This window comes from Camellia sinensis, chromosome 7, assembly GCF_055761805.1.
Source record: "Camellia sinensis isolate YWXY chromosome 7, ASM5576180v1, whole genome shotgun sequence".
Lineage (NCBI taxonomy): Eukaryota > Viridiplantae > Streptophyta > Magnoliopsida > Ericales > Theaceae > Camellia > Camellia sinensis.
In genome coordinates this window covers 117,636,502-117,708,590 of record NC_138967.1, presented here as the reverse complement: position 1 = coordinate 117,708,590, position 72,089 = coordinate 117,636,502, and the positions used below count along the sequence as shown (strand labels likewise).

General features: G+C 34.8%; 1 pseudogene across 1 annotated transcript; it reads left to right on the top strand.

Moving 5' to 3' along the window:
* The first annotated feature begins 42,043 nt into the window (after nt 1–42,043).
* LOC114273508 (G-type lectin S-receptor-like serine/threonine-protein kinase At2g19130 pseudogene) lies at nt 42,044–44,926 on the top strand (annotated as a pseudogene). Its single transcript, XR_014335896.1, has one exon. The product of XR_014335896.1 is annotated as a G-type lectin S-receptor-like serine/threonine-protein kinase At2g19130 pseudogene (transcript).
* Nucleotides 44,927–72,089: the final 27,163 nt, after the last annotated feature.

Below are 72,089 nucleotides of genomic sequence, written 5' to 3'. Positions count from 1 at the left end.
GCAAGAATTGCAAATGACATGATTAACATGCAAATAATTCTAGAGAAATTAACATGAATTTAAATATAGGCAAGTTATAAACTTTACAACTCCACACCTAAATTAAAAATTAATAGGTACAAGTTACATATAAATTTACTACCTAATAAACATGCTAGAAATGTAAATTACACTAAAAATTAAACCCGAATGAACATGTAATTTATATTGCAAACTAGAAGGATGTGAACTAGAAGCATGCAAATCTAGAAATACAAGGCATGAACCGGTACACCATAAATTAATAAATTAATCAGAAAATAAGTGAATTAACATTGCACCAATGGAATTCTTCTTCCCTATTGATAACAGTGACCTATTACATGCAAAATTATTACACACACCTATGAATCTATTAATCTAATTCTATGATAAACGTCGAATCTATTTTAAGCTTGTTGGGAAAAACTACTCACATTACATAATTTCACATTGCATATCGCAAAATTATGAGATGAACAAAACAAACCTTCAATCCCAGAAAATATAACATGCTGAATAAAATACAGATAAAATATAAAATGGTTAAAGGAAGCAAACCGAAGCTTGTGTGATACCACAGTCTCCTTAAAATAGATTCGCCGCTTCACCGTTGGGTGCTGGAGGTACGCCGGCGTCTACTTCCCAGTGAAAAATCTAGAAATCCCCTAGATATTGATTTGTGATTATGTAACAATTTTAAGCAGTATATAACAATCCCAATCAAACAATCAAGACAAATCAACACAACGATTTTAACGTAGAAAAATCACAATTAGACACCTCTAACTGTGATTAAAAAACCACGGGCAACAGCCACAAAACAATCCACTAAGAAGATTTAAAAGAATTACACAGGTATACTCTCAATTACCTAGCGAATTCACGCCTAATTGAACCAACCTCTATGTGTCTCTTCCAATCCCGTCTTCACCTCAGAATTGTCTTTACGATGAGCCACTCCAGAATCCACCGAAGGTTCAGGCTTGAATTCTTCAGAATCCACCGAAGAACAACTCTCTCTCTCTCTCTCTCTCGTGTATAACAAACAAAACCTTTGATGTACTCTCTTTAAACCATGAGTTGAATACTCAATAAAACATCAAAGAAAGCTAACAAAATATCCCCAGATATAAACCTTAAGAACCAAAAAGAAGATCTGGAGGAATTACATAGTTTTGGGAGAAAACCAACTATTTATAGAAAATCTAAAAGTAATCATAGTTTTGGAAGAAATCCAATTGCTTATAGAAATCCAAAAGTAATCCTAGTTTTGGAAGAAAATCAACTTCTTAAATAAATCCTTGTCAAACGGGATTGCCAATAATAAAACCTAACAATCTCCCCCTTTGGCAATGTCGTGACAAAACACACCTAACAAATAAAATCCTAATCATCCTAACCCATTACAACCAACAAACACAAACTTCTTTCTCAAGATTAAGATCTGCAAAATAGCTATTAGTGCCACAATCTCCAAAATAACTATTAGTCTCACAAGAGTATATGAAAAAGTAATAAACATATAGCTAGATTATCTTGAAGCATTTGAAGCATGAGATGGAAAACATGAATAGATGCGACTTGGAGATTTTAAGAACATGTAATATGAAAACCTGAAAACTTTAAGAACATGTAGCATGAAAATCTGAAAACTAAGACACATACTCCCCTTTTTTTGTCACGAATTGACAAAGGAAGCGCAATCAACTAAAGCCATATCATAAACCACACAAGCAATAATATGATGATGTAAATATCAGGAGCATGCAAGAAGGAAATAATAAGCAAACAGTGCATAGCAACATGCAAAACAACTAAAGCCAATCTCCCTTACCAAACAAAACAAAGTGTTCATGCTAACAAACTCTTGTAATGATAAACCAAACTCCCCCTTACTAAAAACAATGAACAAGAAGAAAACGACAAAAAATAATATGGTGGAGCAAGCAAGGAATTTTAGATTTGTACCTTAGAACACACAAGATTATCCAAGAAACACAATTACTAGTAAACACAATGTGCACAGTCTGTAGAAAATTCCTCATGAAAGAAAGTGATGCATTGTGTGAAAAGCATAGATCCCATGAGAAAAGTGTGTGAGTGACTCTTGGAGTTCGACAAACACTAGATTCAATCCTAGTGGTGATTTGAAAGTTGGACCTCCATCAAGAGAATCTAAGCACAACTAAGGAAAGTCAAACCACTAGGAATCAAGGGGCATTTGGTGAGTAAAGGCGGAGGCTGCCCCTCAATCAATGAATCTTTTTTTTTTTTTTTTTTTTTCTTTCTTTTGCACATTTTTTTCTTTTTCTTGTTCTTTTTTTTTTTTTTTTTTTTTTGCACAATCATTGGCGGCTGACACGCTCAAGAGTATGGAAATCGAACCAGAGAAGCATGGATATAATAAGGATGGCCTGGTTGGTGACTCTGAGGTAGCCTTTTCCTCATGGCTAGATTGCAAAGAATTGAAGGGAAAGACATGGAGGTGTAAAAAGATGGAAGGTGGTTAAGAGACTTAACATCATCCAAGATATGCTAGTATAGGTCAATTCCTCTAGAAAAAGAAAAGATACAATGCCAGAAGTCTATAGAGAAAAATAATCACTAAGGCAGAGGACTTCAAAATTTGCTTATAGCGATCCCGGGTTTACCCTTGTTGTACAGTGATCCGGACATGTGTCCGTGGATGTTGGATGTTGTTTATTATCTGGTTTGCATCCTTTTTACTTTGTATATTGAGTATGGGATGTGTTGGGCAGGTTTGTTACAGGTTGGTTGTGTTTGGGAGCCTAGTGTTGCTGCCCAGATTTTTGGTCCTTCGCTCGAGCGAGGAGTCTTTCGCTCGAGCGAGAGTAGTGTTGCCCCGGTTCTGGACCTGAGAGTTGTAGTTTCTGGCTCGAGCGAGCTTTTCGTGGCTCGAGCGGTCTGGGTTTTTCTTCGCTCGATCGAGAACTTCTTGGCTCGAGCGAGAGTTTTCTGTGTCTGGTCGCTCGAGCGACAAATCCTTCGCTCGAGCGAGCGTGTTTTATATCAGCGGACAGCAGCGTCTAAAACATCACTTTTTCAGTCCTTTTCTTTGATTAAACCCTAAATCCGACACTCTCTCTCTCTAAACTTGCACTCTCTCTAAGGTTTGATCTCCCTAGGGTGTTAATCTAGCCTAGGGCCTTTGTTAAAAAGATAGAGGGCGTTGAGAGCTTCGATTTAATCTGAAAAAGTTTGGATTTGGAGCAAGTTGATCTTGGAGTCTTCATCTCCTTTTTGGCTTAAACTTCAAGGTAGGGATATCCTACTCCTCTCTATGGGTTTTGTCTTTAAATTTTGATATTTTGAGATGTTGGGCTTGGTTTGGTAATTTTGTGAAAGTTTGGGGCTTTTGTGTAATTTTACAAAAGTTGGGGTTTTATTCATAATAAACCTAGATGCATGTTTAGCATGAAAAAAATGGAATGATTGCTGAATCATTGATGAAAATGGGACCTAAGGGTTGAAATGGTAATTATGGAAAATGGTCTAATTGCATTGTTTAATTAATTGGGATAATTAATTGATGAGAAATGAGGAAATGAAATGTTGATTGAATATCCATTTGTGCATTTATTTTCTGTTTTAGAAATAACTGCTTTGGGCTATCGGTGGAGGATAGTCGTGATTGTTGTAGACAATGTATGTTGATTAGGCAAACTGAAACTAATCAATGGAATGTGTTATGGAACTTGACAGTTGCTAGAATACATTAATTGTTTGTATTGTGTGATTGTATATAGAACCAATGTGTTTATATACGTTATGTGTAGAGGAGGAGATAGGGGATGTACTCCGCGGTTTAGGGGAAGATAGGGGATGGACCTCTAAACCGGATAGGTATTTGGAGGAGATAGGGGATGTACTCCGTAGACAGAGCTCATATGCTTGTCTAGAGAAGTGAAGATAGAGCTCATATGCTTATCTTTGTGAAGTGAAGTGTGGATACAGCTTGTATGCTTATCTGTGGATATTGTTGATATACATATCTGTTGTAGAATGTGGATACAGCTTGTATGCTTATCTGTGGATATTGTTGATATACATATCTGTTGAGAATGTGGATATAGCTTTTATACATATCTGTGGAAATGATGATAGAGCTAGCATGCTTATCTGTTGAAAAAGGGAAAATGAAAAGTAATTGGGAGTTGTAAGTCGTTGACATAAATATGTAATTTATGTGATTGAATCAGTGTTGACCAACTATCAATTGCTAATGTTTTAGTCATTGTCCATGGTTGGTTTAGTGTATTTCTACTGGGCTGTGGCTCACCCTATATGGGAATATCATTTTCAGGTGCAGGAAGCATGCCACCTCCAAGGACATAGCTGGGAGGCTAGTGGCGGACATAGTTTTTGTCGTTTTACTGTTGATGTATTACATGTAATTTCAGGCCAAGGGCTTAATGTGTAAACGAGTTAGTACTCTTTTGTTGAAACCAAGTGTTAACTTGGAAAGCTGTAAGCCCGTAGGGCATTTTGTTTTGATGTTAACATGTAATACTTATGTAATGGAATTCTAATGAATGAAAGGAATGCGGTTAGTTTAAATGTAAATGCATGTCTTATCTGATGGGTTTATTGTTATTATTTGAGGGCGTTACATTGCTAATCCAAGAGTGTGTACAGAATGAGACATACTAATCAAAAAACACGCACACCAAAATGAGTAATAACCACAGAAAGCACCCATATATTAACATGTAATGGATATTTTCATTAATTCCAATATGCACCAAGGACCACTCAAAAATTTCAAGCTTGCAAAACCATACTAAGAAAATCTTTTTGTTTTTTTTTTTTTTTGTTTTTTTTTTTTTTTAATTTCTTAACCAAAGCAAGACAAAAAAAAACACACACACAGAAACCTAAAAACTAAAACAAATTAACACAAGTCAAGTTTTCTCACCCAAACCGCTTTAGTATAAACAAAGTTGTGAGCATTGCAGTTCTTGGGTGGAGTCTTGACATTGTGGTTCCCTTTTCTTTCAATGGGAACCCGTCTCAACTTGGTTTCCAGCATCCTATTTTTAGGTCTAGGCAAATATACCCTCCCATGCAACTTATAACAATAAGGGCGAATATGACCATGCATACCACAATGATGACAAATAAAAACAGGGTATACCTTCTTTTCTTTTGCCTTACCAACTCTAGGAAGTTTGAGAAGTCCATCATTATGTTGTAATTTTTGTTCTCCCTTTCCTTGAGTTCTTGTATCATGAGATGTGGAAGCACTCTGTTTTTGCTCTTTCTTACCACAAAAGCCAATGCCACTCTTGTCAGAACAGATTTGTTGAGACCTAATGATATTGTCTAAAGTCTTTGATCCTTTGTTCCAAAGGCCAATGGTAACCATGGCACACTTGAGTTCTTCCTCTTTTTTGATCATTAGTTCTTTCAAAGCAACTTGAGACATCTCGAGAGTTTCAATCTTTTCTTCATATGTTGCATAGATTTGTTGTAGCTCATTCCTCTCTGTCTCACAAGTCAAGAGTTTTGCACAAAGAGCTTGTCGATCATCAACTACCTTGATGGCAGCAATCCTGGCCTCGGAAATCTCCTCGTTAAGTTTGACATTCTCACTTTCACATGCTTTGAGTTTCTTTGTGAGTTTGTGATTCAATTTAAATAAGTTAAGAGACTCCTTATACAACTTTTCATAAGCTTGCTCAAGTTCTTCATGATCATTCTCCGAGGATTCATTATCAGTGATATTCTCAACTGACCTTTTTGAAAAATCTGTTTGTCCTTCAGCTTCGGAAGCCACCATGAAAGCAAGGAATTGTTTATGTCCCTCTTCGCCTTGATCTTCGTTGTCACTTTCACCTTCATCAGATTCTGATTCATCATCCCAAGTGATGGCGAGGGCTTTCTTCTTCCTCAACCGAGTGGGGCATTCTTGAGCAAAGTGGCCAAATCCTTGGCATTCATATCATTGGACTCTTTCAGACTTCCCTTGTATCTTTCCTTTCTCCTTCTTAGCTATAGGATTAATTTTGAGTTTATCTTTGCCTTTAGATTTATGAGTATGAGTAGACTCCAAAAGTTTAGGATTCTTTTTCAGAAAAGATTTTTTAAATTGTTTAACAAAAGCGGCCGTAATCTTGGAATCTATCTCACAATCCTCATCAGAATCCTCTCCAACTCTATGAGCACTACTAAAAGCAATATCTTTTTGTTTCTTTTTGAAATTCCTAGGTGCCTCATAAGTTTGGAGATTTCCAACCAACTGATCCAGCTTGAGGTTGTCAACATCTTGAGCCTCCTCAATAGCCGTAACTTTTGGTTGGAACCGATCGGGTAAGGATCTCAAAATTTTTCCCACAATTTTGGATTCTGGTATTTTTTCACCTAACTTGAAGCTGGAATTTACAATGTCACTCAACTTCGCATAAAATTCATCAAAGGGCTCACTATCTTTCATTGAAAGGTTTTCGAAACTAGACATGAGCCTTTGAAGTTTTGAGCGTTTCACAGAAGGAGTGCCCTCATGAATAGTTTGTAAGATATCCCAAACCTCTTATGCGACTTCACAATTACAAATATGACTATACTCTTCAGGTGTGACAACGCAAAAGAGAGAATTGATAGCTTTACTATTCCAGCTACTATTTTGGTAATCAATTGTGTCCCACTTTTCAATTGGTTTGGGAAAAGTTACTCCATCAACGATAATTGTTGGTTCGGTCCACCCATTCATGACAGATTGCCAAACTTTTTCATCTATAGATTTCAAAAACGATCTCATCCGAGCTTTCCAAAAAGAATAATTGGATCCATCAAGTAGGGGTGGTCGATCCATAGAATTTCCCTCACGAATTGAATCCATTATCACAAATCAAATAAGATCTCGCTCAAAAGTTTTAAAAAACAAACGAGCAACCCGCTCTAATACCAATTGAAAAATCTAGAAATCCCCTAGATATTGATTTGTGATTATGTAATAATTTTAAGCAGTATAAAACAATCCCAATCAAACAATCAAGACAAATCAACACAACGATTTTAACGTGGAAAAACCACAATTGGACACCTCCAACTGTGATTAAAAAACCACGGGCAACAGCCACAAAACAATCCACTAAGAAGATTTAAAAGAATTACACAGGTATACTCTCAATTACCTAGCGAATCCATGCCTAATTGAACCAACCTCTATGTGCCTCTTCCAATCCCATTTTCACCTTAGAATTGTCTTTACGATGAGCCACTCCAGAATCCACCGAAGCTTCAGGCTCGAATTCTTCAGAATCCACCGAAGAACAACTCTCTTTCTCTCTTGTGTATAACAAACAAAACCTTTGATGTACTCTCTTTAAACCATGAGTTGAATACTCAATAAAACATTAAAGAAAACTAACAAAATATCCCCAGATATAAACCTTAATAACCAAAAAGAAGATCTGGAGGAATTACATAGTTTTGGGAGAAAACCAACTATTTATAGAAAATCCAAAAGTAATCCTAGTTTTGGAAGAAATCCAATTACTTATAGAAATCCAAAAGTAATCCTAGTTTTGGAAGAAAATCAACTTCTTAAAGAAATCCTTGTCAAACGGGATTGCCAATAATAAAACCTAACACCCAGGATACGACGGTTTTTACCAGCTACAACAGAAGCACTTTCTGATTAGCTTAGCGAACTGACAACGGCAGCACTCTCTCTCAGGAAGAAAATTATAGGAGAAGTAGACTAACAGGGTATGGGTGCCAAGAAAAAATTCTATATCTCTTTTCAAGGAATAGGGCCTCCTTTTATACACCATGAGGGAGAGGGGAGGAGCCTCTAGCCATCAAGGCTGGCAACTAATGCTAGCAAAACTGCCCAATTAATTTTGTAAAACTGATGAGCCTTAAATGTGTGAGTTATATACACATTTATGAGGCAATTTCTCATTCAACCATTTTTCTCTAACAATTATCATAGACTAAAGAATGGAAATTGAATGATTTAAAGCAAATTCATACAACTAGTGGGTTTAACTAGACAATTAATAGGTCACAACGACAATAAGAACAAAGAAATCAAAGCAAGCTATGAATCTTTCTGACCTTTTCCTAGATGAAATTTCATACTCCACACATGCATGCTGCGGGCACAAAATTCCAATGCAGAGTTATATGCTTTTAAAGCCAATATTGTTTTGTGTTACTATAATTTAGTGGCTTATCTTCTTGGATGCCTGTTATTTTTATTTATTTTTTCTTCTTTCCTTACTTTAGGTGCGTTTGTCCCGAGGAATTGTATAATTTCATTCTGTTTGTATATAGTAATAATAATGAGTGCAATTTGTGTAATGTTTGAATTTTGAATAGTCTAAATCTAGTTGCAAGTTTGGAAATGAGTTGAGATACATGAAGTGCTATTTAAAGGCATTGATATTTTTTAATCATTCTTCGTCATTATAGCCGTATTTTCTTGATTATTCTAGTCTATAGATTTCCATTTTCATGGAGCATACAAACAAAGCATGATGTAGTATTTATACTAGATAATATGATTGTGCACTTTTGCAATGTATAATGCACAAAGTAGATCTTATATATATATAGACCCCCACTATGTATATATTGGTTTGTGTCTGTTGACTCAGCTAAGTTAGTGAGGAATTTAACAGAACAATTATTCTTCTTGCTTGTTTTGTTTTTAGAACCATTAAGCATTTACCATTTTATTTGATCAAAATTACAGGCAAACAAATAGTTAACCTAGAATTTAATATTACCTCATCTATACACGACTGCGAAAATACTTAACATTATTTTATTATTCACATGAATGAATACAAAGAGCACTAGATCAAACTAAAAATCAGTTTGAGAGCAAATCAAACTTTAGCAGTAAAGTTTATCTCACAACAAAAATGGCGGCAGCACTAGTTTGGCCTACTGAGTGTACAACTACTCCCCTCATCCTGGTGGAGGAAATTAAAATAAAAGAAAGAAAAACTCTCTAGAGTACCTGTATGAACGTATATGTCAAAAAATAATGCTATCTTCAACAAATCAATTTTGAAAAACACCTCAAATATTCACATCTTCTTCCTCAATCTTTGGCAATACTAAAAATAAAATAAAACTAAGAATGAGTATATTTGTGAATGGATAAGAGTAGTATCGATAGAAAATAAATTAAGAGAGAATAGATTGAGATAGTTTGGTCATATACAACGAAAATCAATAGAGACAGTAGTGACGAGATGTAATACAATGACAATAGATGAAAGGGTAGACCTAAATTGATGTGGGCAAATGTAGTAAATAAAGATATAAATCTCCTTAATTTGAATAATCAAATGACTGTTGATAGAATTGAGTGAAAAAGAAAAATTTATGTAACCGACCTTATTTAATAAGACTTAAGACTTTGTTTGGTTTAATTTGGTTTGAATTTAGAAAGGGGAAGTTGTAGAATTATCTTCTGATCTATAATTTTATGAGTTTATATATATATATATATATTCTTTTTCTTTTTTGTTCAATATGCTTTGCATAAGTAGTCACACTATGCTAGGTCTAGGATTATGAGGCGCTATCCACATTCATCAGATGGAGAATTTAAGTTGCTTTTGACTTTTCTCGCATCATCTCCTCTAGATTTAAGTGCAATATCTAAATTATTGAAAATATATCATTGGCATAACTTTTTACAATCCCTTCAGAAGTTCTAGAAAATCCTTGGCATTTTTCATTTTTAAATTCTAACCTATAGAATAAAGTTAAAAGTAGTGAAGGGAACCTGATATTGTTAATGGGTACGTACGATTTTGATTGTTGTTGATTGATATTTTTAGTTGTTGTTAAATTTTTTAGTTATTTTTTAATATAGTCTAAAGGTTTACGGTTGCTACTTTTATATAATTTGTTGTAGTTACGACAAAAAAAGTCTTTGTGACGAACTCATTTTGTCTCCAAATATCAAATTTTTGTTACCAAAGTGATCTGTAACGAAATAATTTTGTCACCACGTTCGTCGCTTATACGTTGTCGCTAAAAGTAGCTGGTGATGAAAAATCGTTTTGTCATCAATTTTTCATTTTTGGCGACGAAATTTTTCATCTCTAAATGTTGCATTTTTCATCCTCTATAATATCAATTTTGTCACTAGGATTAGATAATATTTTTTTTTAATTGTTTTGGCCACGAAATATTTCGTCACCAAATATGAAAATAAAGGTTTTAGAGACGAAATTTATCCTCACAAATAATATAGATTAAGGAGACAAAAAAAATTGTCACTAAAATCAACACAAAACAAAATTCTTCAATGACAAAAAAAATTGTTACCAAATATTTCAATTTAGCGACGAAATATTTAGCAAATGTGACGAAATTATTTGTTTGGAACTATATCATTAGTGACAAAATTATTCGTTATGTTGTTTGAAAACTAATAGCGACGGTTTTTTATTTTGTCGCTAATAATAATTAAAATTTTAAAAAATGAGGGTAATATTTTCGATTTTCCATTTTTCTTTTCACTAAAAATTCCCTGCGCATTTTACTAACTTGTTCAATAAAATATCTATGACAGATCAATACAAAAATCCGTTTATTTTCATAAACACCACAATCAAAATGTCTTATAACATCCACAAAAATATAATATCAATTGTGAATTACCAAACATGTCTCCTAATATCTACAAAAATATAATATCAAGTGTAGATTACCAAACATGTCTTCTAATACCCACAAAAATATATAATTTACAACGCAACCAAAATACATGTAAGGTAATATTAACAAAAATGAACAAGCTTTTGCTCTCCAAATTACTAAACACGTCCATATCTAATCTCCAATATGCAACAAAACAAAACAAAAAACAAAAAACAAAAAAAAAGAAAAAAAGAAAAGGAAGACAATTATTATCTTATCAATCAAATATACAATTTAAGGCTAAGTGTTGGAAAAGTACATTTTTCGGCTTAGTTTTCAAACCAGGAGTCCCTTGCTAGTTCCATAAATTTCCATAACTTACATTGGTCCCTCTCGAGGTATTCGGGGTGTTCTCCGGGTCTTCTCGTAGCTGTTTCACGATTTTTGCCACCGATGGCCTATTTTCAAGCTTAAGTGTCGGAAAAGTGCATTTTTCAAACTAGGAGTCCCGTGCTAGTTCCGTAAGTTTTCAAAACTTACACTGGTCCCTCTGGAGGTGTTCAGGGTGTTCCCCGAGCCTTCTCGTAGCTATTACATGATTTTGGTCACTGATGGCCTATTTTCAAGCCTAAGTGTTGGAAAAGTGTATTTTTTGACTTAGTTTTCAAACAGGGAGTCTCGTGCTAATTTTGTAAGTTTTCACAAGTTATAATGGTCCCTTCCGAGGTGTTAGGGGTGTTCCCCAAGCCTTCTTGTGGTTGTTCCACAATTTTGGCCCCTGACGGCCTATTGTCAAGCCTAAGTGTTGGAAAAATGCATTTTTCGACTTAGTTTTCAAATCGAGACTCCCGTGCTAGTTCTATAAATTTTCAAAACTTACATTTATCCCTCCTGAGGTGTTCGAGGTGTTCCCTGAGCCTTCCCAAGGCTGTTTCATGATTTTGGCCCTCAATGGCCTATTTTCAAGCCTAAGTATTGAAAAAGTGCATTTTTAGACTTACTTTTCAAATCGGGAGTTCAGTGCTAGTTCTGTAAGTTTTAAAAACTTAAATTAGTCCCTCCCGAGATGTTCGGGGTGTTTCTTGAGCCTTCTCATGGTTGTTTCACAATTTTGGCCCTCAGTAGCCTATTTTCAAGCTTAAGTGTTGGAAAAGTGCATTTTTCAAGCCCAGAGTCCTGTACTAGTTTTATAAGTTTTCAAAACTTATAGTGGTCCCTCCCAAGGTGTTCGGGGTGTTCCCCCAGCCTTCTGGTGGCTGTTACACGATTTTGGCTCTCGATGGCCTATTTTCAAGCCTAAGTGTTGGAAAAATACATTTTTTGACTTAGTTTTCAAACCGAGAGTCCCATGCTAGTTTCGTAAGTTTTCACAACTTACATTGGTCCCTCCTGAGGTGTTAGGGGTGTTTCCGGGTCTTCTCATGGCTTTTTCACGATTTTAGCCCTCGATGGCCTATTTTCAAGCCTAAGTATTGGAAAAGTGCATTTTTGAACTTAGTTTAAAAAAGTGTATTTTTTTACATAGTTTTCAAACCAGGAGTTTCGTCCTATATCCATGCATATATTATTATGACTTATGAAGATGTATTAGATATTTAATTAGTTATGTTTTTGTTCTTCTTCTTTTTTTCTTTTCTTGTTGTCATATTTCCATTTAACATCTATGGGTTTTCAATAATGCTACAATAAATAAAACAATATACATGGGTTTTCAATAGGTTCACCCGCAACCTCTACCAACAACCCATACAACAAATATAACATATTCGGGTTTTCAGTAGGTTCACTTTCAACCTCTTAAGACCATTATGGGTTTTCAGTAGGTTCACCCTTAACCTCATCAATGTGTGTGATTGTGTACATGCATGTGTATATATATATATATATATCGATGTGTAGAAGATACTTGCTCGTCAATTCCTGTCTAAGGCCTTTGAGAAGAGTCACCTTAAGATCAAACTCGATTACAAGATCCACAAAACTTGAGGCCAAAACATTCAAAGAAAAACACAGCATAACTAATAAGTGTTCAAAGAAAAACATTCACCTACAGTTAATTATATTTAACATGAAGATTACACAAAAGTTATAGTTGTAACAAATCATAAGCAAGCGGTAGAAAAAAAAACTATCTTATTCTTGAATCACATAATTTGTTTGCAAAATTAATGTGCTGTTGTCGGAGGATATCCATATGACTCCTACAAATGTTGCAGAAAATTTAATGCCCAAGACAGTTTCAACAGTTTCAATGGATGTTGAAACTTGATTGACAATCTGATTATAGCTCTTAAGATAGAAAAAAGGAGAAGCCAAAATGAAAACAAAGGAATACACACACACACACACGAAAAAGAATCATTAGGCAAAGAAGTGAAAGAGAGGATAAGGAAAAAACAACTACAGTAGAATGAAAACAAAGGAACTAGTAACTAAAGAAGCAAATGGAGACAGATCATCATCCAAGGAAGATTTGGTAGGGAATGAGAGCACACAAGTGAAAGTAAATAAGTATCAAGACAATAAGAGCTTTATCAACCAAGATTACAAGATTTAGGATGAAGAAGAATGGTTAAGCTTTTGTCTCTTTATATCAACAATATTAATTGTAGTAGTCCAATCCAATCTTTGAGAAAACTAATATACCATAAAGAAAAGGCCGAGCAAAAAATGGAGGTGCTAATTTGATAGTGCCTAAGAACTCATGCCTAATTCGATAGTAAGGTAGTTTGTCAGCTCCAAATCACATCAGATGCCTAATTTGATAGAAATATAGATTTTCTTACCCCTTCAGTTTTAACAGTTTGAAGGGCACAATCAAGAGGACCATTGTATCTACTGGACAAGAAGATACAATTTAATTTATTGTATTTTCATTGACCTTTTGGATCAAAATTCACAATGTTTATTTACAAACTTCATTGAGATAAATAGACAATGTTTCATTGAGAATTATTCAAATTAAAAATTTAAAAAAATTCCCAATTTGTTGAAAGTATGAAATAAGATCAAATTCAATATGATGGAAACTTTTACACTACAAACAATGTTCCACTGTCAAGCCTTTTACCATGAGAATTTTCATACAAGGGAAAAAAAAGATGATTGGCAATGATAGGGTTGGTACAATGCAATCATATTCTCAAACAGGTGAATAACAAAGCTTCGTATTTTTGAGAGATCAAACCTGGTCTAGGCTAATATTGGTAGTTACTCAATAATACCTGCTTCAAGAAAATCTGTGGTTTGGCACGTTCATAATTCAGTTCTTCTGTAGTCCTTTTAGTAATACTCGAGATGGACAAATGTTGAAAAAGAACTTCATTCTTAATTTATATGTTTCCGGGGAAGTGTCAAGGTATCATAGTAATAACAGATTACATGAAAAAAATCTAATCCTTCTGAACAATGGTAACAACATAGTAATAACTAATGATAATCTTTACAAAGTGTCAAACACACAAAAATTAACACAGTAGCAAGTTAGTTGCAAAAGTCTAGGTAGTTCTTGACAAAGAAACCGTTGAGCCCATCTTTGTCACTCTGACTAAAATCCATTCCTCTCGTTAATCATTCAGAACATATTAAATAGGCAAAGGTAATTGAATTTTAAATTTAACAACATAATAAATTTCTAAGCAACACTAACATACTAGCCAAAGAGACAGAGAAATTGAAGATCAGAGAAATAGAGCATGGATGAAAATGAAGATGAAGAGAGAGAGAGAGAGAGAGAGAGAGAGAGAGAGAGAGAGAGAGATTCATGCCACTGGAGTTGCGACTATAGCGAGCAAGAGAGCGAGAGAGACAATTCATGAATGTCATGATTCATAATTCGTGACAGTGAAAGGGCTAGGGCATTGCTATATAAGAAAAGAGAACACAAATAAAAGAAATAGGAATAATAAATTAAGATTCATTTATTTGTGAAAGTGAAAGGGCTATGGCATTGCAAATGTTATTTTTTGCGATGGTTAAATAGTCGGTCATAAAAAATAGACGCAAAAAGTCTTTTTTCTAGTAGTGTTCGCTTCGTGAAACTGCCTCCGGCCCTAATTCGAGTTTGAATTTGCAAAATCATTTCAAATTGAGTCAAATCTGATGGATTTGAACCTTGTCTGAACCAATTTGAAACCCTAGCGACCTGAATTGAACTAAAATTCCTTTTAATTAAGTTCCAGACTAGGACGAATTCATGTGTGAAATGTGCGAACATGTTTCCTGAATTAGTTTTAAAGCTAAGTCGAATTGTTAACAACATTTTTAGAGAGAGAGAGAGAGAGAGAGAGAATATAAGCAGTAGGACTTGGAGAAGATGACGATGGAGTGGGATGTTGTTGCCACTGTCCCTACGCGCCGCCTCTACTCGCAGTCACTCTACGCCACCTCACTGCTCTACGTCGTTGAGTAAGTGAGAGAGAGACAATTGAGACTGAGTGAGCGCGCAAGAGATAAAAAGAGAGATGCCGCTAAGAGAGAGAGAGAGAAAGAGATGAGCGACTGAGAGAGATGATGTCGTTGTTGCACGCCACTGTCTCTATTGCCCTATGTCGTTGAGAGAGAGAGAGAGAGAGAGAGGGAGAGAGAGAGATGAGCGCAACTGAGAGACAGAGAGACAGATGAGCGACTGTGAGCAAGAGAAGAAGAAGAAAAATGAGGGGAAATTTTGGGGGGAATTTTGGAAATAATTTGTTGTTTTGTTTGTTTGTTTGTTTGTTTTTTTGTTTTGTTTTTTTTTTGTTTTTTTTTTTTTTGCAGACGTGGCAAATGGGCCGGTTTGAGCGACTCAAATAGGTTTTGTATTAAAAATTAGTTTCAATTTTTGAAAATTATTTTTTGAGTTTTTAATTAGTATTTTTTTATTTTTAGTGAAATTTCTCAATATTTAATCAATTAAAATATATTTTAATCAATTAAAAAAATGACTAAAATATTTAAAAGGCTCACTAAAAATTAAAAAAATAAGAATTGAAACTTGAAAATTAGTTTTTGAAAACTGAAATCAAACAAAATTGATTCAAACTCACCTATTTAATAAAGGGGTTTAAATGGGTTCAGTGGAGGTGGAGTGCTAGTGGTAGTGGTAGAGGAGTGGTGTAGGTAGTGGAGCGGCGGCGGTGGAAGTGGAGTGGCGGCAACGATAGTGGTAAAGTAAGGCAGTGGTGATGGAAGAAAAATGGCAGTGGTGGCGGTGGTAATGGTTGTGGTGGGGTAATGGTAGTGGTGGTGGTGGTGTAAGTAGTGAAGAGGTGATGGTGGTAGTGGTGGTAAATGCAATGGGGGGCGGCGGTGATGGAGTAGCGGCAGTGGTGGTAATGGTGGTGGTGAAGTAGTAGCGGTAGTGGTGTAAAGGTGATGACGGTGGTGGTAAAATGGCGGCGGTGGCAGTGGTGGTGGAAGAGAGTTAGTGGCGGTAGTGGTAGAGTGGTGATGGCAGTGGTGGAAGATAGGTGGTGGTAGTGGTGATAGTAGTGGTGGAGTGACAACGGTAGTGGAGTAGTGGCGACAATGGTTATGGGATAGTGGCGGCTGTGGCGATGGAAGTGGAGAGGTGGTGGTAGAGTGGTGGTAGCAATAGCGGCGGTGGTAATAGATCCGTGGCGGCAGAGATGGTGGTAGTGTTGGAGTGCTGGCAATGGTGGTAGAAAAATTCATTTAAACAGGTACTCATGTCTAAACCAAAGAGGGCTTTGCAAAATAGGAACTGATTTGGGAAAATAAAGAGGGCTTGTCATTTATAACATGAAACGGTGTCGTTCTGCATAATAAAACTATAGGAGACAAAATTATTTCCTCGCGGAAAATTTTGTACAATGGTGACAAAAGTTTTGTTTCTAAAATGGCACCCAAATATTCCACGAAATTTTCTAAGGGCGGAATTTTTTTTGCAACGAAAAATAAAATATAGAGACGAATAAAATTTTCATCACCTATTGTTTTATTGATTTTAGGCATTTGGTGATGAAATTTGGTTTTTCTCTGTAAAAATACTACAATTGGAGATGAAATCTTACTTTTATCTCTAAAACATGTATATTTGGAAACGATTTTTTTTTTTCATCTTGTGTTTTCATCACCAAAGACTTTTTTTGTTATAGTGTAGTGTAGTGAAACAATTAAGTGATTAAATCATGATAAATTGATTTCCAAAATATATTTGTTTCCTTTCACTAAAATATATGTGTGTGTGTGTATCCAAAATATATAGAAGTAGACAAGTTGTATGTGGCTTAGTTATCTATTAGAAAAATGCATATCACTTTCAGTTATGAACATATTCACTCCAGCATTTTGTATTAATTTTTTTAATATTATTTATTAATTGTAAATACATATTTTACTTAAGTACATTACAAAAAAATTGACTTTTTGCGACGGTAAAATACCGTCGCTAATACTCCTAATGTCGTCGCTAATACTTTTTGCGACGGCAAGAGGGGGTCGCAACTGCAGGGGTTGCAAAAGAGTTTTTGCGACGGCACAGTGCCGTCGCTAATGTTTTGCGACGGCATTTTTTGCCTTTTTGCGACGGCACTGTGCAGCCGCTAATAACGTTTGAAATTTCTTGATTTTTTTGCGATGGCACTATTTTACCGTTGTTAAAAATGTTATTTGAGACGGCAAAAAGTACCATCGCTAATAGTCTTTTTTTGCAACGGCAAAAACACTGTTTTGCGACGGTGTGGTGCCGTCGCAAAAAGCATTAAAAATATGAAAATTTCTATTTTTTGCGACAATGTAATGCCGTCGCAAAAAGTATTAAAAAATAAAAAAATTTCTATTTTTTGCGACAGTATAACACCGTCGCAAAAAGTAAAACCTGTAACAAAATTAATAAAAATATTAAAATTTTCTATTTTTTGCGACGGTGTAATACCGTCGCAAAAAAGAAAAAAACATCCTACGATAAAAGGAAAAATTCAAGTAAAAAAATTATTACACTGATATACATGATAGACATCTGCTCCACCAATATAAAGATATGCAGGAAGTATTAAAACACATAATTTTTTCCCTATACCTAGCAATAGGGGTATGGCATGGTGAGATTTTTTTTTTGGGCGATACGTATGGCATAACGAAACTTTTGCTAGAATTATCACAAAAATAGATCACTGCATTAGCCACCAAACTCTTGGAAGACTTAAATGCTAACACTCTCATAGCCAAAAATTCATGCTTGGCCACACTTGCTTAGACATGCAATTCCCTCTTCCAGGTAATCTTCTCTGCTAATCCAAAACTCCGGTGCATCCTGCACGAGTAATCAAATTTCTCAATGTCCAACTTCATATCAATTCATGTTTTTGTTCCTTGTATCTAAAAAATTGCTTTTTGTTAAGAAAATTATTTTCCCTTTATTTATTTTTTCTTTTCTTGCTTTCCTTTTTTGCTCTTCATTTCAGTTTGCTTTTCACAAAGATCCATCAACCAGCCCTCATAGCTGCGTATATGTACCAAATAGTAGAAGAGATAAATTCCCATTTTCTTGAAGATAAGTAACTAACAAGAAAAATAGACTTACAGGAGTAAAAAGAGCCTCCGGAGCTTGGAACCGTTCTGTGCCAACTTTGATGACCCTTCCATCTGGCAGCTGATTAAAGTAATTTTCTTAATAAATTAACAAAACGCAAAAACAATTTTAACAAGAAAAAGAATCACCTATGTCAAACATATGGTTTTGATGTCTTAGAAACTAGAAAATGAAGACACCAATGAGAAAAGGTCAAATGATATATGTACAACTGCTAAAGTATTCAGCAGGAAAACATGATACTTTTTTTTATTTTTTATATAAGTTACTAATAATGCTTGGAACCTCTCTATTTATAAAACTTCAGTGGAAATTCTCAAAAACTAAAAATAAAAAACAAAATAGAAATAAAAATAAAAATAAAAAATAGTTGATGTGCTGAAAAAGGGTGCAAAACACGTACCCACTAGAGATAGCAAAAAGGCAAATTCCTGCACCAGCTACCAAGTAACAGACCTCAATGCCCCCCCCACTCTTGGTCTCATAGGATGGACTTAGCTGGGGCAGTGGTTGGTCATCAAGTTAACCAACCAAAAATATTTGCCAACATATTTGCCAATTAAAAAAAAAATTGCATATTACATCCTGTAATACACAACCTGTAGCATGTGAAATTGCATATTACATCCTGCATATTACATCCTGTAGCATACAAAACCCACACACAAAACCCACACAGTGCCATACAAAACATTGAGAATTGAGACACTGCCACACACATTACATCCTGTACACAAAACCCACACAGTACCATACACAAAACCCACACAGTGCCATACATCCTGTAACATTGAGACTGCCATACAAAACCCATACACAAAACATCATGTAGCATACAAAACATTGAGACTGTCATCATTGAGACAGTGCCATACAAAACTCATAAAATAGCATCCTGTTTCTCCAAGAAAATTCAGCAGCCCATACACAACCCACACACAAGAAAATTCAACAGGTAGCAAAGAAAATAATTAATCCCAAGCACAAGGGATGGGTTACCCAAAAATTGAAATTAAAACTTAAAAAAAATATCCATTACAAGATAAAAAATCAAATCCATTGTATTCCAATCCCAGTTAAGTATAAATGGGAACCCAGCAAAATAGCATAAATGAATTAGTACATGCCTTGAATTAATGATTCAAGGATCAAGATAAAAAGTTGACTAAAAGCATAAAAATTTCCATAACTGAGGAAAACTACTAAAACAAAAGAAGGCGTATATAAATACTAGACAAGTTGGAGACATGTTTAGATACCAAAAACAAACTCCCATTGGCAAAATGGCAAAATGGAGATCAATTACATGGAGATCAAAATGGCATAATGGAGATCAAAACGGCAAAATGGAGATCAAAATGGCAAAATGGCAAAATGTCTAAATACATGGAGATCAATTAGATACCAAAAACAAACTCCCATTGGCAAAATGAAGACATGTTTAGTACTAAGAAACAACACTTCCTAGTTTAAAGATACTTGAAAACAAATCATATTCTCTGCTACAATTTATTTCCCAAGATAGCTTAACCAAGATGACATTGCATCCCCATAAATCAAAAAGGAAATGATATATTTAACAGATATATATATATATATATATATGTATGTAACAGATCAAAAACTCAATAAAAGATCAACTCATATATATATATATATATATGTATATTTAAAATAAATAAATAGAAAGGATATGTATGCTAAGCTAATGTATAATGTAAAGTTTAAAGGATATAAATTGAATTAATCTCCAATTGCTTCTAAAAGAAGGCTGTCGTGTTCGTCCACAGCAGAGAGGCTGGTATGAGTAGTAGTACTAGGCAGATCTGCATGGGAAAAACAGATCAAGAAAAAAACCAGATCATATATATATATGTAACAGATCAAAAAACCCCTATATACACTCACAGATATATATATATATATATATATGTGTGTGTGTGTGTGTGTGTGAAAACCCCCTATATCCGAAATCCCGACACACACACACACACACACACACACAGATACCCTTTGAAATCGGCGGTAAGGGAAGATCGCCGGTGAGAAGGAGTGGCGGTGAGGGGCGAGCAACCGTCAACGTCGTCTGTGAGAGAGAGAGAGGGAGGCAGCAGCGACGGTAAGGGAGGAGGATCGACAGTGAGGTATGAGCGACGGTGAGGGAGGATCGGGGGTGAGGGAGGATCGGCGGTGACGGATGATCGGCACCGTCGTTGTGTGAAAGAGAGAGAGAGGAAGGCGAAACCCTAGATGGAGAGACAAAGAGAGCAGGGGGAGAGGAGACGGCTCTGTTGTGTTTGTGTTGTGTGTGTGTTCACAAACAAAACCCTACACACACCCACAAATGTTATAGTTAATGAATTTTTTATTAAAATAAAAAATTATTAAAATAATTTTTATAGTTGATGAATTTTTTTATAGTTAATGAATTTCTTTTTTTCATTTAGTAAGGTTAAAAATTTATTTGTTTCATATTTATTTTAATGAATAAAAAATTATTATTATTTTTTTATTTGGTAGAAGTAGGAATAATATTTTCCATTAAAATAAAGTTAATTTTTTGCGGTCAATGAAAAATATTTTTTTGCGATCCAAATTTTTTTTTTTTTGTTACTAAAAATCAAGAATTAATTTTTTGTGGTAGAGGATAGGAAGTGGCAATAGTGGTGAAAGTGGTGGATAAGAGGTGATAGTGATGGTGGTAGTGATGGTGAAGGAGATAAATGGTGAAGTTGTGGTAGTAGTAGAGGAGATAGAATAGCAGTGGTAGAGAAGAGGTAATGGTAGTAGTAGTGGTGGTAGTAGAGTGGTAGCGATGGTGGTAGTAATGATAGTTGTAGAGGTGGAGTGACAACAGTGGCAGTAGTGGAATGGCATTTGTAGTAGTGGTGAATGTGGTAGAGAAGATAGGTGGTGAAAGAGAGATGAGTGATAGACAGATAGAGAAGAGAGATGGAGAGAGAGAGAGAGAGAGAGAGAGACAGACAGACAGAGACAAAGTGATGAGCGACAGAAAGACAAAGTGGTCGCTAAAAGTGCATTTTCTTGTAGTGGATAACTCGGTAAATAGAGAAGAGATGAGGTGAGAGTGAGCAAGGTGAACACAATGGGGGAGAGAGACAAATAGACAGACAGACACATAGAGAGAAAGAGAGAAACAGTGGATCGATATTTACACAATAGTGGTAATAGTGGTAGTAGTGGTAGTGGAGTTGTGACGATGGTAGTAGTAATGGGTGAGAGAGATAGAGAGAAGAGAGATGAGTGAAAGAGACAAAGAGAGAAAATAGATGAGAGAAGAGATAGATGAATGAGAGACACAGAGAGAGAGAGAGAGAGAGAGAGACAAATAGACAAACAGAGAGAGAAGAGTGATGAATTAGAGAGAGAAAGAAAAGAGAGAGAAGAAGATGAAAAATAGGTGAAAGATATAGACAAAGAGAGAGAGACAAAGAGAGAGAAAAAAAGAGCGAAAATAGATAAATGAGAGAAAGAGACAGAAAGAGATGAGTGAGAGAGCGAGAGAGAAAAAAATAAGAGAGAGAGAGAAGAGAGACAGAGAGAGAAGATATATAAAAGAGATAGAAAGAAAAGAGATGGACGAGAGATACAGAGAAAAAGAGAGAGACAGACAGACATAGAAGAGTGATGAGTCAGAGTGAGAAAGAGAAGAGAGACAGAGACACAGAGAGAAAAAGAGAGATGGACAGAAAGAGAAGAGTGATGAGAGAGAGAGAGAGAGAGAAGAGAGACAGAGACACATAGAGAAAGGGAGAGACAGACAAACAGAGAAGAGTGATGAGTAAGAGAGAGAAAGAGAAGAGAGACAGAGACAGAGAGATAGGAAGATGAAAAAATAGGTGAAAAGAGAAATGTTCAAAAGAGTAAGACGACGTCGTTTATAGTGGATCGATAAATCGAGAAGGAGCTTGATAAATAGAGAAGATGAGAGTAAGAGAGTGAGTAAGGCGAACATAGTGAGGGAGAGATAGACAAATAGACAAGTAGACAGAGAGAGAGAGAGAGAGAGAAAGAGAAGAGTGATGAGTGAGAGAGAGACAGTGAAAGAGAGAGATAGACAGAAAAAGAGATAGAGAGAAAGAGAGAGAGAGAGAGAGAGAGAGAGAGATAGAAAAGAGAGAAAAACAAGAGATGAGCGAGAGATAGACAAAAAAAGAGAGAAATAGAGCGAAAAGAGATGAGCGAGAGAGAGACACAGAAAAGAGAGAGACAGAGAGAGAAGAGAAATGTGCGAGAGAGATAGAAAGATAAGAGAGAGAGAGAGAAAAGAAATGAGAGAGATAGAGAGAAGAGAGATGAGCGAGAGAGACAGAGAGAGAAAATAGATGAGAGAGATAGAGAGAAGAGAGATAGGCGAGAGACATAGAGAGAAAATGAGAGAGAGAAACAAACAGACAGAAAAAAAAAGTGATGAGTGAAAGAGATAAAAAGAAGAGAGAGAGATAGAGACAGAGAGACAGGAAGATGAAAAAATGAATGAAAAGAGAAATGTTATATCAAAAGAGTAAGACGCCATTGTTTTTTTTTAATTTTTTTTTGCGACAGAAAAATACCGTTGAATTTATTCAAACCATTTTGTGACTGTATATATATGAAGTTGTCTCAAAACCACAATCACTACGCTAGGTTAGAGTTTTCCAAAAACTTTTTTGAGAAAATTATACTTTCTTGTTTCCGTGTTATATTGTTTTTACTGAATTTTTTTAATATTTAAAGTATTTTTTGTAATTTTTAGACACACCTAACATGAATACACCTAAAAATTAAAAAAATTGTAAAAAAAATCTTTTAAAAATTCACTAAATACCAAAAATACAATAATTCAATACATTTTTTTTTGTATTTTTATGTATTTATTAATTTTTAAAAAAAAATCATAATTTTTTTTTAGATATATCTAAGTAAGGTGCATCTAAAAAAATATTTAAAATTTTAAAAATATTCACAAAAAAAAAAACACAAAAGTCACTTATTGCGACGACAGAAAATGCCGTCTCAAAAAAGCAGAGTATTTGCAACGGCACAATTTGCCGTTTCAAAAAATGAGAGTATTTGCGACGGTATATTCTGCCGTCGCAAATACTCTGCTTTTTTGAGACGGCATTTTCTGCCGTCGCAAAAAGTGACTTTTTGAGACGGTAAGTGTGCCGTCGCAAATAGTTCCGTCTCATAAACCCACTTTTCTTGTAGTGGTAGTTAAATCTTGATTGTAAGTTGGAGATATAGTTGTTCTAAAAAAGTATCATTAGGCCAATAAAAACAGTTGCAATCAGAATACTTAAAAGTACAAACCCATCTAAAGAAGTAGAAGAAGAAGAATAATTAGGACCTGACTATTGAGAGGTACATGGATTCCTCATCTTTTAGCTTTGTTTGGCTCTCGAACTGGCCTATGCCTAAGACAAAAATGGAAATCTTGTTCCAATGTTCAAGTGTCAATCAAACCTAATGAGAGTTTGATCCGAACATATGGACTTGTCAAAGCAATTGGACAAGCTATCGGGGTTCATGTTGCTTGGTCTGCTCCATCTGTAGTATATTATTAACAAATTTATATTAATTTACTATAGTTTCTAATACCTTTATATGTTTTTCTTTTGGATGTAGATTTCGCAAGTTATAGATGCTAGTTGAGAATATTTATATAAGTGAGGTTGAGAATTTGAGGACTAAGTTTACTTGGTAATTTGTCTCTATGAAAGATGGATATAACTATGGTTTTTGAGAACTTACGTTTAGTTTGTCCATGGTTGGAATAATTTTTTATTTTTATTTTTATTTTTATTTTTTTTGTTGCTTTGACTTTATTAATGTGGTAGAATGTTTTATAATTTTAATTATGATTTAAATTTATATCTTTAGACTAAAAAATAATTGTGTTTTGAATTTTTTTTGTTTGTTTGTTTGTTTTGTTTTTAATGTGATGATCCTATGGTGATAATATTTATTATTATGAAAATATTACAGGATGAATGGATGTCAAATTGTCAATGTAGAATGTGACAATTAACATTTAATTTTTTTTTATAAAATAAAGAACAATTTTTATAGGCATTTATGCATGCTTATTTGTGGCTTTTAAGAGTTTTGCTAAAAAGAACATATAAGTGGTATTTCATAGTAGTAGTAGTAGCTTTGCAAAGTATAACTTGAATAAGTTTTAATAGCACTTATATCGGTTTTATGGTGCAAATGAATTGTCAAATATTAGTACTTTGAGCCACCACTAAAAGTTAGGTTTTGATGACATTTATAAAAGTTATTAAAAATATCAATTGTGGCGTAATAAGCGTCATTAAAAAAAGCAAATAGTGACATTTTTTAGATTGTAAGTCTTCTTTAATCGCGTTTGGTAATATCACAAATAGTGTCTATCGTGACATCAAAGTGTCATTGAAAACTTTTAACTTTGATGGTGTAATAACACTTACAAGTGTTACTAATATGTCACTAGTATCTATTGTGGCATGGATATAAATGATATTTATTCAAAATGTCACAAAATTAAAAAATATTAAAAGAAAAGTAGTTTTTATCACACTTTCTAATGTCCCTGAATTAAGAAAATATTGTAATATAATAATATGTTGACATGTGAAATAGTACATAAAAATTATAGGGTAAATTATGCAAATGATCCCTACAGTTTACACGATGTGTCAATTTGGTCGTTATTATTTCAATTTGTTCAATTTTGCCCCTTTATTTAACAGATTGTGTCGTTTTAATCCAATAAATAACGGCTGTTAAATTTGGTTGATAAAAAATCTACACAATGTGTTGTGTAAACTACAGGGACCAAATTGGCACATAGTTTGACTTTTCATCCACCAAACTTAACAACCATTATTTATTGGACCAAAATGACATAATCTATTAAATTAAGAGACAAATTGAACAAATTAAAATAATAAAAATTAAATTGACATATCGTGTAAACTATACTGACTATTTATATAATTTACCCAAAATTATATAACGATGTAATAACGATGTGATAAATACAGCATTCCTCATCATATTACATAGTATTGGAAAATTTTATATGGTGGAACCTTCCAACAGCATACAACTGTACGAAGAAAGAGTCCACTGTAATATCAGACCTTGCTGCACTACTGGACAATCTGTCAAAAATCAATTTTTAAATTGTCTTTTTTTTAGAAAAATTTTTAATGTTAATTCTGAAAAGTAAAAATAAAATACCCTTAAAGACCAAAACCGATTAAAACAACGTTTTGTTCAATTACATGGGATTATTAGACTTTCTTATCTTTTTTCAGGACTTATAAATTCACTCACTATGATGTGACAAGGGAATTGATCCTCAATTATTAGGTATGTAACAAATGAAAAGTTCATACCATATCAATGTAGGTCGAATTGTGAAAGTTTTTTTGGAGGTATATAACATTTTCATTTAAAAAATTGACCCAAAAAAAAATCTATTAAAAAAAGAGAAAATTACACTAACACTATGTTAGTGTAAAATATTTACAAACAAGTGAAAAATATTATAAATATTAATAATTATAATTATAATTTTTTACATTTTTTTATAATGATTTTTTGCTGCCCCACTGATTGGTTATCCCTCCTAAAAAAAAAAAAAAGATTTAAAATTGGTTCAAATATTCTAATTTCTTTGCCGTGTCAGAATGCCACGGGGAAGGTTCGTGACATGAAAGTGATCTGTGTACATGCATCTGTTTATAGGTTTCATCACAAACAAACATGTAGAGTTCTAGATTTTGGACGTAGTCATTATTGACCATTCTTCATTTGGAGAAAGTGCCCATCACCTTTATATCGATGCTTCTTTGTGGACCATTTATTAATATTATGGTATAGATTTAATCGTGAGTGGACGATTGAGATGGTATGTTAGATATGCTGGGACTAATGTTATGTCTATCATCATTTTATATTTAGTAGTATTACACATTAAGTTCACATTGGCAAGTGCATAGTTACATTACATTTCTTAAACTAGAAATGCTAACTACCTAGCTAACTAAGTAACTAACTAACTAACCTACATTCCCTAACTGTTCACTGCTAACATTCCAATTACAATTACTGCAACAATCAATCCACCTACAATCCATTTCTATCTACGACGATAAGTTTGAACGTTCTCATTTAGTCTTGCAATCTCAGTTACCATTTCCTCTAAGCTTGCAACCTTGTCCACTAACTTCGACAACACTTGTCTACCACGAGGACAAGTGGGTGGATCATACCAATAGAAGAAGTCACAAGCCTCGTTTTTCTGGGGAAAAAAACAATTTAAATAAAATAAAATAAATAAAGTACATAAATTACAAATTTCATATTATTCATGGGACTGGGAAAACTTACTCCATAATTTGGACAACTAAGAAACCTCCTAACTGGGTTCGCATGGGTCCATGAAGTTTGGATTCTTGCTCTTATTCCACAACTGCAAGAAGTCGACTCACCCCAATTGTTTCCACCCCAGATGTTTCCTTCACTCATATTTCATAATGGCTGAAATGAAGATTCGTTCAGCAGTGGATTCGTCGTTTGTATTGCCCTAAATTGATGAGATCGAAGAAATTGGGGGAAATTGGGGCAAATTGTAGCCCTAATTGGTGAAATTCAGGATTTTGGGGCTTTTATATGGGTCCAATAAGGAACGACGTCGTTTTTGGGTTGGTTTAGGCGCCAAAAATGACATTTTTCGTTACTTCAGGAAACGAAGATGGATGGGGGGCTTACATTGCGACACAGAATGAATTACGGGGTTCAAATTGTCAAAATTAAAAACCTGGGGTTTAATTTACAAAACACGCTAAACCTTGGGGTTTTATTTGTAACTTGCCCTAAAAGAAATTTCCTAAATGATACCAATTTTGGACTTACAAATATGTATATATTGGAAGTGACCATACACAAAATTAGTGTGTTAGAATTGATTTTTTTTTTTTTTGACACAAACACAAATATGACACAACTTGGAAACATAAATAGTTAGATTTAATTCCCATCAAGTTCTATTGAAAATAAGTCTTGGTAAAATTATCTCTAAAATAATTTTTTTATGACAATTTTTTATATATGTCGCTAAAAATTGACAATTAATGACTTTTTTTGTCATGATTTTTATAAATTGTCGCTAAAACTTACAATTAGTATAGCGATCCTGGGTTTTACTCCTTGTTGTACGGTGGTCTGGACCTGCTTCCGTGGACATTAGCAGTTGTTACTATCTTGTTTACATCCTTTCGTACTTTGTTTTTGAGTTATAGGATGTGTTGGGCAGGTTTGTTACAGGATGGTTGTGTGTGGGAATAAATGGTTGCTGCCCAGGTTTTTGGTCTTTCGCTCGAGCAAGGAGTTTGTCGCTCGAGCGAGAGTTGCGTTTTGTTTCTAGTGGCTCGAGCTAGGGTTTCTTCGCTCGAGCGTGCGTCTGCGTCTCATTTGGACCTGAGAGCTGTGGTTTTTGGCTCGAGCGAGCTTTCATTCGCTCGAGCGAGCGAGGTGTATGCTTTCGAGTTCCTCGCTCGAGCGAGCATTCTGTCGCTCGAACGTGCTTCTGGGTTGCAGACCTGAAGCTTCGAGTTTTTGGCTCGAGCGAGACTTTCTTCGCTCGATCGAGGGTTTCTTGTGTCTGGTCGCTCGAGCGACCAAGTCTTCGCTCGAGCGAGTCTATTTTATATCAGCAGACAGCAGCGATTTTAAACATCACTTTTTCATTCCCTTCTCATTTCAAACCCTAGATCCGAGACCCTCTCTCTCTAAACTTGTTCTCTCTCTAAGATTTGATCTCTCTGGAGTGTGAATCTACCCTAGGGCCTTTGTTAAAAAGATAGAGGGTGTTGAGAGCTTTGTTTTAATCTGAAAAAGTTGAGATTTGGAGCACGTTGGATTTTGGTCTTCATCTCAGTTTGAGCTCAAACTTTGAGGTAGGGATATCCTACTCCTCTTTATGAGCTTTGTCTTTGAATTTTAGCATTTTGATATGTTGGGGATTGTTGTGAAATTCCGAGAAAGTTTGGGGGTCTTTATGTAATTTTCATAAAAGAGGGGTTTTAACTAAATTGAGCCCATGTATATTTGTGGCATTGAAAATGGAAATTTTGTTATAAAATTGGTGGAAATGGGACCTTAGGGTCGGTGTTGAGAATTGTGGGAAATTGCCCTAATTGGTTTAATAAATTAATTTGTATAATTAATTTGAGAAATGGGGAATTGAATTGGAAATGTTGAAATTGGGAATGTATGGGATTAAAGGGTGTAGTTGGATCATTTATCGCTCACCTAGTTGAAATGTTGATTTATTATCCATTTGGTGCATTTATTTTCTGTTTAAAAATAACTGCTTTGGGCTATCGGTGGAGGATAGTCTTGATTGTTGTAGACAATGTATGATGATTACGCAAACGAAAACTGATCAATGGAATGTGTCATTGAGTATGACGGTTGAATGAATACATTAACTTTATGTATTGATTGATGATGTGTGTAGTAATTGTTTATATGCATTGTGTTGTGTTGGAGAAGATAGGGGATGTACTCCACGATTTAGGGGAAGATAGGGAATGGACCTCTAAACCGGATGTTGTGTGGGAGGAGATAAGGGATGGACTCCGTAGATACAGCTCATATGCTTATCTATTGATGTGCTAATACAGCTCATATGCTTATCTTTGGAAGTGTTGGTACAGCTAATATGCTTATCTGTTGACGTGTTGATATAGCTAATATGCTTATGTATTGTGAAATGGGGAAAATGTTTAATATGAGTTACTGTCTCATATAAGTTGTTTGGCCAGGTTCTGAGCCATGGTTATGAATTGAGAAATGAATAAGAAATGGAAAATGAAAAGTAACATGAACTTGTATGTTATGAAACTATAATGTGATAAAAGTGGAGGTACCAATGTTGGCCATCTATCAACTGCTAATCTTTTAGTCATTGTCCATAATTGGTTTAGTGTATTTCTACTAGGCTGTGGCTCACCCTATATGGGAACAACATTTTCAGGTACAGGTAGCATGCCACATCCAAGGACATAGCTTGGGAGGCTAGAGGCTGACAGACTTTTTGGTGTTGCTTTCTTTTGATGTATTACATGTAAACTCAAGCCTAGGGCTTAATGTGTATATGGGTTAGTACTCATTTCTTGTAACCAAGTGTTGGCTTGGAAAGTTGTAAGCTCATGGGGCCTTTACATTTGTTATCAACATGTAATACTTTTGTAAGGAGTTACTCTGATGAATAGAAGGATGTTGATCTTTTTTTATATCAATGCATGTCAATATTGATGGGTTTAATGTTATTATTTTGAGGGCGTTACAATTAATGATGCTTTTTTATGACAAATTTTTTTCATATGACTTATTGGACAATAAGTCTACTTATTAGGACCTACACATAAATACTCCTATTTATTTTATTTATTTCTATATCTTAACATCATTTATATTACTTTTAGTCACTATAAATTTTCTAAAAGTTGCCATAGACGGAAGTTTTGTGACATGAAAGTGATCTGTGCATGTACCTTTGTTTATGTTAGAAATGGTTTTGGAAGTTTTGAAAAAATCAGATTTTTCCTTAATATTGGTCTAATTTTTAGGTGGGACTCATGCGCCAAATTTGGTAAGTTTAAGTGCTAACGCGTTTTAAGCCGTATTGTGATTCACGTGGTATATTTGGTTGCTCAAAACCATTATCAGGTGAATAGAAAATTGAAGCCAAAGAGAGCTCCATGAAAATAGTGTTTTTGGTGAAATTTCCTAATGGTTTGGATAAAGGCTTGTCCCTCATTGATTTGGTGGAAAACTTTGAGTAGGTGTTAGGTTTTATTATTGGCAATCCCGTTTGACAAGGATTTCTTTAAGTAGTTGATTTTCTTTCAAAACTAGGATTACTTTTGGATTTCTATAAGTAATTGGATTTCTTCCAAAACTAGGATTACTTTTGGATTTTCTATAAATAGTTGGTTTTCTCCTAAAACTATTTAATTCCTCAAGATCTTCTTTTTGGTTCTTAAGGTTTATATCTGGGGATATTTTGTTAGTTTTCTTTGATGTTTTATTGAGTATTCAACTCATGGTTTAAAGAGAGTACATCAAAGGTTTTGTTTGTCATACACAAGAGAGAGAGAGAGTTGTTCTTCGGTGGATTCTGAAGAATTCGAGCCTGAAGCTTCAGTGGATTCTGGAGTGGCTCATCGTAAAGACAATTCCGAGGTGAAGATGTGGTTGGAAGAGGCACATAGAGGTTGGTTCAATTAGGCGTGGATTCGCTAGGTAATTAAGAGTATACTTGTGTAATTCCTTTAAATCTTCTTAGTGGATTGTTTTGTAGCTGTTGCCCGTGGTTTTTTAATCACAGTTGGAGGTGTCCAATTGTGGTTTTTTCACGTTAAAATCGTTGTGTTGATTTGTCTTGATTGTTTGATTGGGATTGTTATATTCTGCTTAAAATTGATACATAATCACAAATCAACATCTAGGGGATTTCTAGATTTTTCAATTGGTATCAGAGCAGGTCGTTCTATTTTTTTTAAAAAAAATTCTTTTAGAACGAGATCTTGTTTGATTTGTGATAATGGATTCAATTCGTGAGGGAAATTCTATGGTTCGACCACCCCTACTTGACGAATCCTCGGAGAGTGATGATGAAGAGCTTGAGCAAGCTTATGAAAAGTTGTATAAGGAGTGTATTAACTTATTCAAATTAAATGACAAACTCACAAAGAAACTCAAAGCATGTGAAAGTGAGAATGTCAAACTTAAGGAGGAGATTTCTGAGGCTAGGATTGATGCCATCAAGATAGCTAATGATCGACAAGCTCTTTGTGCAAAACTCTTGACTTACGAGACAGAGAGGAATGAGCTACAACAGATCCATGCAACATATGAAGAAAAAATTGAAACTCTCGAGATGTCTCAAGTTGCTTTGGAATAACTAATGATCAAGAAAGAGGAAGAACTCAAGTGTGCTATGGCTACCATTGGTCTTTAGAACAGAGGATCAAAGACTTTGGACAATATCATTGGGTCTCAACAAATTTGTACTGACAAGAATGACATTGGCTTGAGTGATAACAAAGAGCAAAAACAGAGTGCATCTACATCTCATGATACAAGAACTCAAGGAAAAGGAGAACAAAAAATTCAACATGAGGATGGACTTCTCAAACTTCCTAGAGTTGGTAAGGTAAAAGAAAAAAAGGTACACCCTGTACATCCTGTTTTTATTTGTCATCATTGTGGTATGCATGGTCATATTCGCCCTTATTGTTATAAGTTGCATGGGAGAGTGTATTTGCCTAGACCTATGAATAGAAAGTTGGAAACCATGTCAAGACGGGTTCTCATTGAAAGCGAAGAGAACCACAACGTTAAGACAACACCCAAGAACCGCAATTCTCGCAATTTTGTTCATACTAAAGCAGTTTGGGTGAGAAAACTTGACTTGTGTTAATTTGTTTATTTGTTTTAGCTTTTGGGTTTTCGTGTGTTTTTTTTAATATTAAAAAAAATTTAAAAAAAAATGTGTGCATGTTCTTTTTTTTTTTTGTCTTGCTTTGGCTAAGAAAAAAAAATTAAAAAAAAAAATCAAAAAGATTTTCTTAATATGGTTTTGTAAGCTTGAAATTTTTGAGTGGTCCTTAGTGCATATTAGAATTGATAAGAATATCCATTACATGTTAATATGTGTGTGCTTTCTGTGGTCATTACTCATTTTGGAGTGTGTGTTCTTTGATTAGTATGTCTCATTCTGTACACACTCTTGGATTAGCAAATTTTGGAGTCTTCCGCCTTAGTGATTGTTTTTCTCTATAGACTTCTGGCATTGTATCTTTTACTTTTCTTGAGGAATTGACCTATACTAGCATATCATGGGTGATGTTGAGTCTCTTAACCACCTTCCATCTTTTTACATCTCCACAGCTTTTCCCCTCTATTCTTTGGAGTCCAGCCATGAGGAAAAGGCCACCTCAGAGTCACCAGCCAGGCCATCCTTATTATATCCATGCTTCTCTAGTTCGGTTTCCATACTCTTGAGCGTGTCAGCCGCCAATGAGTGTGCAAAAGAAAGAAAAAAAAATGTGCACAAGAAAAAAAAATGAGAAAAAGAAAGAAAAAGATTCATTGATTGAGGGGGAGCCTCCGCCTTTACTCACCAAATACCCCTTGATTCCTAGTGGTTTGACTTTTCTTTGTTGTGCTTAGATTCTTTTGTCGGAGGTTCAACTTTCAGATCACTACCAGGATTGAATCTAGTGTTTGTCGAACTCCAAGAGTCACACACACACTTTTCTCATGGGATCTATGCTTTTCACATAATGCATCACTTTCTTTTATGTGGAATTTTCTAGAGGCTGTGCACATTGTGTTTTCTTGTAATTGTGCTTCTTGGATAATCTTATGTGTTTCAAGGTACAAATCAGAAATTCCTTGCTTGCTCCACCATATTATTTTTGTCGTTTTCTTCCAGTTCACTGTTTTCAGTGCTTGTGGTTACTTTTAGTAAGGGGGAGTTTGGTTTTTCATTACAAGAGTTAGTTAGCATGAACACTTTGATTTGTTTGGTAAGGGAGATTGGCTTTAGTTGTTTTGCATGTTGCTATGCACTGTTTGCTTATTATTTCCTTCTTGCATGCTCCTGATATTTACATCATCATATCATTGCTTGTGTGGTTTATGATATGGCTTTAGTTGATTGCGCTTCCTTTGTCAATTCGTGACAAAAAAGGGGGAGTATGTGTCTTAGTTTTCAGGTTTTCATGCTGCATGTTCTTAAAGTTTTCAGGTTTTCATATTACATGTTCTTAAAATCTCCAGGTCGCATCTATTCATGTTTTTCATCCCATGCTTCAAATGCTTCAAGATAATCTAGCCATATGTTTATTGCTTTTTCATATACTCTTGTCAGACTAATAGTTGTTTTGGAGATTATGGCACTAATAGCTGTTTTGCAGATCTTAATCTTGAGAAAGAAGTTTGTGTTTGTTGGTTGTAATGGGTTGGGGTGATTAGGATTTTATTTGTTAGGTGTGTTTTGTCACGGCATTGCCAAAGGGGGAGATTGTTAGGTTTTATTTATATGCGAATTGGGCCGAGCTGGGTTGTTATGGGCCTCGGTGTGAAGGGTGAGTAAAAAGGCCAAAAAGTTACTCCGATCTTGAAGAGGCTTAAATTTAGTCCGGTCTCAAGGCCAGAAGTTAGACCGGTCCGAAGGACTCTTGGTGATTACCTCGGTTGAAGGATGCTTTGAACGTATACTGGTCATGGCGCAGCTAAACTAGATCGGTCTATACCTTGGTAAAAAGATAGTTCGGTTTTGGGCATACCCTGGTAAGTGGGAGAGGAACAAAGGACAGAGAACCAAACTAATTATAGTTCGGTTAAGTAGGGCCATGCTTACTTCGGTCGTATGGTAGTTCGGCCATGGTAAAACCATCTCACTTGGTTTAAGCGGTGAGGGGGGTGTTGAAGGATAAGCATTATCGTTCAGGAGTATGAATCGTAGAAGGACTCTGCATGGAGGAGTAGAAGTCCTACTAGGATTGTGCCACACGAAACCTATAAAAGCTCACAAACATCACCTTTGGAGAGGTAACACAACTTTGATTCTCGAATTCACAGAGCTGCTTGTCTACTTGTCTGTTTTTCTGACTTAGGCATCGAAGGGGTTTCCGGCACACACCCGCCGGCTAGCTCACGTTTGTGTTTTCAGGGAGTAAAGTGACGTCGTACGGAGGAGCGCAGACTTGATCAACATGATTATACGAGAATGTTTATTTCTTTCCCGTACAGTATGTTAGATATGATAGGACTAATGTTATGTCTATCATCTTTTTATATTTAGTAGTATTACACATTAAGGCAAAATTTATTGAAAAAAATATAGTAAAAAAAAGTGAAAAGTAAAAAAATGATTATAAAAATACAAGTGATTAATACATTAGATTTATATTAAACGAAAATATTGTAAGTTAATAGATTTGTAATTATTTTTTTTTTTCTATTTCTCAATTTTTTGATATTTCCTCAACTTACCGGTTAATTGCTACTCGTTAATGTGGTCTCAAGTTTTGCACGTTTTGTCTTGAGCATGACTTTTTACGAGTATCAACAGTAAGCTAACTAAATTATAGCTAAACTAGTCAAACTCAAGAAAATTCTCTTCGGCAGATTAGCTGAAATAATTTTGTGAGTAGTGACTGGCTATTTTATTAAGCCACTATTTGCTAGTTACTTTTTATTCTTAAATCAATCACTATTTTCTTTTTCTCTTTCTCATAAAAACATTAAATGAGTATTACAAAAAAATTTAACTAAAATAAGAGTATTGTTGAAGTTTATGTTAAAAAAATAATAGCTAAAGTAATAGCGTGGGATTTTGCTAAATACTTTGACTAGTATTTTTGGAGATGCTTTAAGAAGAAAACTTGAGGGGAAAAATCTATCATAAAAATGTATGATAAAAAAAATTTCTTAAATGATACCAATTGGGAGTGAAAATTTTTGACACAATACAATTCAAATCATACACGAAATTAGTATGTTAAAATTGATTATTTTTTTGACACAAACACAAATACGACACAACTTGGTAATATGAATATTAAATGGGTTAGTTTAGTGAGAATTAATAGATATTTTATTTTATTTATTTTTATATCTTCACAACATTTATATTACTTTTAGTCACTATAAATTTACTAAAAGGGAAGTTGATATAATTATCTCAAAGTTGCTTAACTTGTTATATATTTTTTAAACCCTTGTAATTTTTCTAAAATAAATTTGTAGTATTTATTTTTGTTAAATTAATTTTTAGAAAAATATGTATTTTAAAAAATCGACCAAACATGGTGACAGTTTTTTTTTTTTTTTTTTTTTTTTTTTTTTTTGTGGTGGTCTTTCTGCCTTGTTCTCTTGGAAAGGATCAGGGACCTTTTCATCATCTTAGATTATCATCCAATTTTTTATTTTTATTTTTAATAATTAATTTACATTGCAAGGCTGAGGTAGAATAAATTATTTTATATGGTCCAATTACAATCATTGGATAATAATACAGATAAAGATTCTCTTCTATTTTTTTTTTCTTACAATGATTTTGTTGAGTTTTTTCCACATCAACAAAATATATAATTAAATAATTTAAATTTAAATGTAAAATTAAAATAAAATAAATTTTTTATTTTTATTTTTACTAACTACAGAATCTAAACAAGGTCCCACTTTTTTTATTTGTAACTTTTAAGACATGCTTTACTTTTGTTATCCAAAGTGGGATGCCATTGGAAGTTACAAAGGAACGAGTCTGAGCAGTGGAGGAGCGGAAATTATTATAGGGTAATTTATTAATTATAATTTTTTATGAGAAATTTATTAAAAAATTATTTTTCAAGTATTTGTATCATAATTAGTTCATAAGATATTTTTGTATTTTAATAAATCTTATTATTTAAACATTTGACCTACCAAATCCTAATTCTCATATTTGAAGTATTTTATGGATATTTCTACCCTTATAAATATTTTTTGCACGGTTAGTAATTTGGTGATGTGAACATTCATATTTTATAATGTGAATATTCACATTGATGTGTAAATGTTCACATTGACATGTTAATATTCACTCTGACGGTGTGAACATTCACATCACGGAATATTCATATTGTAAATGTGAATATTATTAGAGGTATTATGGTAACTATGTCACCCATAAGACTTATTGAAAAATAAGAAAATAATGTTGATTAAATGGAAAATAAGTAGTTAAAAAGGGATTTATGAAAAAGTGCCTCATTTTTTATTTAAAAAAAATCATGAGCAAAATTAAGATAATAATAATTTTATGAGATAAATTTAAATATAAAAAATTATATATTCATTATTAATAAATACAAATCAAAATTCTATAATAGTGTGGAATAGCTCGGTGTGGGATGATGAAGCAAGTTTGCAATTTTAGCACAAAAAATTATGGATCAAAATTCCTAATTTTAAAAAATAAAAACACATAATTTATAGCATAAATTATTATAAAATCTATTTAATTTTCATTTGACAAAAAAATATTAAAGAGATGACATTGCTTATAAATGATGTGTGTTAAATGAAATTATTAAACAGTTTTAGAGTGTCATATGGCATTGCCTACGTAATGCTTAAAGTATAGAAAATCACAAATCACACTAAGTAATATGTCAACCACTTGAAAATAGTGAGTTCATTATATCCAATCTATAATACAATAAACCCTTAGCCAAAAAACAAGTGAAGAACAAAAGAGAATGCATTTTATACATGACAATAGCAAAAAAAAAAAAATCAAAACTGAGGGAGGGCCATGTGACCCCTTGGCCCTGTTGTGCCTCTGCTTCTGAGTAGGAAGGCTGTTGATAGGGGTGTAAATCTGGCCCGGCTTGGCCCAGTCAATGTCGAGTCTCGTGGGCTCCCGGCTCGGCCCGGCTCATGTTGGGCCTGGCCGGGCTGGCCCACGAGCCAAAAAATTAGGCCCATGCCTAAGTCTAGGCCTAGGGGTATTCGGACCTTGGGCGGGCCAGGCCTTGGGTCGGGCCAGTGGACCTGGGCCTGGTCTCGGGCTTGGGCGACCTTGACCATTTTTGTTTTTTATTTTTTTCTACTAAAATTTTATTATTTTCCACTAAAAAAAAACACTGGATCTCGGGCGAGCCGGGCCTTGAGTAGGCCTTAAGCGGGCTGATGGGCTAGATCACGGGCCGGGTCAGGTTTCAAAATGATGGCCCAGGCCCAAGCCCAAAGACTCGGACCCAGGCCCAAACAAGCCGGGCTCACCCCAGACCGCGGGCGGGTTTCGAACCGCCCACAGACCACGGGCCATTTTTACACTCGTACCTATTGAGGATGATGGTGGCCAGTGACCACTACCCATCAACCATTTTTTATTCTTCCGAGGTTGGTAACCAAGTATTTCTTCAATCTTTCTTAGTGCAAAACAACCTATGGATTACGGGAGTTTTTAAATCGAATTTTTGTGTTTTTATAATTTAATTTAATATTTAAAATTGAATATATTAATCTTGTTTGATAAGATAAAATTACGGAGAGGTTGTTCATATATTTTTGTGTATGAGTTTAAAAATAACGAAAGTTAAATTGGTAGGTAAGATTCCTAAAATTTAAAATTGTAGAAGAATAAGGACAAATTTTGATATATGTGGACCAAAATGTCAGAAATTCTAGGTAGTGTTTGATAGAATTTTAGAATTATGATTTGAAACGAAAGTTGTATTTTTAATTTGTGAGTTTTGAAATTATGATTTGAAAGGAGAAAATTTGTTTGGTTATAAGTTTTGAGAAGAGTTTTGAATTTTTAATGTGACATATGAAAAAAGAAAATTTATTTGGTTATGAGTTTTGAAAAGAGTTTCCAATACTTAATTGAAAAACTTATAACTCATAACCAAATACACAACTCAAAACTCTATTGAAAATTTTATTCAAAACTCAAACCAAACTCTTTTTAAAATTCAATTCAAAAAAATAATTTGTCATTTTGGTCTAAAAAAATAATTTCTATATTTAAAAAATATCAAAAATAAATATATTTTTTTTCCCAAATAACAGGTAGCAATTGGCAATTGCAAAAAAAAAAAAAAAGGTTATTGTTCCGGATGACCGGCCCGACATTCGGGAGGATGTCCGGGCGGACAGCTGGGTAGACCAAAAATTCTGTTTTACCAAACATGTACGAAAGAGAAGGTATGTACGAAAAGGTTAGAGCTTTACTTGGAAGGAGTTTTGTCAAACGTAAAAGAGAAGTGTGTTTTGAAATGTGTGATGGAATTAATTTTTGAACAACCCATCTAAACAGATGCTTCAAGAGAAGGGGTAGAATTATGATTAGAGTGCTGCACCAAATACAACCGTAATTTTTTTTTCTCTGACTTCTTATGAGCTCTCTTTCTCTCTCCGGCCATATTCACTGATGTTCATCTACTACCATTTGTTCTACCACCGTCATCTAACTAGCGCCGTTCACCACAACTGATAACCTCTCTCCGATCTATTCATAAATGTAGCATGTTTTGGTTTCTCTCCGGTCGATTTGTTTCATTATTGTCGATTTGCACATAAATCCGATGTAAAAGTTTTTAATTCTCTTTTCTTTTATCTTCTTTCCCTGTTTCTCTCTTCTTACCACTTCCTCTATCTCTATATTTTTCTTTGAGTATACGAAATTTCTGTCTATATTTTTCTTTGTGTTGAAACACATAATTTTTTCTGTCATTATGTTGTAACACACAAAATTTCTCTGTGTTGAAACATAGTTTTCTCTGTATTAATGTGTTTTTCTATGTGTTGCAACACATTATTTTCTCTGTGTTTTTTTATGTTTTTCATATGAAGTCAAAGAAATGTCACTGTGAAACAACAATTAACATAGTAAAATTTCATGAATTTTTTCTTTAGAATTTCATATTATTCATGGATATTGTTTGAAAGATCTTGTCAATAGAATTCTAAAACTATAAATTTTACAAAACATAGAGATGTAAATAAAAAATTATTAAATTTTAAAGTTTTAAAATCATTTAAACCATGTAAAAGGTAACTAAATGTGGGCCTATTTTTATCCAAAATTATTAACTATGTTTGTTGGAGGACCTACACTACCACTAAAAATTTATTTGTCCTTATTCTTCTAAAGTAATATTATTAGGGACCTTAAACTAAAAATTCTATTTCATAATTATAATTGGTATTTATTACGAAATTTAAGTCATCTTAAAATATAAGTTAAAAGTTAAGCAAAAAAAATGAAGTAATAGAAAACTTATTATAGTAACTGAATTTATAAATATTAATATAAAAGTATTAACAAATATGGTTACAACCTCACCACCACTGTCATCACCATTACAACTACAACTGTGACCACTGTCACCACCATACTACCACAATATAGTCATGGTATATTTGTTCCCCAATAATATAAAAATACCGATAAAGCAAAGACTTATTAGTTAAAATATTTAAACTTTACTTTTTTTCCTAATTAAACATAATTTAGATTGGTTTCTAATAGTGTTCAACTCTAGATTAGGTTTAAAACATGAATAAGGGTGCCCGAGGGTTGAAGATATTGAGAAGGAAACGAAATGGGCAAATGCCCTGCATTCCGCACATACGGAACCCTGGCTGCACGTGCAATTATTTTAGTCTCAAAGTTGGTTTCTAGGTAGGGGTTGCCGCATGTGCAAAGCGCTAGCCGCATGTGTGAGAGAACTGGATAGGTTCGGGGATGAGTTGTTATTGGCTGATCTTGAGGCCCAAAATCCAGTTTTCAAGCTTTCAAAACCTAAAACATGTTATATAACTCCCTAATGTATGGAAATATGATGGAAAATAAGTAGAAACTCATTTTTATGCATTGATTTTGAGATTAAAACAAGTAAAATATAAGATTTAATCCACGCCTTATATCTTTTCTATACTTCTTCTCATTCTAGCACTTGTAATACTCTAGAACAAGATTCTAAGGTTCCTAAGTACAAACAAATGGTATAGATTCATAGTATAACACTTGTCTGACTCAAATCTAAGGTAAAAATGATTTAAAAGTTTAGGCCTTGTTTGGCAACCTTCAATTTTAGCTAAAAAGTCAAAAAGTCACTATAAGTTATCAAATCACTCTCTCTACTTTTCTGAACATCTTTTCGTAAAAAGTCAAAAAGTTACTAAAATAAGCAAATTATCAAATCCTTTTCTAACTTCTAACTTTTCAATTCTCTCTCACTTTAATCTTCCTAGAACTTAGTTCAAATGAATTTCTAGTTAGGTTATCATATCAAAATGTGAAAGGGGATTGAGTTTCTTACCTTTTGGTGATTTCTCTTTGATTTCTAGGCTTGATTTCCAATTTTTCTTGAATTCTCCTTCTTTTCTCCTTCTTTTCTCCCTTGTTCTTCCTAGCTCTCCAAAACTCAAACTTCTCAAATTCTCTCCATCTTTCTCCAACCTTCTAACTTTTGTATGATAGATTAGGTTAATTTGCTAATTGCCTCATTAGTCTAGTTAATCAAGCTTAGTTCTAATTAACCATACTTAAATCCTAATCTTGGTTAGTCTAATTAGCCTCACTTAGGCTTAAGCTAATCTTGTTTAACTTTTGCTAATCCTACTTAATTTTTGATAAAGTATTCATTAAGCTCTATTCATTAGACTAAGTTCTTTAAACTCCTCACTTACGATTTTCTAAGTTACCTAGACATTCAATTTTCCAACTTTTCATTGTTTGCCTAGTTTTCCATCCTTAGATTTCATATTCAAGTTCTTCAAAATCACTAGGGCTTCCTTCTCAAATTCACCAAATGCCAAGTCCTATCATAGCAAACCTATCATATGCATTATGTCCATGAAATAGAAAGAATTTTCTAGCAAAAATGGATGCATAAATGTATTATGCATGCTTAGCTATCACAAAAGCCCAACCCATAAAATTTTTTTAGGTGTTACAAGTATACCACATGATAATGTTATCCATCAATCACTAAGTATTATCGTCATGGCCGAATACAAAATTATGGGTCCCACCCCTCTACTAATCACAAATTTTTGGTAATCAACTAACCATACCTCAAACGCACTAGATATTTTCCCTTATTCAAGTGATATTGCTGATGTGGTATTTTAATTCTATTTTGTTATTTCAAAACTTAAAAATTTCATAACTTTTATTACACAATTATTTTTAGTAAAATTTATATTTTTGGAGTGTACACAATAAGATCTATAAAATAAAACCTATATTGAATATACAATTTTATAAAACTAAAATATTTTTTTTTAGCTATAGAAAACAATCAATTTTTTAGTTTGCGAAACTATCCAGTAAAATTGAGAAATTTTTCAGTTTTTTCCGATATTAACTGAGAATATTATCAGTTTTTGAGAAATTTCTCAAATTTTTTTTTTCAGTTTTAAAACTAAGTCATTTTTTCCTGTTTTAAGCTGAGAATATTCTTAGTTTTAAATCTAAAAAAAAAAACTAAAAAAATTAGACCAAAAAAATATTGTTAATTAAGTAAGTTAAGAGAGCTTACTATTAAAAATGGTTTGAATTGTAAATTTATAATAAAAATATATTTTTATTTTTATATAATTTTATATTTAATATCAATCTTGTTTGATAGATTTTGTTGTGTTGATTCAAGAAATATAAATTTTATAAAGAAAATAATAGGAAAATTTACTTATAAATTTCATCTTGAGGAATGATGATCCAATTAATCCAAGGGCTTTCTTACGGACCAATTAGTCCCATTGATTTTGGAAAGGTAGATTTAATATATTATTTGAAAATTAGATTTACAGTTATACCCTAATTTCTATTATATATATATACATATATTTTATTTTTTATTTTTTGTGTTAGAAAGGTAATATACACAACAAATGAAAATCAAATTTGGGATGAATTTTTATACGAGAATCTTTTTTATTTGGAATGATTTGAAATACGGGATTCAAAATAAATGTCAATCACCATATTTTTTTTTATAAACAATTACAAATGACGAACAATTATTATTTGAAACGTAATTTCATCTACTAAAAATTAATATGGGACTTGAAACAACAAAAAGTGATTTAATAAAGTATAAATTTATAAAATAGGACTTGTGAGTAAATGTCCTTATGTTTTATCATTCAAAAAAAAAAAAAAAAAAAAGTGGCTAACTCTGAAGTTGGATAAATTCTTTTTGAATGGAAGAATTGGCCCAACATGTTTTTTTGTCTCTAAATTCTATCGAGTTGGAATTTAGATACATCATTTTTGACTGTTACTTGCAATAACGGTAGAGTCCACACATCAAAGTCGTATCTCTAATCTATCTTAATTTTTTTTTTTATTCTTCTATTTTACACAACCATTAAACAAAATAAGCAAAAATTTATAAGGGAAAATTGTAAAACATCTTATTATATAATAATATCATTACATGTACAATTCATACATCTCACCTTCTGCAATAAAAACTTTGAGCCGATAATGGGTATCAAAAACAACCCAGCCTTCATGTTTTGGATTTTCTTCCTCTTCTTCTTCTCTTTCATCAACCATCTCTCCCATGGAGCTGACACCATCTCTGCAAATCAATCTCTTTCTGGGGACCAGACCATAACCTCTGCTGGCGGGAATTTTAAACTGGGTTTCTACAAACCAGGTAATTCCTCATACTATTACATATCCCTGTGGTACACCAAAGTATCTACTCTAACAATAGTTTGGGTAGCCAATAGAGATAATCCCATCTCTGATAAGTATTCCTCTGTACTCAAAATCTTAGATGGTAATTTGGTGATTTTAAATGAATCCCAAACCCTGATTTGGTCCACAAATCAGAACTCTACCACTTACAATTCTGTGGTGGCTGTTCTTGGGGATGATGGGAATTTGATTTTGAGAGATGGGTCTAATTCAAATCAACCAATTTGGCAGAGTTTTGATCACCCTGCTCACGCTTGGTTGCCTGGTGTAAAGATTGCTTACAATAAGCTTACCAACACGCACCAACGTTTAACTTCGTGGAAGAACTCAGAAGACCCTTCAACAGGACTGTATTCTTTTAGTCTTGATGCAAATAATAGTCGGTATGTTATACTTTGGAATGGGTCTAAACAGTATTGGACTAGTGGTCCTTGGAATGGGCAGATTTTCAGCTTAGTACCTGAAATGAGACATAATAATATGTATAATTTTATCTATCAGGACAACAAGAATGAGAGTTACTTCACATATTCTCTGCGTAATCCTTCAATTATTTGTAGAACTATTATGGATATTTCAGGGCAACTCCAACAACTCATTTGGTGGGAAAGCACACAGAAGTGGAATTTGTTTTTTGCTCACCCGATACAGCAATGTGAGGTTTATGATTTCTGCGGGCAATATGGAATATGCAATAATATTATACAACCCTTCTGTAATTGTTTGACAGGTTTCAATCCTAAGTCGCTCAATGATTGGAATTTGAGTGATTATTCTGGGGGGTGTGTGAGGAGAACTGAGTTGTTGTGTGGGAATATTACTGCTGCTAATCAAGAGAAAGACAGGTTTTGGGAAATTTCCACCACGAGATTGCCTGAGTTTCCTCAATCTGTGGCTGTTGGCAGTGCCGCTGAATGTGAATCTTCTTGCTTGAATAATTGCTCTTGCACTGCTTATGCTTATGATAGTAATGGGTGTTCAATTTGGATTGGGGAGCTCATGAATCTGCAAGATGGTAGTGGAAACACTCTTTATCTCAGACTTGCTGCTTTCGAGTTTCCAAAGCCTAAAAGTAAAAAGGGGATTATTATTGGTGTAGTGGGTTCAGTTCCAGCAGTAGTACTGCTAGGCCTTGTATTTGTTGTTATTTGGAAGCGGCAAAGGAGGTTGGTTGGAACAAAAGCGTTAGATGGTTCATTGGTTGCATTTAGATACAAAGATCTGCAAAAAGCAACGAAAAATTTCTCGGAGAAAATTGGGGGAGGAGGTTTTGGTTCTGTTTTCAAAGGGACATTGCCTGATTCCACTGTCATAGCTGTGAAGAAGCTGGAAAGCATCAACCAAGGAGAGAAGCAATTCCGAGTAGAAGTCTGCACCCTTGGGACTATCCAACATGTTAATCTTGTTCGGCTTCGTGGGTTCTGCTCTGAAGGTAAAAGCAAGTTGTTGGTATATGATTACATGCAGAATGGATCCTTGCATTCCCATCTCTTCCAAGAAAATGAGTCAAAAGTCTTGGACTGGAAGACAAGGTACCAAATTGCATTAGGGACAGCTAAGGGGTTGGTTTATCTCCACGAAAATTGCAAGGACTGTATCATACATTGTGACATAAAGCCATCAAACATTCTATTAGACATCGGCTTCAGACCCAAAGTAGCAGATTTTGGTCTGGCAAAGCTTCTTGGGCGAGAATTTAGCAGGGTTCTAACTACCATGAGAGGGACAACGGGCTATCTTGCACCAGAGTGGATATTAGGGGTGGCTATTACCACCAAAGCTGATGTGTACAGCTACGGTATGATGCTCTTTGAATTGATATCGGGAAGAAGAAACACTGATCAATCTGAAGAAAGGATAGTTAAATTCTTTCCAATCTCGGCTGCAAGTGTAGTCATAAAAGGTGGAGATGTCCTTAGCCTATTAGACCATAGGTTGGAGAAAGATGTTGATGTTGAAGAGGTATGGAGAATTTGTAAAGTTGCTTGTTGGTGCATCCAAGATGATGAGAATGATAGGCCATCAATGGGCCAGGTAGTTCAGATCCTTGAAGGGATTCTGGATGTGGAGCCATCTCCAATTCCTCGTTTGCTCAAAGCCCTTGTTGCCGACTAGGAGCATATCTATAATTCTCTTTTCTTCGTTGATGCATTCTTCGATCACAAATCACGACTATGGAGCAATCCTTCAGCTGTTTCCTCTGGCCAAGAGCATTGTATTGTCCAGTTTCAAGTCTAAAACAATAAAACATGGATGTGCTTGAGTAGTATATATTGTTTTGTTACTTGCTACGTATTGTTTTGTTGTATTAATCTATGTAATTGGTTCATGGTTTTGCTGTTGTTTAACTTTTCATGTACATCTCTTTCAAGTAGAAGTTTGTTAAAGAAAAATAAGCCCCAAGGGCTGGTGAATTCTACTGTTTTCAATGAATTGGTTAGAAATTTCACTGTTTTGAATTTATGTATTTATTATTATTACTTTTTTATTATTTAATTTTTAAACTTGCGTTCGGATCCTTCATAAAGGAAAAATAAAAGAGAATAGACAAGCAAAAAGTGTGCTTCTATTTCCTCACAAATCGAAAATTCAAACACAATCTTAGAGTGTGCGTGGATGAAAGAGTTGAGTTTGTTCAATCTTCCATTGATTAGAGGGGACTTATAAGAATAAATTATCAATGTGAAACCCTTTTTTCTAAAGGACGCTAGATCAAGATATTCTCTTTTATTATGGTCCAAGAAAGTTTTGGACACAAATTTTGAATTTCTCATGGAGTTGTATGCGGACGTTGCTTCTCATATTATTTGGTAGTGTTTGGTAGACTGAAATGAAATAGAATGTAATGATTATTTTATTAAATATTCCATTCTCATATTTTGTAGCGTAAGATCCCTCTCATACTCATCTTCTCCATCCTCAGCCTTCCATGGCTTCCGAGAAAGAAGCTGTTCTTGCAGCAGTCTCCTCTAACTCCCCTAGCATGTAATCTGTCTCCCTCTCTCTCTCTCTCTTGCAACCCCACTCTCGCACCACCCCCAGAATTCGTAATCATCTGTTAAGTTCTTCTCTCTCTATCTCTCTCCTAATATCAGAACCACCATCGGTGATGGTGGTTGTCGACAGGTCAATATATATATATATATATATATTTGGTATTTTCAAAACTCTGAACTTGATTTTATGTTATCATAATTTAAATGAAATTATCATTTATCATAATTTAAAGAATGACTGTTTTATTATATTTTATTTAATTATAATCAATCAAAAAGAATGTTAGAATTAGAAATAACATTCAATACAATGAAGAAAATGGAACTTGGAAGAAACATTAGGTCAGATATATATGAAAGAACCATAGTTTTTTAGGTTAAACCAGATTTATTATTTATATCATTTATTAGTGTATTGACAATTTGACAGCGACAATTTTATCTTTATTATCAAATAGGAAAAATTGATTTTGTCCCTTAAAATTGTTACACTTGTGTCACTTTATCCCTTAACTATTAATTTAAGGAATTATTATCTTAAACTATTGACATTAATACATTTTTACCACTACCAAACTGTTAATAAAGTTAATATTATTTTTACCAAATATCACAACAGCAGGCACGCAAAAAAATTTGGTGCATGGAATTTATCCAAAAGCAATAATTTACTACAATTGATTGTATTTTATGTTTATTAAATATTTTTAAAATAATTAATTATATTTTGTTGCATAATATCTAGGTAATTATGTATGCTGCAGTATTTGCAATTTTAGTAGACTCGGAGAGTTTCCTCATGCTGTGATGCCATGAAATTGGATTAATATCTTTAGGCTTTCATTTAAAAAAAAGAGTGGATTTTAAATATAATTGGGTAGACGCTAGAAGGTGGATCCATAAACTTAGACAATCGAAATTAGTTGTAGATCTGTGTTTTCTTACGGTGGAGAGCCCCTATTCTCTAGCCGATTTTTGGCACTTTATCGGCGACTTTTCAACATTTTTCTAACGAGCTTTCAAAACACTCTAAAAATGTAGATTTGAATTTTTTATGTTTAGAAAGAGGTGTTTGAGAATTTCTCTCTTGATTTTCAGGATAGATTTTTGAATTTCTGATACCACAATAATTCTCTCTTCTCTGACAAGAAAATAAAAAAAAAATGTAAAAAAGGCGGAGAATATTTACAACATATATGATTTTATATATTTCTTATATGTTATATATAAAGATAAAGGGACAAGTTTTTCTCTAGCCCACAAAAGTAGATTGGACGGTGCTATTCGGCGTCTTATTTCGATGATCCAAACCATTCATTTTTTTAAGTCAATATGTTTCAATTATTTAGAAAAAAAAAAATAGATCGATCCAATAATCATAATCGCGCTACTTTATGACATTTATTTTCAAAAAGAAAAAAAAAAAGAAAGAATGGAAAAATATTATTTAAAAACTAAACAATCCAAACTTTTCGAAAGACAAATGTAATAAGTCACCATAGCTACGATTGTAACAATCTGAAAATTTTCTTTGAAGAAGTGTTTGCTTGAGTGATCGTGCGGGTCATCCAGTACTTTTGCAGGTCTGAGATTCTGGGAGTATGAGTTCTGTGCTCGAGCAATGTTGTGTCTTTGACGCTCGAGCGGTTTGTTTGGAATTAGCCAGTATAAACCCACTTTTTGCTCATTTCCTCTCATTTTTCTCTCTTTTCTCTCTGTCACTCCTCCATGTCCGAAAAACCCTAGCCCTAAAACCTTAGATTTCATCTCATTTTACTAAGTATTCACCATAGATCTTGCAAGAAGAGTGAAAGAGAAGTGTAGATCATGATATTGACCGATTGGAGTGCGACTTCGTCGGAGTTCTTGTTTGGGTCTTGTTGTTTGCTCACCTTTTTGAGGTAGGGGGTTCTTTTTGTTGGAATATGGAATATTGTATATTTAATTTAGGAATTTAATTTTAGGATTTGATTGTGTAATTATTTAATTCTTTTTTCCATGTGTCTTATATTGATTATACATAGACATGGTCTCACCCAAATTAGGGTAAGCCAATATTTTATAACTCTCTTCTCTTTTAACCATATATATTTATGATTTAGTGTGATTTTGTGACTGTAGCCGGTGTCTCGTGTTCTTTGGAAGGTCTTAGTCTCCTTTGATACGATAGCCCTACAATTTGGACTCCCGTGGTTCTAAATCTGGTTTCACCAGTGAAACAGAAAGAACACAAATGATTCCAAATCTGAAAATTTTTAGAAAATTCATTTATCATCAAGGATGCCAGAAATGGACTGTATTACCAGATTTCAGATTTACTACCTAAATATTTTTGAGAAATTTAGGAAACCTGTGACTCGTGCGAAAGGCCACTTGTTCATCATAACTAAAGTGTCTCAGCTCAAGAACTTAGGTATGAGAGGGGAAGGTCATGAATTGAGCACCCCCACTCACCCGATCAAAGATCGACTTCTACTAATCATGATGTGAATCTTATGTACATTATATGCTCTTGTTCCGATTTATTATGCTAACTTTACTATGTGAAGTCATACAAATATAGATTATGTTACTCAATTTGGAATGCTTTGATTTCATTTTTACTTTGAAAAGTGTTGTGAATGTGAGCTACTTGAAAAAGTAAGCTCACATGTACATTAATCAAATCATCCCAACTTAAGCGAAATAGCTTTCATCCACCGGCATTCAAGAGATATATCAACTAAGCACCTAGCCTCATGGTAAACATGCTTGATATGGCAACACAAACATCCATGCAATATACTAAAGCAAAAAACGCTCACCTAGTACTCAACCGAGGAAAGCCAAAATAGGAGAAAATGGTTAGGAAAAAAAATACATGCTCTAATATGCAAGTGACTAAATGCAACATATACAAAATGCAACTAATAGGTTAGGTTTATTAACATGGCGTATGGCTCAACTCAAAGCATGTGACAACGCACGTATTCAAGTAGGAAATAACAATAAGGTTAGAATGATGAACCAAACTTAATGCATGCGAAAATGGATGATACAAGTCATGGGAATGCTATGAAACCAAAATATGATACTATATATAACCATCGTAAACAAATAAATAATAGAGAGAAAGAAATGGGGATTGGAAGACATACATAACATTGCAAGTTTTCCCTCATACAAGATCCGAATAAATGTCCTAATTAAGCTAACTATTACAACACCGAATTAACTAATTAAACTAACCAGCTATTACAAAGGGAATTTAACTAATTAATTACAACACACTAAGTAATCCAAGAGCTACAAGCTGATGGACTCAAACGAGAGTCAAAGAACCATATGTGCAACCGAGAACATCCTCCTGGAATCTCTTCTGTTTTGCTGCCAGATTCTATTCTGTTCGCAGTCAAAAAATAATTCTGTTTTTGCCTTAGCTTCTTCTTTGTTCTGTCATGAAAATGACACTACTTGCATAAAATAGAGTGGCAGACCGGCCTTGAAAAGTGGTTGGCCAGACATGAATGGTGGCCGGCCGGCCACTATTTTGAGGTTCTGTCCTGCTGTAATAGAAAGGAAATAGAGCAAAAATAGAGTGTTTTCAGGGGATGTTTATCTTCTCTGCCTCTCCCTATCATGGAACGAATCAAGGGAGGAGTAGACTCGATTCACAAACCATTAATTGTTTCATGATGATCCATGAACCGATAGGACAAAGCTCAATAAATGGAAATAAAAGACCAACAAGACTTCCTCCCTATCATGAAGTTACCTCAAGGAAAGTGGTAGATATTGCTTCTTGAACCATTAAACGTCACTAGAGAGTATGTAATGAGTCTAGACGCAATAGGTTCAATTAACGTCCGATTGAACTCGACTTGATTTTATTGCTCTTTTACTTCTTTAGTCCAATTTTAACCTCTTTTACATTACCTTTCCATTCTTTATTCATTTTGTCCACAAGTGATAATTACGTCCACTAATGAAGAAAAGTGTCAAACAAGAAGTTGCACTTAGCATGAGAGAGATGTAATGCCTTAGTAATGAACATCCGAAGAGATTAAATCATTAAGCATGAAAGGTCTCTTTCTCATGCTTTGAATGACAATCAATTGTTTGAAACAACTCTTAAAAACAAAAAGAAAGAAAGCCGAGAAAGGAGGGAGGTTACAGAGATGATTATTGCAAGTGTGAGTATATGTATGAAAACTATGAAATAAAAGCTATCAACTCAAATAGATTAGTGTCTAAGGCTAAACCACCAAACCTATGAGGACTTACAACAACACAAGCATATTATGCAAAGCATAAACTAAGTAAACACACTAAAATAACCCCAAAATTAGTAAAAATAGTGTTGAAAATTATCTTGGAAAGCTAGAAAAAGTAAGCAAAAATAAGAAGGGAACAAAGCTAGTAAGCAAGCCTAAGGAAAGGTGGCGAACCCCTCTATTTTTAGACCTTAAAATCACATGTTTTAGCCTCTGAAAACTCTAAAAATCAGTAGCTAAAAGTTGTGAAAAAAATGGGAAACACAAGGATATAAGCTTGGAATAAGGTTCAAGGAAGAGTGGTTAACCCCTCCACCCTTGGTAGCTTTTAAATCACAAGTTTCAGCCCACAAAAACAGTCCAAAGAAAGTGTAAAAACAACAAGAAAAGAGAAGGAAGAAGTATTGTAAAGATGGAAAAAGTTATACCTCTTGAAGAGGAGTTACTCTTTTGTTCACAAACCACAAGGTATGCACTCTCAAGTGCTAAAATTTTAGCTTAATAATCTCAGCAAGAAGACTCAAAATATTGGTTTAGGAAGTGTATGTATAGTTTATATATATTGCAAGATATAGAGGGAGAGTGTTTGGCAAGCTTTGGGCTCTTAGCAAAATTTGCTAACCTAAAATCAAGAGGGGTGGGCTTGTATATATAGAAAAACAGCTTCTCCTGTCAGAAATATCTGTATAGAGACAGCTGGTGCAAGACATGCACATGGGGGGGGGGGATAGCTGGTTATAAATATCTGCCTGCCAGGACACCTGGCCGGCCAGCCACTCTAATTGGCTGGATTTTTCATCAACTAGCCGGCCAACCACTTAATTGGCCGGCCAGCTACTTGCAAAAAAAAAAAAAAAAAAAAAAAAAAAAACTATTTTCAAGCCCGACTTCAAACGGGCATACCTCCCTCATTCGGACTCAGTTTTAGGTGACTCTTGAATCTAAATTGATGCCCCAGAAGTCTACTTTCCAATGGTGGTGGCGTTACATCTAAATTCTAAGTGTAAAAAGAAATATGTTTAATTTAGTGAAGGATGCTCATTTCTTTCTTTCCAAGGAACACGTTACCTTTTTGGACGCACCCCAAAAGACGTATGGGAGCCACTCATATTTGGGCTCAAAGTTGGCCCAATATAAGCCTATAAAACCATTATTTCCAACAATCCCCCACATGAATGGAATTTGATGGAGAGAAAATGAAACAACATGATCTAATTACAGAGAGTACAGAAAATGAAAATATTCTGCAATGATAGGTAGCTTTTGGCTTTGAACCTTCCCTTGTGAGACACTATCAGATTTACTAGTTAACCAGTGAACATGATGTCTTGAACTGTTTAGCCATTTGTGTAAACTAAGACAATAGAACTCACATAGTATATTTTTAGACACAGTTTAGTTTTCACTATTGTGTTCATTTTAGCCCTAAACAACCTGGTGTTTCATGAGTGATCTAGAGAATTGTAGCCCTTTACAAATCTCATAGAACTGGCCCAATCCACACTCACATTGGTGAATCTTATGAAGAGTATCCTACCATACTCCGCTAGGTATTTCTAGATATAAGAATTATTAAAAGTATTACTTAACCTAAAACGCTGCAGACATCACTATTTCATCATAGAAATGGATAGGAGTTTGACTCCCCACTGATCCTTGTGAGTTATACACAACTCGGTTGTCCCTTTGAACCAAGATCTTGGGATCTCCAGTCAACTAGGTTGGGTTTCTGTTGTGATAACTCTTATTTAATAGGCTTAAGTCTTATTCCCCTCGATGAATTCTCAACTGACTCTCTTGCTAACCCTTTGGTTAGTGGATCCACTATGTTGTCTTTGGACTTCATATATTCAATGGAAATAATTCCATTAGAGAGTAGTTAGCTTACGGTGTTATGTCGACGACGAATGTGTCGCGACTTACAGTTATACATATGGCTATATGCTCTACCTATTGCTGATTGACTATAGCAGGCACCAGTTTTGGCCACATTGGAATATCTTCAAGGAAGTGGCGAAGTCATTCTGCTTCTTCCCTAGCTTTATCTAAAGCTATAAATTCTGATTCCATAATAGACCTAGCAATGCAAGTCAGTTTGGAAGATTTCCAAATACAGCCGCCCCACCAAGAGTAAAGAAATACCCACTGGTGGATTTTGAGTCTCTAGTATCCGATATCCAATAGTATCACAGTATCCTTCAAGTACTGCTGGATATCTAGTATAATTAAGCCCAATATTACGAGTAAATCAGAGATATCTTAGAACCCTTATAATAGCTTTCTAGTGTTCTACTCCTGAATTACTCGTACATCTACTTAATTTACTTACTGCATAGGCTATATCTGGGCGAGTGCAGTTCATCAAATACATTACGCTTCTAATAATTTGGGCATACTCTAATTGAGAAATACTTTCCTGAACATTCTTAGAAAGAAACAAATTAACATCCATAGGTGTTCTAGCAAGATTATCATCATCTTTGCTGAATTTATCAAGTATTTTCTCAATGTAATGAGATTGTAACAAAGCATAACCTTCTGATGTTTTGGTAATTTTCATACCAAGAATTACATTAGCAATGCCCATGTCCTTCATGTCAAAATATTTACTCAACATTTTCCTGGTAGTTTTAATCATGTCATTATTACTACCTATGATAAGCATATCATCCACATAAAGACATACTATAACATAACCTTTGTCTGTGTTTTTAATATAAATACATTTGTTACACTCATTAATTTTAAATTCATTTGACATCAATGCCTTGTCAAATTTCTCATGCCATTGTTTTGGCGCTTGTTTTAAACCATATAATGATTTAACCAATTTACACACTTTTCTTTTCCTTTCCTAGAACAAAAAATCCTTCTGGTTGTTCCATGTAAATTTCTTCATTTAACTTACCATTTAAGAAAGCGATTTTCACATCCAATTGATGAATTTCTAGATTGTACAAAGATGCAATGACAATTAGCATTCTAATGGATGTTATTCTTGTAACTGGTGAGTATGTATCAAAGTAATCAGGACCTTCTTTTTGTCTAAATCCTTTGACCACAAGTCTTGCCTTGTATTTGTCAATTGATCTATCCACTTTCATTTTTCTCTTGAAAATCCACTTATATCCAAGAGGTTTACACCCTGGTGGTAAATCCACCAATTCCCCAGTGTGATTTTGCAGGATGGATTCAACTTCGCTCTTTACAGCCTCTTTCCATAAAGGAGCTTCAGGATTGGACAGTTGCTTTAAAAGTCAAAGGCTCATTTTCTAACAAAAATGTTAAAAAATCTGGATCAAAAGATTTTGAGGTTCTAGCATGTTTACTACGCCTCTTACTCTTGTTCTTGGTCTTTTTCTTGATCATGACTAGTAATAGCATCAAAAAATCTTTTGTTAGTACTAATCTTTTGTCCAATTTTATTTGGAAACACTTGTTCAAAGAAAGACGCATTCCGAGATTGAATAATAGTATTTACATGCATTTCGGAATGTTTTGACTTATGAATAAAAAATCGATATGCCCTACTATTCATGACATAACTAATGAAAATGTAATCAACAGTTTTAGGACGTATTTTAGTCTTTTTAGAACTAGGAATAGCCACTTTAGCCAAACACCCTCACACTTTTAAGTATTTGTAGAATGGTACTCTCCCGTGCTACAATTCATAAGGTGTTTGATTCACTTTCTTTCAGGGAACTTTATTAAGTATATAGTTAGTAGAAAATATTGTTTCCCCCACTAGTTCTAAGGTAATCCCAAACTTATTAATATGACATTCATCATTTCTTTTAAAGTCCTATTTTTTCTTTCAACAATTCCATTTTGCTGAGGTGAGTAAGGAGCAATGGTTTGATGAATTATTCCATGTTCTTTACAAAACTCACCAAAAGGTGATTCATATTCACCACCTCTATCACTTTTAAATTTTTTAATTTTCTTACCAAGTTGATTTTTAATTTCATTCTTATATTGAATTAAAGTTTCCAAAGCTTCATCCTTGGTTCGAATTAAATAAACATAACTATATCCAGTATAGTTATCTATGAAAATGATAAAATATTGTTTCCCACCTTTGGTTAGAATTGATTTAAAATCACAAATGTCACTATGAATTAATTCAAGTGGTTCTGTACTTCTTTCAATTGAATGAAAATGAGTTTTGGTTAATTTTGCCTCAACACAAATTTTACATTTATGATTTGAATCAATGTCAAATTTAGGTAAACATTTCTTATTAATTAATCTACGCAAAGATCCATAATTAACATGTTCAAGTCTACCATGCCACAAATTTGAAGACTCAAGCAAATAAGAAGAAGATGTATTTTTATCAATAATAGAGGGTACAACAGTCATTAAATTCATTTTGAAAAGGCCATAAGACATGTAACATTTTCCTACATACATCCCGTTTTTGGCAAGTACAAACTTGTTACTTTCAAAAACTAGCCTAAACCCATTTTTACTCAACAAAGATTCGGAAATAAGATTCTTGCGAATGTCCGGTACATGCAGCACATTGTTGAGAGTGAGTTCTTTTCCAGATGTTATCTTCAGAATAATCTTTCATTGTCCTTCAATTTTGGAAGTTGAGGAGTTGCCATAAAAAGTTGTTCACCATTGTCCACTATAGAATAAGATGTGAACATTTTTTTGTCGGCACAGATGTGGTGAGTAGCACTAGTGTCCACCCACCACTCTTTCGGATTTTCGACAAGGTTTGCCTCGGAAACAACTGCAGAAAGATTTATGTCATTTACACCATTGAAAATTTTGTTCACTTCAGTCATATTGGCTTGAGCAGGCTTCTTGCTTGATCTTCATTTGCCTTTGCCTTTGCTATTGCTACAACAATCTCTGGCCCAATGTCCCTCTTTGTCACATATGTAACATTTGTTATTAAACTTGTACTTTTTAGTTTCTCCCCCTTTAGAGCCTTGTGAGGAACTTTCTCCAGAAAACTTCCGTTTCTTGACTTTTGGAGCATGTTCCACCACATTTGCTTTTGACTCTATTGGATGCTTACCAGCCTGCTTCTCTGAATTGCGATTGTCCTCCTTAATCCTAAAACACACAATTAATTCCTCCAAAGTTATTTCTTTGCGCTTGTGTTTGAGGTAGTTCTTGAATTCCTTCTAGCCTTGTCGTAATTTTTCAATTAAAGCAGCAACTTGGAAGGATTCACTAAAAGACATGCTTTCTGCATGAATGTCATGCAGAATGAGTTGGAGATCTTGAACTTGGCTGATCACAGTCTTAGAATTAACCATCACAAAATCCAGGAATTTGCCAACAACAAATTTCTTGGAGCCAACATCTTCTGTTTTGTATTTTTTCTCCAAAGACTTCCAAAGTTCCTTGCTTTTTTGATAGGACTATAGACGTTGTATAATGTGTTGTCAAGTCTATTCAAGATGTAGTTCCGACAAAGGAAATTAGCATGTTTCCAAGCATCGACCGCAACAACTACTTGCCGATCAATTTCATCCTCGTTCAGAGTATGAGCATTCCTCACGGAGGAAACACACCAGGTTTAGAGTAGTAAGATAGAACATCATTTTCTGCTGCCATCTTTTAAAATCAGTTCCTGAGAACTTCTCTAGCTTCTCATCGTGATTGACTAGCACAATCACAACAGAATGAGGGGTTGGCGTAATTGCAGCCACCATACTAGTACTTGTTTGAGCATTAGTTTGACCAGTTTCAGTAGCCATAAATTCTAAATTATAAAACAAAATTATAATCAGAATTTTATACTACATAGAAAATTAAACCAAACCCACATAATTAAATTCTGTAAAAATAAAAGAAACAAGAATTGTAACATTTATTTTCAATTAATTTGAAAATAAAATAAAATTTTAGTTAAACAAATTAATCCCACAAAGAAAATTAAATTTTTGTAACACTTCAATAATTAAAATACTGAAACAGAATTTTAATTAATGAAAACTTAGAAATTATTTCTGAAAATCAAAATTAATTTCTGACAAACTTCACAAATAAATATTCTGAATTGTTAATGACACCAGTATATTACTACTAGTTATCAAAGAAAATAAACAGTATATTAATACTATTTGTTTTTCCAACTAGAATATTTCTTTATAAAACCATAGAAAATAATTTCTATAAGAAAAAGAAAAGAAGAAAAGGAAACAAATGAAAGATTCTGTATAAACAGAATAATTCGTATCTGTCTTAAGATTGTTGGAACAATCTTCTGTGTAAAATAAATAAGTTGAAACAAATCAAACAAATAAAAATAAATTACTTACAAAATTTATTTTACTGAAATGTAAAAGTAAAAAAGATCAAGTCGAATGTGTGACACTCTGTTCTTAAGACAGATTCGCCCCACTTCGGTGCTTACCAATAAAAGGCGTCTATCTCCTAGGATACAATGATCTACACAGATTGTAATAGCACTTCAAACAATCTGTACGGCTAACAAAACCTGTGTTTTCTACTATCTGAATTTTTTCCTAAAATAATATGAAGAATATATCTATGCAAGAGAGCAAACGGAAGGCAAGAAGATGATTTTTGGAATCACTTGACTATTGGAAATGGCCTGGTATATATGGACCAGAACAAGTTTGAAATTCAAACCGAACAGGTAGGTTTTTGAATAAATAGGTGCAACAGATACAATTCAAATTTCGAACAGATAACTGTAGTAGTTTCATATTTGTTCAGAAACTGCTAGGCAGTTTGAATCTGTCCTGGAAAAAATCGAATTTGTTTGGTCTTTTTGAACCTACTGGACTTGCTGGAACTAGACCGAATGAGGAAAGAATTTAGGACAGAAATTGAATTCAAATTTGAATTAATTTCATTCAGAAAAATTAATTTTCCCGCAAGTATTTTGGGAAAAAATTAAAGTTAGGACCGACCCGACCCATACCTGCACCTGGCCGGTGGCGGCGGCGCGTGAGTGTGGTGGTTTGGGCTAAGGTTCACATTATCCATAACTCCTCTCTTCTACAAACTTGGGATGTCCCTTGTGGCCCAACCCAAGTGTTGCTACCTAAAACTTATATACACACATAAGTTCTCTTAAATTTCCAACGTGGGACTAGCTTTACAAGGAAACCCACATTTAATTCTTTAATTGTCCATTCCACGAACACGAAAACGATGCCAACTTCCCATTCACTCATAAATGGTTTTGACGAACCATCTTTACCGTGTGACTTGCCATGCGGCAAGGAACACGTTACCTCGTTGAACCCACCGTTGGACCCACCCTAAAAGACGTGTGGGAACCACTCATATTTGGGCTCAAAGTCAACACAAAATATGCCTATAAAACCATTATTTCCAACACCTACTTGCCCTACTATGCTTGGTGGTCGGTAAATGTGGGGAGGAGTTTAATACAAAAATTAAAGTTCTTTGGTTATGACAATGGGTAATGATGTTAGGTCAACATAGGTTACTAATTATGCATTTCACAATTGAGTTTCAAAATGAAGTTGAGTCGTATGCACGATATGGCATAGCATGAGCATAATCATATCGAACATTGATATATAGATATTGTTAAGTTATTTCCTATTGGGCGTAAAAAGTCACTCCCTTTTTATGGGCTGGATATCCTAAAATTCCAGGTGAAGAACATGAATCAAATTATTGTCGAATAGTGAATTGAACTCTATACAGAGCATCGAAACTTCTTTGGATGATTATTTGCTTACAGCTATCGAGTTTACATGTTGAGATAGGATCTTATTTGTTGTGATCAAGGCTCCTAGCCTTGAAAGATGTATGCCTTTATGGCAATTTGATGTATGTGTATATATATATTTATATATTTCTGTATATTGTAAATTATTATAAAGAACTTGAAGAGATATCTATGAGGATGTGACGGATTTCATTTACTTTTATTTCTTGTTTACATGAATGTCATAAAATTGGATAATAATAATGGATTGGTAACAAATAATATGGCATAAATATCAGGGCGTTACAATGGTTATCAGATTGGCCTAATTTTTCACATGAATGATCTAAATGTTTCCTAGCACCAAAAATTCAAATTCTTTGTCGACAGGCATATGGAAAAGCATCTACATGGGCAGTAAATAGGGCTGCAAATAAACCGAGCGGTTCATGAACAAGTTCAGCTCGGCTCGGCTCATTAAGGGCTTGGCTTGGCTTGATTCGTTTAGTAAATGAGCCGAGCTCGAGCTCGAATATTAGGCTCATGTAATAAACGAGCCGAACTCGAGCTCGAATAAGCTCAGCTCGTTAAGCTTGGCTGGTTTATCCTTATTTAAATTATATAATAAATATATTATTTTATATATTAAATAATATATAAAAATATGTAAATAATAGTAAAAATACATTATTTAAGTATTAAATAATATTAATAATATTTTTATTTAAATAATATAAATAATATTAAAAAAAATCTTATTGAGCTTAGCCGAGCTGAGCTCAAGCTCATTAAACGAGCTTGAGCTCAGCAAAGCTTGGCTCGTTTGCAGCCCTAGCAGTGAGGGTCCAAGAGTCATGGGCATGAAGATAGTGGCTTGGAGAGAAAGGCCAAGGGCATGACATGTGGTAATTCCAAGGAGAAAAGAAGTGGAAGGCAGTTGTAGCAATTATAGATCATGGGCAAGTGGAACGTACTAGTAGATGAACACATGGCTATTTGGCATGGCCAATGAAGTAGTATGAGAGTTGGAAATTCGAAGAGAAAAAGACCTTCAACCCAATTCACAACACTTGTGAAATCTAGGAGTAATGTACTTTATTTAGAAGTAGTTCAGTACATGTAATTAGGAGTAGATCAACAATTAGTTCTTGTAGCCAGTGTTCTTGTACCCTGTTGATTATGATGATGCTTATAATTTGATTATTATAATTAAGTAACAACTTTGGGTGTTATTAATTAAAGTTTCAGTGTGTTTAATCTTTTGTTTGTTCACATTACAACCTCCAACCACAATTGCTCGATCTGTTTATTATTCGTGAAAATTGGTTTCTCTGTCGAATCAACCCTGTTGATTTGCCCCAAACCAAATTTTTGCTAACAACGTTGTAGTCTAAAATATGAATAGTTCAGATCTCCAGTATCGTAAAGTGTCTGATGAGTGTCGTGTCGTGTTTGTTTCGGACACAACATATTATCTTTTTTAGAAGTTTTTGTGCTTCGTAGACCGTATTGGAGATTGAAATGAGTGGTAGGATTCATTACACCGATAATCTATTAACACATGAACAGGTACTCTAAAAATAATATAAAATGATGATAAATACAATATTAATCATCATATTATACCATTGGAAAATTTTATGAGGTTAAAGGTGGAACCTTCCAACTTGCACAATACGAAGAAAGAGTCTACTGCAATATCAGACCTCTCTGTATTACTAGACAATTTGTGACAAATAAAATTTTAAATATTAAATATTTTTCTTTTTTAAATTTTAATTTTGGAACTCTTAGATTTAGAGTTATTTGAAAATTGACTATTTTAATTAATTTTTGGCAATTTACAAAAAACGTATATAAAATTAGCAAAAATGTTGAACTTTTTTTGTAGTGATTTTTTAAGGGCATGGCTTCTGTCCAGTCCTTAATCGGACTGGACCGTGCTGTTGGGCCCGTGAGGGCCCATCACGGGTTCCGTTTTGATAATCTGAACTGTTCAATGTATAGAACTCGTTGAGTACTATACAATTATAAAAAAATTATGGTGATCGGACATCGGTAGCTATGTGATCAAATCAGTTTTGTATACAAAAAATGGACTGTGAATAAATTAACGGTTGACAAAAATATGTTTTGATCACATAGCTATCGATATCCGATCAACGTGATTTTTTACAAGCATATAGTACTCGACGAGTTCTATACATTGAACGGTTTAGATTATCAAAACGGGACTCGTGGTGGGCCCCCACGGGCCCAACAGCACGGTCCAGTCTGATTAAGGACTGGACAGAAGCCACTCCCATTTTTTAATTTTTGCGTTTTTTAACGTATTACCAAAATAACTTAAAGTCCTTATGTTAAAAATTCAAAATAAAAATAAAAATTTCATTTTCTTATTTTTTCTCAATTTATTATTCAATATTTTAAGATTAAAAGATATTTTAAAAAATTGCAAATGAAAAAAAAAAAACTATTAAAAAAAGGAAAAATTTACCTATAAATCTCATCTTGAGAAATAGTGATCGGTTTAGTCTTAAGAATTTTTGAATAGACCAATTAATCCCATTGATTTTGGAAAGGTGGATTTAATATATTATTTGAAAATTAAGTTTACAATTTTACCCTTATATATATATATATATTTTTTTTTGTGTGTGTGCGCGCTAGAAAGGTAAGAACATATGAGAATTAAATTTGGGATAAATTTTTATATGTGAATCTTTTTTATTTGAAATGACTTAAAATGTGAACATTCCAAAGGTACAAAAAAAAAAACACCCTAGTGTACTTTTTCCAAACATAGAGCTCTAATGTAACATTCCAAAAAGAAACTTCTTAGTGTAGCACTCCAATGTAACACATACAAAAATTTCTTAGTATATATTTTTCCAAACGTAACACTCCAATGTAACACTTCAAAAAAACTCTTTGGCGCAACACTCTAAATCTAACATACACAAAAACTCTTTATTGTACTTTTTCTAAATGTAACACTTTAAAAAAAGATGTAGGATTCTTCAAGCTATTCGAAAAGGATGCGAGATTTTTCAAACCATTTCAAAAGAAATTCAAAGTTTCCTTGGTAAGTTTTGAACAAATGTATAATTTCAAACTGTGAGTGTCACGTTTGGAAAAAATATTTTAAGGAGTTTTTTTAGTATTTTTGTGTATGTTACATTAGAGTGTTATGTTTGGAAAAAGTATACTACGGAACTTTTTCTGAAAGAAGTATACTAAGAAGTTTTTTTGTAAGTTACATTAGAGTATGTTATATTGGAGTATTACGTTTGGAAAAAGCATACGAAGAAATTTTTTTAGAGTGTTACGTAGTTACATTTTGAAAAAGTACACTAATGAGTTTTTATAGTATGCTACATTGGAATGTTACGTTATTTGAGTATTACATTGGAGCGTTACTTTCTTATTCGTAATGTGAGATTTATTTCAAAAGGAGGGGAAATCCAAAATATTTATAGTATGGATTGCCCAAATGTGTAATTTCATATTTGGAGAAATTTAGAGTTCTAGATTTTGGACCCAAGAATTATTTGACCATTCTTCATTTAGAGAAAGTGCCTACGAGCTTTATATTTGCTTCTTTGCGGACCATTAATTACTATTAGGGACAATTGTAAAAAAAAAAAAAAAAAAACTAGTACGGTTTGAATCTTTTAATAAAAAAAAATCATAATTTATTATTTATATAATTTATTAGCATAATCTCATCCGCTCATCAGAAGGACAAATCACTCGACATATCAACTAGTTCAATGTAACAACTTGTTAAGAAAATGGAGATTACGTGTGTCTAAGTCTCTCCAGTTTTACCGTTTCATTAAAAATAATATCATTGGACGACATATTATTATACACAACCCTCATAAGATTTGAATTGTCAAGAGATATCTCAACCTCTAACAATTCCAGCTAATGATTAACATGAATCTAGTGGTTGCATGGGGCCAACCACCAAAGCCCATTCCTCCCGAACCACCTCCTCACTAGAGGGAAACGTACTTAATAGTTTAACGGTCTTGCTCCTCCATTGAAAGCACACTGACTTGCACAGCTTGCATGAGAGAGATCACCTCATCCATCACCGAATTCTAGATAGGTAGACCCACTTTTCAGTCCAAAGATGTTTCACCTCATCCATCGCTACACTTTCTTTCTCATAAACTAGCCCTTTCAGCCTCTTAGGTTGGCTATGCTCAGTGAGCTCCTCCTCAATGAGCGGCTCCTTCAAGGTCAATTTGTTAAAATATCCATTACCTTATCAATGGGCTCATTGCTATCTGGACTAGGAGTAGGGCTAATTTCCTCAATGCCCACAGTAGCACTTGTCGAGAAATTAGGCTGTCTGCACTGCGCCTCCAAAGCAGAACAAGCAATCTCCACAGGTTCAGTTACAAAATAGTTTGGATTGTGTCTTGGTCCTGACTAGCCAAAAATAGAACTGGGCCCAATCCCCCACCAGGCACAAACCTTCGTCCCATCCCCCAGTTTGGGATAAATTGCACGACGCAATAGGCCCACAAAGATTAATTAGACTCAAATGTCATGTTTGATTCGCAAGACTAATAGTGAATGTATTAATAATCCTATCAAATTAATGTGGTATTTACTATCTAATTGGATTAGTAAGATAAATTATTCATTTGTTCATTGTTTGATTTGTATTGGATAAGAAAAGATATAAATGTAAGATTACAACTATATTTATCTTTTTTTCTAATCTTACCTTCCATCAATATTTCTTCATAATCTTTACTTTATCAAAATTTCTTCATAAACATGGTTTTGAAAAAAATTATAAATAAATAAATAAAAGAAAAATAAAAATACAAAGGCCATGTTTGGTTTTTTTTTTTTTTAATTTTTTTAAAAATATAAACTAATTTGATAAAATAAATATTAAAAAATATTTTTAAATTTTTAAAAATTATTTTTAACCTTCTAAAATATAAAATTATATAAAAATAATAAGTATTTTAATTTTTAGTCAAAGGTAAAAGAGTCTTTTACTTTATTTCCCAACTCATGATATATAATCACACCCCATCTCATTACTAATAATCCTTTAAATTTGTTGGATTAATTATCCATTGGATTAATAATCTTGAAACAAAATTTCAAAACAAACACAGAATTATTGGACCCACGGATTAATAATTCTAATCACATGCTCTAATCTTGTCAATCAAACACGCCCAAAGTGGATTTACCCACCATAACTGAAGGTTATGAAATCGAGTTATGTTAGAAATTCTAAAAAATCTATCAAATTTTTTACCAAATCTCCCACATGGGTCTGGGATCCCACACCCATATGAGAGATTTAGTAAAAAAATTGACAAATTTTTTAGAATCCATAGCATTTTTCATATAAAATTACCTTAGGGCTATGTGGCAATTGCTCCCTTGATGACTCAAACTCTATGACCACATTTCCCATTACTCTATTATGTTCCGTTCGTACTGACACTGTCACGTCCCAATTTTAATTACTCGGAAATATTACCAAAAGCCTATACATTAGGTCAAATTTTTTATTTTATTTATTTATTTATTTATTTTACCAATATCTATTACCTTTGAGTAATAGAAACATAATAATACATGTCATCTCTCACAATGAATACAACAATAATAATAATAATACATGCCAAGCTCCGACTACAAAGTTACAAATAAATAAATACAAACATCCATGTTTAATAAGATTACACAAAAGAGGTACATGAACTTTTTAAGTCTCCAACCAATCAATTCGAATTATCTTCCTGTAAGAAAAATGAAACAACGAGGGGTGAGCACAATTACCCAGTAGGAATCTCATAGTTCAAAATCAACAACCATCCTATAGATAAAAATGATCATGCATGCAGGGTGATACCATATAGTAAAGTAATGTTTTGTAATTTCAAAATATCATACGTAGAGTACCTTTTCCTCAAAATTTATTTGAACATTTAAGGAAAACCTTCAACAATAAAAAAATTATCCCTTTTCATCATAAAACCATAAATCCTTTTTTTTTTTTGAAAACAAATATATTTAAGGAACAATATCATTTTAAATTTATTAACCCATTCCAAAATATTCCTCATTTAATTTCCATCTTAACATTTCTCTTTTTATTCCCATTTTCCCTTTTTTTCTAGTTACATTTATTATAATGTCATAACCTCAAGTTCAAGTTCCCTTAATACTCGAAAATATCCTACATACATGCTATTCCCACCAATCTATTCGTATTTGCTGTATCTCCTCAATGTAAAAATCCAAATCTCTTTTATAGTCAATAATTGTTATCCTACACTCAACTCCTATGTATCTAACAACTACATCACATCCACACTTGCATTATCAACTATAATTCAACATATCACAACTACATCATATCCACATGTGTGTTATCAATCATAATTGATCATATTACCAGGATAATAAACCTTTTTAATTCAATTTCTCAATTAATCACAGAACAAAACTCTTAATTTTTCCTTATAGATACAAACAACCCGGTGAGTTATTTATCACCAATCCCTTATCCAATTACCATTTTATTATCCATTCTTTTTAAATAATATCTATATGCATTCCCATTCCATACTAATTTACACATCAAATGGTAATTTCACAAGTTCATCACAAGTCACATATATCATCACTGACCTCAACGCACTTCACAACACATTCCACCTTTTGCCGGCTTGGTACAATGGGATAGCGGGCACCCAATTCATAGCCCATTTCACCTTTTGCTGGCTATTACACGGTGGGAAGTGAACTTCCAAAAATCATTTTCTCAAAAACCATATCTTTTTTCGAAAAACATTTTCAACTTTTTAAAACCATCCCCCACATTTGCCGGCTATTATACAGCAGGACGTGGGCATCCAAAACATTTTCGAAAAACCATTCATTTTTCCACTTTTGCCGGCTACAATACGGCAGGACTGTGTGGACACCCACAAACACTTTTTCCACATTCGTCCGGCGATAAGCCTAGACAAGGCAATTGGGCACCTTGAATTCAAACCACCCCCACATTTACCGGTTATTATACGAACGGTCGTGGGCACCGAAAAACCATTTTTCAATTTTTAAAACCATCCCCCACATTTACCGGCTATGATACGGACGGTCGTGGACATCAAAAAACCATTTTTCAACTCCTCGCGCGGGTACCAACCACAACACAACCCAACACAACTCAACTCAACCCAACACAACTCAACTCCACATAACACAGCTCAACCAACTCAACACAACATAACCCAATACAATTCACATAACACATAACAAAATTCAACACAATCATTTCAACACAAAGCTCATATCATCCATACCATTAGTAATTTCTTTTTCCCCAAGTTTGGTTTCATATTATAACATAATTTAAAATATTAACATTATGAGTTCAATCGCAACTTTTACATAAATTTCTCAAATTCTTTAAAATTTCAATTAAACTTGTACATGTGTAATTTAACACCTCAATTTCATGATTCTACCATCAATTAAAGCAAAACCATTAACCATCTTCATGAGCCAAACTAGGATTTTTAAGAGAAATTAAAGCTTTTCACAAAAACACATTTTATTCCAACCCTTCTATTACTTTTACACCCAAACTCATGACCCAATAAGTAAACCCTAACTCTTCAAACGCTAACCCCCAATCTCATGATTAATCACAATATGCATAAAAATATAAACTTTTGTATTTATATAAGGAAAATACCACAAATCTATCCATAAACAAGGGTATTGAAAGAGAACTAGAAACCCCTACCTCTTGAAGCCAAGAGATGACGACCCAAAAATCAATGGCAACGAAACCACGAACCATCTGGATCAAAAGGAAGCCCTTAATGAGATCTACAACCTTTCTCAAAGGACCAAGGTGAAAAGATCACTCTAGGTGAGTAGATCTAGAGATTTAAGTGAAAAAGTTTGAGTTTTAGAGAGAGAGAGAAGAGAACTCACGGTTTGAGAGAGAGGAAAGAGGAAACATAATGAGAGAGAAGTGGTTAGGGTCTATTTATAGTAGTAGAAAAGTAGCCCTAAGGTCAACAGAATAATAGGCGCAAACCCCCCCCAAGGTAGGGCCCATTCGGACACACAAATCTGAAAATAAACACGCAAGGGTCGACCCCTGGAGTGGTGGTGTCGACCCTTCAGCAAGACAAGACAATGCTGGCAGCAAGCAAGGTGTCGACCCTTGGACAGGAAGGGTCGACCCTAAATTCCAGCAACGAATACCCAGATTCTGCAATATATAAAGGTCGACCCTTCCCAGACTAGTGTTGACCCTTGTGGACAGCAACAAGAGGCAGGTGTCGACACCACCAAGGCTGATGTCGACCTTAAATTCCAACAACATTTCTAGAAACTTCACCAATAGGTAAGGGTCGACCCTTAGGAAGGTTGGTGTCGATCCCAGAATAGAATTTCTAAGTTCCCAAGGAACTTTTTGACAAGAACAAGCGCAAACAAACAAACCCAACTAGTTTAAACCGGATCATACTCCTCCAAAACCATCATTCAACAACTCCAAAGACTCCCAAAAATGAAAATAAGGGAATTAAATACACGCTCCAATGGATTAAAGGATGCGGGTGTTACAGACACGTTCTATGACGCTACGAGGGAATTTGTCAACTCTCCCCGAGTCGCTCTTAGCTCTCTTAGAGCATTTTTAATGGTGTTTGCTAAAATAACATTATTATTACTATAATTTGGTAATAAATGGTGTTCTTTTGTCAAATTGTAACAATAGTTATAGCGATCCCGGTTTTTCCTTTCTGTATCTGTTATATTCCGAACTTTGGTTTCGTACAGTTGGTAGTTGTATCTACCTTGTTGTCCTCCTTTGATTACATTTGTTTGAGTTATAGGTTGTATTGGGCTTGGTCATTACAGGTTGGTAGAGCTTTGGCTCCCATTATTGTTGCCCAGTTTTTGTATGGTCCGCTCGAGCGGGTCATTCTGCGCTCGAGCGTGGTTTACACCCTTCCAGTATTTCGTGTCCCTGCAAAAACTTCTGCAGGTGTGTTTTCTACGCTCGAGCGGGTTTACTGTGCTTGAGCGGGTCGCGCTAGAGCAGGATTGTTGAAGCTCGATCGAGTAGTTCTTTTTCTGAAAAGTTCTGGGAGATGAAAATCTACGCTCGAGTGGACTGGTTTTCGCGCTTGAGCGGATGTACTTTATTCTTGTGTCTTGGCGCTTGAGCGGGCCTTCTTGCGCTCGAGCGGACCTAGTTTTTGTTCTTGATGCTCGAGCATTGTGTTTTCTGCTCGAGCGGGAATGTCGTATATCAGTTGGCTGTAGGGAATTTTTAAATCACTTTCTCTCATTCTCTCTCTCTCTTACTTTTCCGAAAAAGCCATTAGAGAGCACCTCACTCTAAAACTCAAACTTCTCTCTAAGTATTGATCTAGTAGGAGTTGCTTCCTCACCTTTGGCCTTTGTAAAAGTTGGGTTGATCGCTGAGGGCTACATTTTGATCCGAGAAACTTGTGATTTGGAGCAACTTTGTTTTCGTCATCTTCTTCTTTGGGTGTCATCTTTTGAGGTAGGGATTCCTACTCACTCTTATGGTCTTTGATATAGATTTTTGGTTGTTTTGATAAAGTGTTGAAGTTGGGTAATTTTGAGACTTAGGGTTTCAAAATGTTAAAAGAGGATTTTGTTATTTTGATTCTAAAATGTGTATTGTGGGTTTCAAAATAATGATATCGTTGCTGGTTGTTGATATATAGACGATTGGGTCAATATTGGGAAATGGGGTAGAAAACCCTAATTGGTAGTATAAATTAATTGGTATGATTAATTTGGGAAAATTGTGGTTATATGGAATTGAGTTGGAAATAATGAAATTGGTTCATTATATAGTAGAATAGTGGAGTTAGATTTATTAATCGCTCACTTTTGAAAACATTGATATTTTATCTGTTGGAGCTTTTATTATCTGTTTAGAAATAATTGCTTGGGCTACCGGTGGAGGTTAGTTTTGATTGTTGTAGACAATGCATGATGATTAGGCAAACCAAAACTAATCAATTGGATATGTCATAGAGTATGACGGTTGATAGAATACATTAACGTTATGTATTGATTGATTGTGTATATGACCTATGTGTATATACGTTGTGTGTGTGGGAGGAGATAGGGGACGTACTCCACGGTTTAGGGGAAGATAGGGGATGGACGTCTAAACCGGATGTTGTTTGGGAGGAGATAGGGGATGGACTCCACTGATACAGCTCATATGCTTGTCAGTTAACGTGTTGATATAGCTTATATGCTTATCTATGGAAGTGTTGATACAGGTCATATGCTTATCTTTGGAAGTGTTAATATAGCTGATATGCATATCTGTTGAAATGTGGATACAGCTTGTATGCTTATCTGTTGAGATGTTGATACAACTAGTATGTTTATCTATTGTAAAATGGAAAACGTTTAATATGAGTCACTGTCTCATATAAGTGGTTGGCCAGGTTCTGAGCTGTTGATGTAAATTGTGAAATTGATAAGAAATGGAAACTGAAATGAAACATGAACATAGTGGTCATGAAATGGAAATGGGTTATGAATTGATTTATGGAAATTGAACATTTATCAATTGCCAATGTCTTAGTTATTGCTCATACTGTGTTTAGTATATTTCTACTGGGCATTGGCTCACCCTATATGGGACATTATTTTCAAGTACAGGTAGTATGCCACCTTCAAGGACATAGCTTGGATGATGATTAGAGTTGAAGACTCTTTTTGTTTATTTTGTTTGTATTACATGTCTATCAAGCCAAGAGCTTATTTTGCATTGAGTTAGTACTCTTTTTTTGTGTAACCAGGTGTTGACTTGGAAAGTTGTAAGCCCATAGAGCATTTGTTTTTGTTGTTAACATGTAATACTATTGTAAGAACTACTCTGATGAATATAAATGGTTGGTTTCTTTTATATCAATGCATGTCTAAAGTGATGGGTTTTATGTTTTTTTTTTTTTTTTTTTTTGAGGGCATTACAACTTGGTATCAAAGCTACCGGGTTCGAATACTTTGGGTACGTGGGAAGTGATTAGGATCATAATGGGTTTGTCTCGCCTGATAGAGACTTAGATGTAGTGTTATGTGCATATATGATAACATGTTTATGTGACTATGTGGGTATGGAATGTAGTTTCTAGGATGTTGATTGGATACTTGGGTTTCTGGGAGTCTTGTTGGAAAAGCACTTGATCAATGCTGTTTGTAACTGGAACTCTCTTAACGCCTCGGGACTATCATTATTCGGAAATGAAATTCGTAATTGTTTATGTGATTATGTGCTTATGTGGAGTGAATTACAGTTGTCCATGCATTAGGATGTGAGTGTTATAGCTTCAGCACATTTGTGAATGTGCTAATGGTCTTGGTTATCTTTATTAGGATGTCAGGACGAGGACGTGGTAGGCGTGGCAGGCGTGGTAGGCAGGAGATGCCTTTACCGGATGATATTCCGGCACAGCAGGAGGGAGTTGGTCAGGCCAATGTGGCTGAGCCAGTGGGTCAGCAGGCTATGAGTGGCTTGGCCCGAGAGATAGCAGGAGCTTTGGGTATTCTCAAAGCAGGGAATCAGGATCAGGCCCACGTAGCTGAGGCAGGGCCTTCCTTCTTGAAGAGGGAATTCTTCCTGTCCAATCCGGATGAGTTTGTTGGGGATCCGAAGGAGCCACTTAAGGCTGACAAGTGGTTGGAATAGATGGAGAAAACATTTGAGATGCTTAGCATCGAGGATGGGGCTTTAAAGGTGACCTTGGCATCCTTCCAACTGAAGGGAGATGCGGGTCAATGGTGGAAGTACGAGAAGGGCAGTGTTGGTGGTGCATGGGAGGCATTTGTGAATGCTTTCCAGGAGAAGTTTTTATCTTCAGCTGCTAGGAAGAAGCTGAGGGAGCAGTTTTGCCAGCTTAAACAGCAGGGCTTGTCAGTGGCCGAGTTTGAGGCTACTTTTACTAGTCTGTCCAGGTTTGCACCTGAACTTGTGGCGTTCGAGGAACGCCGTTGCTTTGAGTTTGAGCGGAAGTTGAGGTGTGGACTCAAGCTGAGAGTTGGAGGGTCCTTTATCCGAGAGTACAGACGTTTGGTTGATGCTGCAGCTCATACGGAGATTATGATGTAGGAGGAGGATGAAGGGCAGAGAGGCTCCAAGAGGAGCCAAGATGGTCCGGGTGACGGCAGGAGACAGAGGGATTCTAACCCTCAGCAGTCTCAGGGTGGTTTGGCTAGATTGACCTTTCCAGTGCCGAGTACGGGCTCTGGGAGAGGTAGTCAGGGAGGCTTGACTTGTTTTGCGTGTGGCCAGTTGGGTCACAAGTCTTCGGTTTGCCCGCAGAAGGGAGGGGGTCAGCGAGTTGCTTCTTCTTCAGCTAGACCTCAAGGCCAGAGTCAGGGCAGGGGCCAGCCTTTGTCTTGCTATTAGTGTGGTCAGCCTGGGCACCTGAAGAGGTATTTTCCATAGTTGAGTTCCACTTCAGGAGCGTCTGGTTCTAGGCAGACTCAGAGTTATCAGCCAGCTCAGCCTGTGTAGGTCTCGAGGGCCAATCTAGGAGCTTCGTCATCCCAGTCAGTGCAACAGTCTTTTGCTCCTAGAGGTGAGCAGGTGGATCAGGGGCCTACAAGGCACGTGTATGTTGTTACCGCGCAGGACCTAATACCGGCTTCATCAGTAGTGAGAGGTACCTTTCTGTTTTGTAACTCGGTTGCTAGTGTATTGATTGATACGGGTGCATCTCATTCTTTTGTATCTGCTGCATTCGCATCTGTGTTGGAGTTGGAGTTGGCACTATTAGCATCTCCTATTTGTGTTGTATCACCTGTTGGGGGTGAATTTATTTTGAAACACGGATGTAGAGGTTGTGATATAGAGGTCGCCGACCATAGGCTTCCTTTTCCTTTTGTTGTCATGCCCATGAAGGGTTTGGATGTTATTTTGGGTATGGACTGGCTATTATCATACCGGGCTGTTATCGATTGCTACCGCCAGAGGGTCACAGTATGTACCTTGAGCGGGGAGTGTTTCCATTTCTTGGGGGATCGGGTTGGTAGTGTGTTGCCACCGATGTATGATCCGCGAGGGCAGAGTAAGCTTAGTGGTCTACTTGCTAGCTTTATGAGTGGTGAGTGTGATGAGACCCAGATTGTATTGCCGAGGGTGGCTTGCGAGTATTCAGATGTTTTTCCCAAGGATCTCATCAGTTTGCCACCTCACCGAGAGATAGAGTTCTCTATTGATTTAGTGCCCGGCACAGCGTCGATTTCTATTGCACCTTATCGTTTTGCCCCAGCCGAGTTGAGTGAGTTAAAGATTCAGCTCCAGGAATTGCTAGATAAGGGTTTTGTTCGCCCTAGTGTTTCACCGTGGGGAGCACCGACCCTCTTTGTTAAAAAGAAAAATGGTGCCTTGAGATTGTGTATCGACTACCGAAAGTTGAATCAGGCTACGGTTAAGAATAAGTATCCTATGCCCCGTATAGATGATTTGTTTGACCAGTGGAAGGGCTCCCGTTGTTTCTCTAAGATAGACTTGAGATCGGGTTACCACCAGTTGAGGGTCAGGGAGGAGGATATTCCTAAGACGGCATGCCGTACGCGGTATGGCCATTATGAGTTTCTGGTGATGCCATTCGGGCTTACCAATGCACCAACAGTCTTTATGGACTTGATGAACCGGATCTTCCGGGAATTCTTAGATCGATTTGTGGTTGTTTTCGTGGATGACATTCTTATCTATTCGCCTTCTGAGGAGGAGCACGAGGAACACTTGAGAGTGGTGCTTGAATTGCTTAGAGCCCATAGGCTGTATGCCAATTTGGGAAGTGTGAGTTCTGGTTAGGAGAGGTCAAATTCTTAGGCCATGTGGTATCCGGGAAAGGGGTGTCTGTTGATACATCCAAGGTAGAGGCAGTGCAAGATTGGGCACAGCCTAAGAGTGTGTTTGAGATCCGCAGTTTTCTAGGATTAACTGGGTATTACCGTTGGTTTTTGAAAGATTTCTCCAGGCTAGCTTCACCGTTGACTAGATTGACGCGAAAAGGGGTCAAGTTTGTGTGGAGTGAGACTTGCGAAAAGTTGTTCCAGGAGTTGAAAGTTAGATTGACCACCGCTCCGGTTTTGATTATTCCGGAGAGAGGGTTGGGTTATGCGGTTTATTGTGATGCCTCATGAAACGGTTTGGGTTGTGTGTTGATGCAAGAGGGGAAAGTGGTAGCTTATGGCTCACGTCAGTTAAAAATACACGAGAAGAATTACCCTACACACGACCTAGAGTTAGCAGCAGTGATCTTCGCCTTGAAGATTTGGAGGCATTACCTTTATGGTGAGAGATTCGAAGTGTTCTCGGACCACAAGAGTTTGAGGTATCTGTTTACATAGAGAGACTTGAATTTGAGACAGAGGAGATGGATGGAGTTCATTGAGGACTATGATTTTGAGTTGCACTATCACCCGGGAAAGGCCAATGTTGTGGCCGATGCCCTTAGTAGAAAACCCATTAGTGATGTAGCTTGTATAGCCATCCGGAAATGGGAGATGTTGGGTGCACTTGGCGAGTTTGATTTGCTTCTGGGCGAATCTATTGAGGCTGCGGCCTTGTTTTCTGTTGTTGCGCAGCCTACACTTGTGACCCGAGTGTTATAGG